The sequence below is a fragment of the Mesoplodon bidens genome, assembly GCF_964165515.1.
Source record: "Mesoplodon bidens genome assembly, chromosome: X".
NCBI classification, from domain to species: domain Eukaryota; kingdom Metazoa; phylum Chordata; class Mammalia; order Artiodactyla; family Ziphiidae; genus Mesoplodon; species Mesoplodon bidens.
The window spans coordinates 114,055,626-114,126,464 of record NC_138163.1 but is presented as its reverse complement, the minus strand read 5'-3'; the positions used below and the strand labels follow the sequence as shown (position 1 = coordinate 114,126,464).

The window sequence follows — 70,839 nt, the reverse complement described above, 5'->3', positions numbered from 1 at the left end:
AACCCCTGGCAACCACTGGTCTTTTTACTTTTTCTGTAGTTTTGCCTTTTTCCAGGATGTCCTGTAGTTGGAATCACGCAGCATGTCGCCTTTTAAGATTAGTTTCTTTCACTTAGTCGTACACATCTAAGGTTCCTCCATGTCTTTTCACGGGTTGATAACTCAGTTATTTCTAGCACTGAACGGTATTCCATTATTTATCCATTTACCTGCTGAAGGACACCTTTGTTGCTTTTAAGTTTTGGCAATTATGAGTAAGGCTGCTATAAACATCGGCGTGCAGGTGTTTGTGTGGATGTAAGTTTCCAACTCATTTTGGTAAATACCAAGGAGCATGATTACTAGATTGTATGGTAAGAGTATGTTTAGTTGCTGTTTTAAAAAAGCAACTTATCGAGGTAGGATGGACACACGAAAACCGTACATATTTAATGAATACAAATTGATGAGTTCGGAGATAGGTATCCACTTGTGAAACTATCAGTCACCACAGTTTATGCCATAAACATATCTATGACCTCCAAATGTTTCCTCCCACCCTTTTTATTGTGTGTGTGTGGTAAGAACACTGACCGTGAGATTTAACCTGTTAGAAAGTGTACCGTATAGTTTTCTTAACTGTAAGCTCTATGCTGTATAGTAGATCCCTAGGACTTACCTTGCATAACTGAAACTTTGTAACTTTTGATGAAAACCTTCTCATTTTCCCCATCTCCATAGCCCCTGGCAACCACCACTCTACTCTCTGCTTCTCTGACTTTGACTGTTTTAGATTCCTCATATAAATGACATCATGTAGTATTTGTCCTTCTGTGTCTGGCTTATTTCACTGGAACATAAAGTTCTCTAGATTTATTCACGCTGTCATAGCTGGAGAAGTTAGCTTCTTTTTAAAGCTGAATGATATTCCGTTGTATGTATACTTTACACTTCCTTTATCCGTTCATCCATCGGTGGACATTTAGGTTGCTTCCATAGCTTGGCTGTTACGAATCATGCTGCAGTGAACATGGGAATGCAGGTATCTCTTCAAGGTCCTGATTTCAATTCCTTTGGATAGTAGTGGGATTGCCGACAATATCATATGCTATTTTTGATTTTTTTGAGGAGCCTCCATACTGTTTCCCATAGTGGCTGGACCAATTTACATTCCCACCAACAGTATCGAATACGTTTAGTTTACTAAGGAGCTTGCAAACTGGCTTCCAAAGTGCCTATACCATTTGCATCACCACCGACAATGCAAGCGTTCTTATTGAATCACACCCTCACCAGCGTTTCCTGCTGTCAGTCCTTTGGATTTTGGCATGTAGTGGTATCTGGTTGTAATTTTAAGTTGCAGTTCCCTAATGGTATATGATGGTGCGCACCTTTTCGTATGCTTGTTTGCCATCTGTACATCTTCCTCAGTGAGGTATCTGTTCATATCTTTTGTCCATTTTTTTAATCGGGTTGTTAGTTTCCTTCTTATTGAATTTTAAGAGTTCTTTGTATATTTTGGATAAAAGCCTTCATCAGATCTGTCTTTTGCAAATATCTCCTCTGAGACTGTAGCTCATCTTCTTGTTCTCTTGATGGTGTATTTTTGCAGATTAGAAGTTTAAGGGAATGAAATCTCGCTTGTCAATTATTTCTTTCATGGATCCACATCCCATTTTATATGAGTTCTGGAAGGAGGTGAGATCCTCGGTCTGAAGGTCCAGCCCCCAGTGAGCAAAAGGAAGAGTCCATGACCCTGTGCGGTATCCAAGTGAGGACTCCAAATGACCACTTGGGATCTGACAAGCTCAGGACAGAGAGGTACCCACGGAGCTTTAACTGCTGGGTTCCCCCTGATAAGAGTGGTGGGCTGAGGTGCCCCTGTCACTTCCTTCTTGTGGGTCCCGGAGAGCTTCGGGGTGTCAACTTTAGAGTCACAGAGAGGGGAGTTTCCAGGCCTTGCCAAGAGCTGTCACGATAATCCTGAAGCTAAACACAGAGGACTCCCTACACTGAAAAACACAAGTGGCCCCACTATCAACCCTGCTGTCACCCTAGTCAGTAAAACACAGGGCAGGCAGGCTGCAGCCTAAGGCTCACCGTTCCTCCACTGGGTTCTCGGGGACAGGTTGACCAGGAGAACAAGAGCCCTGCAGAGTCCTAGGGCAGTGCCCTCAAGGGAACCTGCAGAGATGGACTTGGTTAAAGCTTATGTGGAATCTCCCTGCTGAAGGTCCTCACACCATCTCATTCTCCCTCCTCTTCCCTCCTCCAAGTGCGGGCATCACCCACACTCCTGCCTGCTGTTCCTGATCACACTCATCATTCCCTAGGGTCACAAGAGTAAACTCAGTGCTCGTGAGAAATGCCAGCATGCCCGGGGTGAGACCCAGGATCTCCAGGGTGCTCAAACCACTCAGCAGGAAAGAGTCCCCCTTCTCTTCCTCTCCTGTTTTGGGGATGTTTCCTTGGACTCCCCTGTGGCTGGCATTCCTAGGAGCCTCAGAGATCCACATCCACCATCATTACTTCTCAGCTGTTCCATGCACAATGTCTGAAAAAGATGTCAAGAGCCAAGATGAGAAAGTGCACGTCGCTCTAAAGCCTCAACCTCCACTGAGAGCTTCCGGAAAGACCTTCTAACCAGGAAGGCAGGGATGTTGATGCAATTCCTACTGCAGAAATATAAAAGAGCCCATTACGAAGGCAGACATGCTGAAGGTTGTCAACAAAATGTACAGGGAACAATTCCCCGAGATCCTAAGGAGAGCCACTGAGCACACGGAACTGGTCTGTGGCCTTGACTTGAAGGAAGTCAAGCCGAGTGGTCACTCCTATGCCCTTGTCAGCAAGCTAGACCTCACCAACGATGGGAGTCTGAGCAGTGGCTGGGGGTTTCCGAAGGATGGGCTCCTGATGCCTCTCCTGGGTGTGTGATCTTCTTGAATGGCGACCGTGCCTCTGAGGAGGAGATCTGGGGATTCCTGAATATGAGGGACGTCTATGGTGGAAGGAGGCATTCAATCTTTGGGGAGCCCAGGAAGCTTATCACAGAATATTTGGTGCAGGAAAAGTGCCTGGTGTATCATCAGATGCGTGACAGCGATCAAGAGCCCAAGCTGAAACCAGCAAGATGAAAGCCCTGGAGTGTCTGGCCAGGGTCACTGATAGGGTCCCCACTGCCTTCCCATCCTGGTATGAAGAGGCTTTGAGAGATGAGGGAGAGAGAGCCCGAGCCAGGGCTGCAGCCAGGGCTGGCACTACTGCCACGGCCAGTGCACATCCCAGGGCCACATCCAGTCGCTCCTGTCACCCCTAGTGAGGTAGAGGCCGATTCTTCACTGTGTGGTTGGAAAAGCCTGTTAACCAGTGTTCCTGATATGCATAAATTCCTGTTGACTTATTTTTTTGGTAATTTTCAAGTGATTTTCTTTTCAAAAGAAAGTTTATTTAGATTCAGAACGTAAGCTTATGAGTGACGTGGGTCACACACTTATTGCTCTTTATCAGATTTAGAAGTAAGAATTTTGTTGTTTGAAATACAAATTGAAAAATTTTAAATCATCTATGTGATCCAGAACAAGACTGCATGGAATTGGAATAGGGATATCCTTGGTAATGTGAAAGAAGTCCACGGTAGAATAGGATAAGAAGATAGAGAAAAAAAATTAAAGCTGTTCACTTATGGGTTTGGTGTACTCCATCCAGTCTTTCTTTTCCAAAATTTAAAAGATATACACCTTTTAAATTTAGGAAAAGATATATACCTTTTGCATTTAGGATGTGCTTAAATTATTCAAGAAAATATGAGTTTATGGGACTGTAAATTGATGCAGCCACTGTGGAAAACAGTATAGAGGTTCATCAAAAAATTGAAAATAGAACTACCATGTGATCCAGCAATTCCACTCCCGGAAATTTATCCGCAGGAAAAGAAAACAACAACTTTTTGGAAAAGATATCTGCACTCCCCCCATATTCATTTATTTACCATAACCAAGACATGAAAACAACATAAGTGTTCATTAATGGATGAATGGATAGAGAAAATGTGATACACACTCACACACACAGTCACACTCTCACCCTCCCTCGTATATTATTCAGCCATTAAAAAAATAAATAAATAAAAGGAAATCCTGCCATTTGCAATAACACAGAGGGACAGACAAAGACAAATACTATATGATCTCACTTATATGTGGAAATTTAAAAAAAGAAAAACCACCCAGAGATACAGAGAACAGATTGGCGGTCGCCACAGGTGTGGGGTGGAGGATGGATGAAATGGGTGTAAATGGCCAAACGGTACAAACCATTTACAAAATAAAGAAGTCCTGGGGATGTAATGTACAGCATGGTGACTATAGTTAATAATACTGTATTGTATATTTGAAAGTTGTTAAGAGAGTAGATCTTTTTTAATTGAGGTATAGTTGATGTACAATATTTTATAAGTTTCATGTGTACGCAACAGAGTGATTCACGTGAATTTTTAAAGGTTATATTCCATTTACAGTTATTATCAAATATTGGCTATATACCCTTTGTTGTGCAATATATCCTTGTAGCTTATTGATTTTATACATAGTATTTTGTACCTCTTAATCCCCTATCCTTCCCCTGCCCCTCCCCCTTCCCTCTTCCCACTGGTAACCACTAGTTTGTTTTCTATATCTGTGAGTCTGTCATATTTCCCTTGTTTGCTTTATTTTTGCAATTCTCCATATAAGTGGTATCATACAGTGTTTTTCTTCCTCTATCTCACTTGTTTCACTTAGCATAATACCCTCCAGCTCCATCCATGTTGTTGCAAAATGGCAGAAGTTCATACTTCTTTTATGGCTGACTAGTATCCCATTGTGTGTGTGTGTGTGTGTGTGTGTGTGAAGAAGATGTGGTATATACATCTTGGCAATTGTCAGTAATGTTGCTATGAACATTGGGGTGCGTGCATCTTTTCGAATGAGTGTTTTTTTCCTTTTTTAACAGTAATTTAGAGTTTATTCTAGCTATAATGCAGGTTATTCTGACTTTAAGGTAGCATACATGGCATACCTCTGAGTCCGTTCCTGGGAAATTCTTTTGTACTTCTCTCTCTCTGTTTTATAGATCCATGCAGTGTATGACACTAGGGGGGGTCATCTGGGTTTGGATCATATAGCAGTGAACAAATGGATGAGAGAACTTTCGAAACAATGAAAGGAGGAGGCCACTGTGATCTTAGAATATTGAGACAAATGGTGCCATTAGTGTTAACGTTTGAATGATAAATTCTTGTTGCAAATGCAACCTTAGGTAGTTTGAAGGGGTAGTCTGTAGGAAAATGAATTGTCAAAAGGAATCCACCACCTTGATATGGGTTTTCACTAGCTTCCATAATTGTGGCTTGCCAATGAAACATATTATCCCCAGCTGGACCTGCAGAACGGTGTGCTGGAGGGTCAGGGGCCAAATCACTAAGTTCCTTATTAATCCCTTTCAGCACCATAGTCTGTGCTTTTCCTCTGGCCCCTCACGGTCTTGGTGTGTGCTCAATGATCCGGCCAAAACTCTTGATTATCCGGGCGGCTGGGAAGGACTGTCTCTTCATCCTATCCTGGCTCTGCCAGACACAGGCACCTTCTTACTAAACAGAGAGGTGGGACTGGGAGGGTGGGGGTCAGAGGCATGTAGACGAAGCTGTGGGGGAAGGGTAGATGAGCGGTGGAAACCCTTAGACTCAGAGAACCATGGAGAGCCTGAAGGAGACCATCCAACTTAGTGAGGGGGTGGGGTTGTTGTTTTTTGTTTGCTCGTTTGTTTCTTTTGGATACATACCCAGGAGTGGAATTGCTGGGTCATATGGTAGCTCTATTTTTAGTTGCTTGAGGAACCTCCATACTGTTTTCCACAGTGGCTACACCTATTTACATTCCCACCAACAGTGTACAGATCTCCACGTGCTCGCCAGCGTTTGTTATTTCTGTTCTTTTTCATGATGGCCATTCTGATAGGTGTGAGGTAATACCTCATTGTAGTTTTAGTTTGCATTTATCTGATGATTAATGATGTTGACCATCTTTTCATTTGCCTGTTGGCCATCTGTATGTCTTCTTTGGAAAAATGTCTATGTAGGTCTTCTGCCCATTTTTCTGATTGGGTTATTTGGAGGTTTTTTAACTGTTATATGAGCTGTTTATATATTTTGGATGTTAACCCCTAACTGGTCATATCATTTGCAAATATTTTCTCCCATTCAGCAGGTTGTCTTTTCATTTTGTCAATGGTTTCCTTTGCTGTGCAAAAGCTTTTAACTTTAATTATATTCCATTTGTTTATTTTTGCTTTTATTTCCTTTGCTTTAGGAGACAGATCCAAAAAAATATTGCTATGATTTATGTCAAAGAGTGTTCCACCCATGTTATCTTCTAGGAGTATTATGGTTTCCACTCGTATATTTAGGTCTTTAATCGGTTTTGAGTATATATATATATATATATTTTTTTTTTTTTTTTTTTTTTTTTGCTGTATGCGGGCCTCTCACTGTTGTGGCCTCTCCCGTTGCGGAGCACAGGCTCCGGACGCGCAGGCCCAACGGCCATGGCTCACGGGCCCAACCGCTCCGCGGCATGTGGGATCCTCACAGACCGGGGCACGAACCCGTGTCCCCTGCATCGGCAGGCGGACTCTCAACCACTGCGCCACCAGGGAAGCCCTTGAGTATATTTTTGTATGTAGTGTTAGAGAATGTTCTAATCTCATTCTTTGACGTGTAGCTGGACAGCTACACGTCAAAGAATGAGACTAGAGCATAAACAGAATTTGGCGATACAACAAAAGTAAATATGCATTTACATTTGAGCCAGTAACTCCAATTTTTCAGAAATTAACCCCAAAGACACATCCACAACAATGTGAAAATACCGCGATGTCCGTGAATATATTAATTGAAAAAAAACATGGTATATTCACAGAGTGGAGTACTATACTGTGTAGCTTTCAAAAAGAATGAGCATGATCTTTGTAAACTAATATGGGGTGCTTCCAGGATAGATATGGATAGAGATATATAAAAGAATGTGTGAGTTTTGGGCTAATGTCAATGATAACCCAGCCCAGTGCCTTCCCATCCTGGTATGAAGAGGCTTGGAGAGATGAGGAAGAGAGAGACTGAGCCAGAGCTGTAGCCAGGGCTCATACTGCTACGCCGGCCGGTGGGTGTTCCAGGGCATGTCCCAAAGCTCGTCCCGTCCCTAGTGAAGTCTGAGCAGGTACTTCACATTGTATTTAAAGAAAGCAGTCAGTCTTCCAACCAGTGGAGGGCCAAGGTGTGGCTCATGGGAACACAACATATAATATATGTGTGTTCCTGGACAATATGCACAAATCGGAGATTTTTCTTTTTTCTATTTTTAAATGTTGTTCCTTTCAATTAAAGATGTGTTTAGCTTCAGAGTCTAAGTTTATTAATGACATGACTCACACATTTAGTGCAGCTTATCAGGTTGAAGAATAAGAATTTTGGTATTATGTAACACGAACTGGAAATCCTTGAATCATTTCTTGTCATTCGGAACATTGGAATATGGATTTTTTGTGAAAAAGGAAATTATTCCACAGTAAAGTCTGTGTGATCATGAGATACAGAAAAAAAAAAAATCTGAAGAGGTATTCACTTCTTGGTTTGTTTTATTCCTTTTAGTCTTTCTTTGTAAAATTGAAGTATATATACCTGGATTCGCTTAGCTTATTTAAGAATGTGGGAATACTGTGAAATCACAGTATTTTGCCTTCTTGCACACGTGCTCTTTTTTTCTTAATTTATTAACTTATGCATTTTTGGCTGTGTTGGGTCTTCGTTGCTGCAAGGGCTTTCTTTAGTTGCGGCGAGTGGGTCCACTCTTCATTGCGGTGCACGGGCTTCTTACTGCGGTGGCTTCTCTTGTTGCAGAGCACGGGCTCTAGGCACGTGGGCTTCAGTAGTTGTGGCACGTGGGCTTCAGTAGTTGTGGCTCACGGGATCTAGAGCGCAGGCTCAGTAGCTGTGGTGCACGGGCTTAGTTGCTCCGCGGTATGTGGGCTCTTCCCGGACCAGGGCTCGAACCCGTGTCCCCTGCATTGGCAGGCGGATTCTTAACCACTGTGCCACCAGGGAAGCCCTGATCTTTAATTGTTCAAATATCAACTTAGCGTCTGCTCTTCAGAAGGCTTTTGGATGGTACTGGGGATGCTAAGAAACATAGACCCAACCCCTGCCTGTAGAATTCTAGAGTCTAAGAGCAGCATTCCTATAAAGCAGCTGGTGAACAAAGATCTAAAGATAAGGGGTAAGAAGTGGGGGTTGAGGGGTTCCTCATGAGGAGTCTAGTGTAAATGTCCTGATGCAAGGCACTTTGAGACTTTAGGACAATAAAAGTCCTGCAGTGGGAGATAATTTTAAGTTAGGCCGTATGGTGAGCCAGCCAGCGAGGCTGTGGAAACACTGGACAGGGGCCAGACCCTCAGATGGTGGGTCTCAGAGTTAAGAGACTTAAGCCTGGAATGGAAAACTGCCCTTAACAGTTACTTTGAAATCACGAGTAAACCAGAGAGAAATCTCCACCCGGGGCAGGGATGGAACGTGCCCTGTGCTCCTGTCCCAGTGCAGGTGAACACAGTACACAACCTAGGTGTTTTATGCGCATCACCTCCAAGGAGTGTCTTTGAGATAAAGGTGACAGGAGTCTGAAACTGGAAACTCAGAAGCCAGTGGGCTGATACTCTTTGCTGGGGGACAAGGAGTCAGAGCCCATTCTATTAAAAGGGCCTTCGCATTCAGGTTTTTTGTTGGTTGTAATTCCGCAAAGTCTACGAGAGGTGTAGATTTTCGGTAACGGTGAAGTTAGTGACAATAGGGGTTGTTTAGCTTAGATGAAAGGGCAGCTTGGAAGGCAGAAAGAGTTAGTCTTGGAAGCAAATTCTAGCATATTTGAATTTCATTCAGTTGGAATGAAAATATAATTTTCATATTTGATTTATTGAGGAAATTGAAGATTCTTTGTATACAGCATTTTGGACTGATTTGGTGTTCCATGTCCTAGAATGCCACATATTCTCTGATATCTCCTGGATTTAAAAATTCCTTCAGGGTGGGTGGCATCGTCTGTGGACCAAATAATCATAATCATGGTAGAAACAGACATTGTGTATGGTCTCAATGTGGTCCAGGCGCTGTGCCAGGTGCTTTATACATTACCTGCATGCCACTAGCCCTGCAAAATAGGGCTTAACAAAGCCACTTCACTTGAGGCTCCCAGAGCTTGGTGATGGACCTGAGTTCACACGGCTACTAAGTCACATGGCAGGGACCGGACCTCTGGTCTGAATTTGTCCCGAGCTCGCGCCATTCCACTCCTCCCAGCCTGAGGCTGATCATGAGTCAGTTAATTCGCTGTCTTCTACCACTTCAAAATGTATCTTGAGTGATGAAAAGAAGGACTCTGTGACCAAAACACTGGATTGGAATACATACCCACAGCAGGACGAATACCGAAATAAATGGGAGATATGAATAAAGGAGAGAACGAGATAATGCTCAGTAACAATATGGTCATCTGCATGTGCAAAATCAGATGCCCTCTCAGATGATCGGGGGCTTACAAGATTATCTGGCTCTATCCTTCTATGCAGAAAGTAAATATTTTAGAACTACCCTAAGTCTGGCTGGTGAAGAGAAGGAATATATCAGCTTTTTTTCTCTGACAGCATAACATCTGTCCTGAGTTCCTTAATTTGTGCTGCATTTTCCTAGTCTTACATCACTTTCGGGACAGAGACCCCTGTTCTCCCAAGATTTGCAATAGGGTAACTGGTCAAGTGTTTGTAGGAGTATGCGTTTCCCAGGAAGCCTTTCATCAAGAGACAGAAGCAGATATAAGAAGCCCCATGAATGAGGACTGAGGAGACAGTCACCCCTGAATATAGGAGTTATCCAAAGACGAAGGAGAGTGAGCTCAGTTCCGTAGAAGGAGGAGTGCCAGGCTCTGTTAGATGTAGTGAGCATGTTGAGTGAGGAATCATGGAAGGACCCAGCCAGAACAGTGAGGTCCTATAGAGTTGCATCCCTGCTGCCTGTTCTTGGAGGCCCCAATGGACTATGGTCGTATGAGGATCACCCCTGACTTTCAACTTGGAATTCTTAGGAGAGTAGGACCTTGATGTAAGACAAGCAGCTTCAGGAAAGCAGAGAGTGGAGTTACAGGACTGATCAGCATAAAGGAGGCCGCGGAAACATCTCTGATGCTGTCAGCCCCAGGAAGCTCTGGCCATAGATGTCAGGTTGATTTCAGCCTGGAAAGTCTCAGTGAGGTGAGGGTCTCTGTCCAATGGGGTTGGCCTCAGTTTTGTAGAGAGAGCGATAGAGACCTGAGCCCTAACAAGAATTCATGTGACGATGCTGAGTGTTATGAGGGGACCCCCAAAAGCAGAGGGGGCCAAATAGAATTCTGTACACTTCTTAGCCCTGGGAGACCCAGAAGAGCTACCGCTGAGTCATCCCCTCATTCCACCCGTGTGATGTCAGGGAGGGAAGGGCCTCATCTAGCAGGGCCGGACTCCAGCTCTGCAGAGGGGGACGTGTTGGCCATAACCAGAGTCAAGGTGAGGACCCTTAGTGCTAATGAGGGGGTCTCTCCCCCAAGCAGGGAGGCTCACAGGGTGGCGCCCGTCTTGTCAGGCAGAGATGGTCCGAGCAGCGCCCTGACTTCTCCCCGCTAGGGCCTCGGGGAGGTGAGGGCTTGGTTCGGAGGCTGGAGGACCCGGGACCATAGAGGGAGGGGTCCCGGGCTCTGATAGACGGCACCGGCAGGACGCAGGGACGCTGACCCCTGAACAGTGGGCGTCCCTGCAGAGTCCCGCCCCTGCCGTCAGCCCTCGGAGACCCCACGCAGGGCCGGATGTGGCTCGCCCCGACTTCCGCTTTGGAAGCGAGGAGCCCGACCGTCCGCCGTGGCGTTGGTTTGTTCGGCCGAGTGTGGGTTTTGAGGACTTGTCCGGAGCCACGGTGAGGACCTGAATGTAGCCTGAAGGGACCTTCCCTCCCCCCTCCCCCCTCCCCCCATAACAAAGGTGACCCCCCGCCTCCCGGCCCTGCCTGCCATCAGCAGCGTGAGACCCTGATGTGACCTATGTGCCAGAGGAGTCCTGTTGGAGTTGCCGTGTGGAGGGCCTCAGGGAGTGGAGGGCCTTTGTCTAGAGGGGGCGGCTTCTTAGGCAAAGGGTGTAGTCTTGTCCCCAGCAGGTGAAAAGTGGGACCTTCCGAGCTAACGAGGGTCCCTCCTTCCGAAAGGCGTGACTGCACGGAGCCCCCTCCCGCCTTCACTCGTGCGATGCTCTAGAGTAATTCAGGCTGAGAGAAGCCCTCATTTCTGCCTGGGGTGGGAAGTGGGGTTGGGGGGCTAGGGGACGTTCGGGTAGAGAAAGGCCTTTATGCAAAGGGGGCAGGACTTCCCTGTTGGTCCAGTGGTTAAGACTCCTCGCTTCCACTGCAGTGGGCGCACCTTCGATCCCTGGTGGGGGAACTAAGATCCCACAAGGCCACACGGTGCGGCCAAAAAGAAAGGGCAGGGGCATGGACCTAGAGGGTGTTATGTACGCTAAGTGAAATAAGTCAGACCGAGAAAAACAAATACCGTATGATTTCACTTACATGTGGAAGCTGAAAAACAAAACAAATGAACAAACAACAGAAGAGAAACAGTTATAGATAACAGAGAACAAATGTGGTTGGGGGGAGGAGAGAAATTAGGTGAGGACAATTAAGGGGTACAAACGACCAGTTACAAAGTCAATGCGTAATGGGTGTGAAATGGAAAAAAACAGGTAGTTGGGTGGATGGATGGATGGATGGATGGATGGATGGATGGATAGATAGATAGATAGATAAGGCCACCCCATTAAGCTTAGGGAGGAGACTTGGCCCTGAAAGAAGCAGAGGTAGGACCATCCGTGCCAGTAAGCAGACCTCTCGTGAAAACAGGGAACTGCACAAATCAGCAGCCCTGCTCTCAGATCTGGGAGTCCCCAGATAAGGTAGCCGGGACGTGGAGCCCCCGACTTGTCTTCTAGCTACTCAAGGAGGTGAGAGCTTCGGTCTGAGGCATGCAGATTCGTGTCAGTGGAGGGAGGAATCCCAAACCCTACCCGGACTGGACGCCAGAGTCCTGAATGAGGACTGAGGGAGCCACCAACTCCAGAACAGTGGGGTCGGAGAGTCCCACCCTTGCTGTTAGCAGGCATAGCCGAGCCCCAGATCAGCTTTGGCGGAATGAGGCTCAGTCTGAGTGTAAGCTCGGGTCCCAGGAAGATGAGGACCTTTTCTGACAGTCACGGGCGCACGTCAGCAGAGGGCAAAGTCTCGGGCAGGGTGCAGAGTCAAGGTGAAGCTCCTGAGTGAGGAAATGGAGACTGCTCCTTACACAGTGGAGAGAGCTGCCTCTAATGCCGCCCCTACCGTTAGCCCCGGGAGGCCCAGGGCAGAGCTGGCAGGCTCAGGTGCCCCCTAACTTCTGCCTGTGGGGTCTGAGGGCGATGAGGGCCTTGGTTTAAGGGCTGGCTGCCCGGTTCAGCAGAAGAAGAGGAGTCCCAGGCCATGATCGATGTCAAGGCACAAATTCTATGTGAGGAAGGAGACAACCGACTCCCCCAGAACAGAGGAGACCACACACAGTGCCACCTCTGCCTTCGCCCTGGGAAGCCAGGTTTCGAGCTCTCAGGCTGAATTGCCCTCTCAGTTCCTCCAAGGGTGGTCTCAGGGACGTCAGGGTTTGGGTCTAATGAGAGAGGCCTCATTCAACCTAGGGAAGGAGCCTGGTTCCTAACAAGAGTCAGGGTGGTAACACCGAGTGAAGATGAGGGAACCCCACCCAGAAAGAAGTGAACCACATAGAATCTCATCCCTACTCTCAGACCTGGGAGGGAGACTCAGGCCTGGTGACCTGATGAATATCACTCCCTTTTTCCCGGACCATGGCAGGGAGGTGAGGAAGCTCGTGGATGGGAGTATGGGCTGAGGTCAGCAGCCGGAGGATTTCCCGGTAATGCCAGGAACCAAGGAGAGGAGCCTGAGAATTGAGGGGACCACCTACGCCACAATAGTGAGGGCCACAGAATCTCTGCCTGCCTGTCAGCATTGCAAGTCCACACACCGTTGTAGGTAGAGAGACAAGAAAATTTTCTTTCTAGTGGGTCTCGGGGAGTTGGGGGGCCTTAGTACGAGGGGATAGACTTCAAGTCAAGACACAGAGGATGTCCAAGTCCTGCTGTGCGTCAGGGTGAGGACACTGAGGGATGATGTAGATGAACACCCACCCAAAGCAGTGGGGGCCCACAAACTCCGCCCCCCTCGGCCCTGGGAAACCCCAGGTAAGAGGTAGCCTGATGTGTCACCCCTCACTTCCAGCCCCAGGGAGCCAGGCAGATGTGGGCCTTGATCTGAGGCCCGAAGACTCAGGTGGGCTGAGGGAGGAGAGTAGATGCCGTCAGAGTGAGGGCGAAAGAGGCCAACGACGCCAGAACAGTGGGGTCCCGCGGGGTCCAGCCCCTGCTACCAACCCAGGGAGGGCATGGACGGGGGTGAACGGAAGGGGCCCACCCTTTCTTTCATCTCGGGGATCTCAGGAAGGTGAGAATCTTAAGGTAATGCAGGCGAACTCAGGTCAGCGGAGGGAGGATTTCCGGGGTTTGCCAGGACTCACGGAGAAGATGCTGAGGACTGTGGGGAACTCCACCCCCATGCCAGCGGGGACCCCGCTGAGTCCCTCTGCATTGTCGTTCCGAGGCGCCCCCGGGCACAGATGTCAGGCAGAAGTGCCCATCCGTTCCCCAGTCGGAACTCACAGGGAAGTAAGCATCTTGGTGTGATGGGTCAGCAGAGGGAGGAACCGTAGACCCTCCCCTGAGTGAGAAATGGGCACCGTGAGGGAGGAGCCCGCGTTATAGGGCCTCAGCGTGCCTGCTGCAGCTTCAGCCTCTGGACGCTAGGGACGCTGTGGCCAGGTAAGGCCATCCTCACGTCCACCGTTCGGTCTCAGGGAGCTGTGGGCCTTACTGTGAGGAAATGTCCTCAGGTCCCCCAGATCCTCCCAGGAGACCCAGTGGGGACCGTGCATGACGACTGAAGGTAGCACAGCCCCCTTCCACCGAATCAAAGGAATAATAAAGAGTCCTGCCCAGGCCTCTGCTCAGCCCTTGAAGGCCCAGAGCACGGTTGTCAGGCGGAGGCTCCTCATTTCTGTGTATCATCTCTAAGGGAGATGAGATCCTTCGTCTGAAGGTGCCACACCAGGGGCAGAAGCACAGCGGGGGTGTGGGGGGTCCCAGACCCTTGGTATCGACAAGATGAGGACGCTGAATGGTTGAGGACCAACGAGTTCAGGACAGAGCAGGCCCCACAGCACTGTCAGCGCTGTGCACCCCGACAGTGTCCATGACTCAGTTCCTTCTCGTGGGCCCCGGGGAGCTTTGAGGTATCTCCTTTAGAGCAGCACAGGGAAGAGGTCCCGGCCCTACCAAGAGTCGATGTGACAATCCTGTTTGTGAACGAAAGGGACCCTTGGAACCCAGAGAGGGCCTACCCTACCAGGATCTGTGGTCACCGCCGTCAGCCACAGGCAGGGCTGGCAGGCTGTAGCCTGAGGCTCACTCACTGTCGCTTCTTACGCTGGGTTCTCAGGGGACAGGCTGAGCAAGAACGAGGGCCCAGTGGTTCCTAGAGCAGAGCCCTCAAGGAAACGTGCGGAGCGGCCTTCTTCAAGTCAGGGTGGTACCTCCCTGCTGAAGGTGCTCACACCCTCTCACCTTCCCTCCTCCAGGTTCCAGCATCACCTGCTCTCCTGGCCACTCCCCCGCTTGCTGTCCCTGCCCATAGTCATGCCTCGGGGGCAGAAGAGTAAGCTGCGTGCCCGTGAGAAGCGCCGCCAGGCCCGGAGGGAGGCCCAGAATCTCGGGGGTGCTCAGGCCACTGCAGCAGAGATAGACGAGTCGCCCTCGTCCCCCGCTTCTGTTTCTCAGGGTACTCCCCCGAGCTCCCCTGCTGCTGGCACTCGCCAGGAGCCTCAGGGAGCCCCAGCCACTAGCTCTCGTGCTGCAGGGGTTTCAGGCCCAGGATCTGATGTACGTGCCAAGGGCCGGGTTGAGGCAAGGAAAAATTCCTCCCGGGCCTCAGCCTCCCGTGAGAGCTCTCAGAGAGATCCTCTAACCAAGCAGGTGGGAATGTTGATAGATTTCCTGCTGGAGAAGTATACAGTGAAAGAGCCCATTATAAAGGCAGACATGCTGAAGCTTGTGAACAAAAGGTACAAGGGGAAGTTCCCCGAGATCCTCAGGAGAGCTGCTGAGCGCGTTCAGCGGCTCTTTGGTCTTGACTTGAAGGAAGTCAAGCCGAGTGGTGACTCCTATACCCTTGTCAGCCAGCTAGATGTCAGCGATGATGGCAGTCGGAGCAGTGGCAGGCGGTTTCCGAAGAGTGCGCTCCTGTTGCCTCTCCTGGGTGTGATCCTCTTGAGTGGCAACCGCGCCTCTGAGGAGGACATCTGGGAATTCCTGAGTAAATTCGGTGTTTATGATGGAAGGCGGCACTTAATCTTTGGGGACCCCAGGAAGCTTATCACAGAAGATCTGGTGCAGGAAAAGTACCTGGTGTATCGTCAGGTGCGCCACAGCGATCCCCCGCGCTATGAGTTCCTGTGGGGCCGGAGAGCCCGCGCTGCAACCAGCAAGATGAAAGTCCTGGAGTTTGTGGCCAAGGTCACTGGTGTGGCCCCCAGTGCCTTTCCAGTCTGTTATGAAGAGGCTTTGAGAGCTGAGGAAGGGAGAGCCGAGGCCAGAGCTGTAGCCAGGGCTGACACTACTGCCACTGCCGTGTGCGTCCCAGGGCCACGTCCAGCCTCTCCTCACACCCCTAGTGAGGTCTGAAGCCCAGCCATTCTTCACTGTGTGGTTGGAAAAGCCTGTTAACCGGTGTTCCTGATATGCTTAAATAACTTGTTGACTTTTTCCTGCATTTTTAATTGGTGTTGCTTTCAACAGAAAGTTTATTTCGATTCAAAATACAAGTATGTGAATGACGTGGATCACACACTTATTGCTGTTTGTCAGATTTAGGAGTTAGAATTTTGTTTTTTGAAATGCGAATTGGAAATCCTTAAATCACTTTTGTGGTCCAGAACAAGAATAACATCACTTTAGGATACGAATATCCTTGGAAACATGAAAGAACACCACCCTAAAATAGGATCAGAAGATAGCTAGGTAGCTAGATGGAGAGATAAGATAGATAAGACAGAGAGCTAAAGTAAAAGTTGATCAATTCTTGGTTTGCCTTACTCCATTTAGTCTTTCTTTTGTAAATTTAATAAAAGATATAGACTGGATTTGCTTATGGTTTTCAAGAATGTTTGAGAATATAAATTCTAGCAAATGATTTGTTCATGCCTCTTATTTCACACAAACATTAACTGAGCATCTGCTCTTAAGAAGTCTCTGTGCTTGTACTGGGGATGTTTAGTCAGAAAAGTCCTAGCCTCTGCCCATGCAATTACAGTTTCGCAGAGAAGCTGTTATTATGTGGAAAAGGGTGAGATACTCTCTACTTCGAAGAGCAAGTAAAAAAGCAGGGTAAAGAGGGGGTGGAGAGAACATATTCCTTCGTTTTCATTGTTAAAAGCAGAATTTTGGCTGATTGGGAGGATTTTTTCCAGCTAGAATGCTGCATATTCTCTGACATCCCTTAGATGTAAAAAAAAAAAAAAAAAAAATCCCAGCTGGATTGATGGTAACATCTGAGGTCAAGATAATCATAGTAATAACTGCCATTCCCTAATGTCTCAATACAAGACAGGCACAGTGACAGATGCTTTCCATACATCACATATATTCCACCAGTCCTACAAGACTGGTCTTATCAAACTCACTTCACAGGGAAGAGCCTGAGGCTCATAGAGTTAGAGTTTGGTAATGTGCCAAAATTCATAAGGCTGGTAAATGACAGGGGTGGGACTAGACTCCTGGTCTAAATTACTGTAGAGCTCGTACTGTTGTACTCCTCCTACCCTGAGACACACCCTGTGTCTTTTATTTCAGTTGTTTTCCCAGTCCTTCAAACTTTGTCTTAGGTGATAAAAAGAATGGCCTTGTGCTCAAACTACTGGACTGGAATACGTAGCCAGAGCAGTAAGAATACCAAGATATTTGAGAGGTATAAATAAATGAATGAAAGAGACAGTATTCGGTGACAGTATAAGCACCTACATTTGCGATGTTAGATAACCTCAAAAGACTAGGGGCTCTCAAAATCATCCTCACAGTCTCTTCCCTGTAGAAAGTAAATCTATCAGAACAGAAGTGACGTGGGAATCTTCATCTGGCTGATGAGATAGAATCGATCAGTGTACTTTTTTTCCCTGACAGGCTACCACCACCTGTTCTGGGACTCCTGCCTTGTCCTATAGCTTCCCCATCTCACATTACTCCTGGGCCAGGGACCCATTCTCTGTAAGGTTTGCAGAGCGAAAACTGCTCAAGAGTTTGCAGAGATGTGCAATTTCCTCAGCAGGCTTTAATCCAAGAGATAGAAACCAAGACGAGGGCCCCGTGTAGGAGGACTGAGGAGACCAACACCCCAGAATATTGGGGGGTGGTCACTGGGACACCATTCCTGTCTGCTCTCAGACACAGAGGGTCTCAGGCAGACCTGTTAGGCTAACCGTACCCTCACTTATTCTTCAGGCTTCTTGGGGCCATAAGAAATTTGCCTAAGGGCAGAGTTCTCAGGTTGGTAGAGGAGAGCGTGTGAGTCTCTCACAGAAATGACAGTGATAAAGCTGAAGAAAGACCCAGCCAGAGCAGTAGGGTCCCATAAAGTCCCATCCCCTGTAGCAGCCCCTTGAGGTCCAGAACAGTCCTGGCTGCTTGTGACTAACACTTTGAACTCAGGTCGCGGGAAGGTGGGGACTTTGGGGATCAGCAGAGCCCTCAGCCTTAGATCAGCAGAGAATGGAGTCCCAGGAAGTGTGCAGAGTCGTAGTGAAGACCCTGTCTGTGGACATGGGGACCACTCAGTCCACCACTGACAGGGCTACACTTAGCCCCTCCTCTGCTGTTAGGTCTGGGAGGCATAGGCAAGAGCTGGCAGGGTCAAGTGCCCCCTGACTTCTGCCTGCAGGGTGTCAGGGAGGTGAGGACCTTGGTTTCTAGGCTGGCTGTTGAGCAGAGAGTGGAATCCCAGGCGTGACAGTGTCAAAGTAAAAGTCCTGTATGAGGAGTGCGGCAACCAACTACCCCGTCACACATATATCCTTAGAAAGTCCCGCGTCTGTAATTGGCCTTGGGAGGCAATAGACAGGGCTTTCAGGCTAAGTTTATCCCTTATTGCCTGAAGGAGGATGGTTTCAGGGACTTAAAGTCCTTGGACTGATGGGGGAGGCCTCATTCAGCAGAGGAAGGGTACCCAGTTCCTAACAAGAGTCAACATGATGACACTGGCTGACAATGAAAGGATCTCTCCCAGAAAGAAGGGGACCACAGAGAGCACTGTCCCTGTTGTCAGACCTGAGGCTATGTCACTTAGGCATGGTGACATGATGCGTCATACTCACTTCCTCCCAGAGCTCTCATGGAGGTAAGGAACCTCATTAAAATCCATGTGCTCAGTGGCTCTCCTTAGGGTCTCAGGGAATTGTTCCCTGTACATTTTGTTGACAACCTTCAGCATGCCTACCTTCATAATGGGCTCTTTTAGATTTCTGCAGTAGGAATTGCCTGCCGATGCAGGGGACGCGGGTTCATGCCCCAGTCCGGGAAGATCCCACATGCCGCGGAGCAGCTGGGCCCATGAGCCATGGCCGCTGAGCCTGCGCGTCCAGAGCCTGTGCTCCGCAACGGGAGAGGCCACAACAGTGAGAGGCCCGCGTACAGCAAAAAAAAAAAAAAAAAAAAAAAAAAGCCTGAGCATAGTATACGGTAGGTACCTTATATTTAATCAATAAAGACCGAAAGAAAGACTATAAATAAGGAAAAGATCGTCAATTTGTGGTTTGCCTAAATCCTTCTCATGTTTCTTCTTGTAAAAGTAGAAGTTATACACCTGGATTTGCTTAGATTATTCAGGAATATAAGATAAGTTAAATTTTAATGGATTAGGCCACATGCTTACTCTTTTTTTAATTTCCCAATCATTAATTGAGAATGAGCTCTTTGGAAGGCTTCATACTAGTACTGTGGATGCTTCCCCCTGCCACCCACCCCAAAAAGCCCCCAAACAACAACCACCACAAAAACAAGATCTAGCCCCTGCCCATTGAATTTTAGAGTCTAGGAGCTGCTATTATAAAAAATAAAAGATGGTGAGATACACTCTACAACCTACAGAACAAGTAAAATGTAGGGGTAAAGAGGGCGGGCAGTTGGAGCTGAAAGCAATCAAGTGTAAATGGCCTGAGGCAAGGCAGTTTGGAGCCTTAGGAAAATGCCAAGCCTTCAGTGAGAAGTAATTTTAAGTGAGGTTGCCTGGTGGGCTAGATGAGACTGTGGGAGCGGTGAGCCCGGCCAGACCCTCAGATGGAGGGCCTCACAGAATCCAGAATCCACTGGGCTGGCAATCTTTACCCTGGGTTGGGGGAGCCAGAGACCTCGCCATTGAAAGGGTACTCAATTGTTCTATGTTGTGTGTAATTTGGCAAATTGTAGGCAAGTTCTAGATTTTTGTTGGTAGTTAAATAAATGGAAATCATGGTTATTTAGAAGAAAGGGTAGCGGGTAGGGAAGATACTGGTCAATGACAAAAATTCTAAGGGCTTTGAGTTGTTTCCAACTGGGAAAGATTCTCCCACAAGCGCATTACGTATTATATCCTCTGGTGTGGATGTTACATGATTGTCCTTGCTAGGCAGCATTTTAGTTAATTGTGATTTCTTTGTCTTGCTGTTTGGTTAATGTGCTCAAGTTCGTGGGGCTAGTGAAACAGCAGGTAAAACAACTGATCAGCTTAAACTGGTTTTGCCTCCTTAAATAGGGTGTTGAGTAATCAAACCTTGAGTTATTTTACAGAGACAGAACTGCACATCTCCAAGAAGCAACCCATGACCCCAGGATGACCTTCCGTCTGCAGAACTCAGAGAATAGAAATGTTGCCTGGAGAGCCCGTGAAAGTCCTTCAGTTAAGGAAAAGCTGGCCTCCAGCAGCATGTGTAGCTTATATGGACTAATTCAAGACTAGCCAATTAGCTTCCAAGTTTGAAATTACCCTAACCCCTTAAATTTCACCCAGACCGCTGGATTGAGGTGAGATTTGAGAGCCTTGTCTCCTGTGTTAGTCGGCCTTGCAGTAAAGCTCTTTTCTCAAAAACTGTTGCCATAGTGTTGGCTTCTGCGCACACAGGGCAGTGAGCCCTTGTTCAGTAAGTTTTGGCAACCCAGGTGAGATTTAGGTCTTGTGACCGCCTGCCTGAGGCACTGTAGCCCCTGGCAGAGTGTGGGCCCTCGGCACCAACCTTGAGTAGCCACCTAGACTGAATTTGTCTAGAAGGTCGGCTTTTGGGTTCCTGCTTCCCCGCCATGGCGCTCCAGGCTCCTCGGGCTACTTTCACTTTTGAGAAAAGAAACAGCTCCTGGATCAGACGTCTTTTGGGTGAGTAACCTTGTTAAAATGTGCCTGTACCTAAATTGTCTAATAATCTCGTCGGAATTGTGGGTTAGAGTCCTGCCTGGTGGGGGGGGGGAGTTTTTTTTTGGTCAGGATAGAGTCCAGGTTAGAGTCCTAAGGCTAGGATCATGGGCTAGAGTGCCACCCTCAGAGAGACAGTACAAAAGGTTACAGATGCTGAGGTACTCAAAGGATTGGGTTGAAGTCCCAGGCCTTTGGATTTGTTTGCCTATGTTTGTTTAGGTCTGACTGTTACATTTGTTAGGATTGGCTAATGGGAGTTGGCTACTGGATGACTGTGGCAAAACGTTATTAAACCTGATTGATATTAATGAGGGTCCTCTGACTCAGGAGATAAAAGACCTTGCTCCTGGACTGGAAACCTTGCTTTACAGGGTGATGGGGTTTTTCACCCATGCCTGAGATGATTGCCCAGAGGTGGTGTTACACGTGTATATTCCTTTTTTGTTATTATTTGTTTGTTTTATTGGAGAATAGTTGATTTACAATGTTGTGTTAGTTTCAGGCGTACAGCAAAGTGAGTCAGTTATACATATACATATATTCTTTCTTTTTCAGATTCTTTTCTCATATAGGTTATCACAGAATATTGAGTAGAATTCCCTGTGCTATACAGTAGGTCCTGGTTGGTTATCTGTCTTATATATAGTAGTGTGTATGTTAATTCCAAGTTCCTGATTTATCCATTGCCCCCACCACGTTTCCCCTTTGGTAACCATAAGTTTGTTTTCGATATCTGTAAGTCTGTTTCTGTTTTGTAAGTAAGTTCGTTTGTGTCATTTTAAAAAACTAGATTCCACATATGAGTGATATATGATATTTGTCTTTCTGTGTGACTTATTTCACTTAGTGTGATAATCTCTAGGTCCGTCCATGTTGCTGCAGATGGCATTCTTTCTTTCTTTTTTTATGACTGAGTAATATTCCGTTGTATATATGTACCACGTAGTTTTTATCCATTCCTTTGTCGATGGACATTTAGGTTGCTTCCCTGTCTTGGCTATTGTAGATAGTGCTGCAGTGAACATTGGGGTACGTGTACCTTTTCAAATTATGGTTTTCTTTGGATATGTGCACAGGAGTGGGACTGCTGGATCACATGGTATTTTTTTTTAATTTTATTGCAGTTTAGTTGATTTACAATGTGTTAGTTTCAGGTGTACAGCAAAGTGATTCAGTCACACATATACATATATTCGTTCATTTTCAGATTCCTTTCTCATACAGGTTATCACAGAATAGGTCCTCGTTGGTTATCTGTCTTACATATAGTAGTGTGTATGTTAATCCCAAGCTCCTGATTTATCCACCCCTCGTGCCCCACGTTGCCCCTTGGGTAACCATAAGTTTGTTTTCGATATCTGTAAGTCTGTTTCTGTTTTGTAAATAAGTTCATTTGTGTCATTTCCTTTTTCAACACATTTTTTTTAACATCTTTATTGGAGTATAATTGCTTTACAATGGTGTGTTAGTTTCTGCTTTATAACAAAGCGAATCAGCTATACATACACATATATCCCCATATCTCTTCCCTCTTGCATGTCCCCTGCATTGGCAGGCAGATTCTTAACCACTGCACCACCAGGGCAGTCCCGGAATAAAGTTTTTGTCTCAAAAGCCAGTGCCATAGTATTGGCTTCTATGCATGTCAGGCAGTGAGCCCTTGCTGGGTAACACTAGTAAATGACAGGCCTGGGACTAGACTCCTGGTCTGAATTCCTCTAGATCTCACACTGTTATACTCCTCTTGGCCTAAAGCAGAGCTTGTATTCCTTGACACTCAAATGTATCTGGGGATAAAGATAAGGACTGTGTGGCTAAAGAACGGGATTGGAATCTATCCAAAGCATTGAAGAATACCTCAGTAAATGCCAGTTAGGAATAAGGAGGAGGAACAGGAATAAGGAGAAGAAACAGATGCTGCTCAGTGACAGTAGGATCATCTCTATATGCAGTGTCAGATAACCTCAGTCAGGGGAAGCACAAAACCATCCTGGGCAGCTCCTTTCCTTTAGAAGTATGCACATATCTCAGATGCTGTGAGTTGGGTTCTAGGTCACCGCAATAATGCGAATATTGCAATAAAGTAAATCCCATGAGATTTTGGGTTTCCCAGTGCTTATAAAAGTTGTTAATCCTATTGTACACTTACTAGACAGTGTCTAAAAAAAGGCACACATCTTAATTTAAAAATACAAAACAGTTACAATAATAACAAAGATAACTGAGCAGAGAACCCTAAGAAAATAATGGAAGAGTTTAAAATATTTCAAGAATTAACAAAATGTGGCCCAGGGACCCCACGTGAACACATGGTGTTGGGAAAACGGCGCCCATTCACATGTTCAATGCACGGTCACCACAAACTTACAATTCGTAATAAAACAGAATATCTGTGAAGCATGATTAAGTGAAATACGATAAAAAGAGGTATGCCTATAAATCAGTTAAAACAAGTCACAGGTGAGGCTAATTCTGGCTATTGAGAAGGACAGGTTAGCATTCTTTTTCTCTGGGAGCCCACCCCTGTCCTGGGCCCCCTGCCTTATGTTGCATTTTCCCCATCTCACGTCAAGTCTGGGACATGAAACTACAAGGTTTGCATTAGGTACACTGCTCAAGAGTTTGCAGGGATGTGGCATTCCCCAGGAACCTTTTAATCCAAGAGATAGACAAAAGGAACACGCCCCCCACCCCCCGAAATGAGTGAGGACTGGAGAGACAACCACGGCAAAATATAGGTCATTCAGAGACCTGCCCAAACGTTCTCTCAGACCTAGAATGCCCAGGCAGGGCATCCTCTCTTATAAGTCTCATAGTTCTCAGCGAGGTCAAAGTCTTGGTCTAAGAAGAACAGCCTCAGTTCGGTAGAGGGAGAAGCTCAGGTTGGAGGGTCAGGGAGGATCAGGTCCCAGGACTGGCCAGGAGTACGGTGGGGTCCCTGAGTGAGGAAAGAGGTATCACTAGACCCACAAATGAGGGGGCTTTACAGACCCCTGCCCCCATTCTTAACCACGAGAGGCCCCGGGCAGCAGAGCTCTAGGGATGAGAAGCCTCCTCGTTTCTATCTGTCTGGTCTCGGCGAGGGAAGGGCTTTGTCTATCAGGATCAGCTCCCACTTCTGCAAGGGAAGGGGTCTTGGCCATAACCAGACAAACCAGGGTCAGGGTGAGGACCTCAGTGCTAATGAGAAGGTCTCTCTCCCAAGGAGGGAGGCTCACAGGGTGGCGCCCCTCTTGTCAGGCAGAGATGGTCAGAACAACGCCCTGCCTTCCCCACTAGGGACTCGGGGATGTGAGGGCTTTGTTTGGAGGCCGGAGGACTCGGGACCACAGAGGGAGGGGTCACGGGCTCTAATAGACGGCACGGAGAGAACCGCGAGGGAGGATCAAGGGGCGGCTGACCTCTGAACCCCGGGGTCCCGTAGAGCCCCGCCCCTCGCGTCAGCCATTGGAACCCCACGCAAGGCAGCCGTTAACCGAAGTGGCTCGCACACTTCTGCTCCGGGGGCGAGGAGCCGGAAGGTTGTCCACGGCGTTTGTTCGGCCAAGGGCGGATTCCCAGGACTGACCTGCAGTCAAGGTGAGGACCTGAATGCGGACCCAAGGGACCCTTCCCCCCTCCCGTAACACAGGTGACCCCCACAAATCCCGCCTCTGTGATCAAACGTGGAAGGTTCCCGAAAAGCTGTTAGGCTGAGTTCTGCCTGGAAATTCTCAAGGGGGAAAGCCTTAATCTAAGAGAGAATTTCCCGATTCTGTACGTGAAGGAAACCTAGGCCCTAAGTGAAGTCAAGGCGGGGTGGGGGCGGGGCCTGAGTGCTAATGAGGGAGTGGAGATGGCAACAGAGCCGCACCCATGCACTCAGTTCCCGGAGGCTCCAGGCCCGGGGGGCGGTCATAGGTAGCAGGCCCGGACTTCCCCCCACACACACCCCCAGGAGCTCAAGGAGGTGAAGCTTGTGGGCACAGTTCGGTAAAGGGAGGAGTCCCAGGCTCTGACAGATTCCAAGATGGGGGCTCTGTATGTAGGACCTAGGGACCGCCGGCTCCAGAACACTGGAGTGCCACAGACCCCCGCCCCTGCTGTCAGCTGTCGGAGACCCTGAGTAGTCGTGGCCGGATGTGAGTCATCCTGACTTCGGCTTCAGAGGTTCCAGCAAGTGAGAACTTTGATCTGAGGGCCATGCCTCCGGCCGGGCAAGAGAAAATTCCCAGTGCTGGCCTGGAGTCAAGGTGAAGACTTTGAGTGGGGAGTGAGGGGTACCACTCGGCCCGTAACAAACTGCGCTAAGTCTCGCTGCTGCTGTAGGCCCTGGGAAGCCCCAACAGAGCCCTCCAACCGAGTTCTGCCTGAGATGTCTCGGGGATGGGAGGGCCTCGGTCTAGGGAGTAGCTCCGTCTTGCAGAGGGAGGATACCTAGGTCCTAACAGAGGTGAAGGTGAGGACCCTAAATACTAATGAGGGGGCCTCTCCCCATTTAGGGGTGGCATCACAAAGCAGCGCCCCTACACTTGTGGGAGGCTCCAGCCAGGGGTAGTCATATATGTAGGACCCTGACTTTCCCCTCTAGGGACTCGGGGAGTTGAGGGCTTTGCTCTGAGGCTGGACTGCCCAGGTTACTGGTGGGAGGAGTCCTAAATCCTATGCAGAGTTCAGGTCAGAGACCTGAGTGAGGACTGAGGTGAACACCGACTCTAAAATGTAGGGTCTCATAAATTCTGCCCGTGTTCTGAGTAGAAACCCAGAGTATCTGTCAAGCTGAAGCCCTCTTCTCACTTGTCTGGAGAGTTCAGAGATGTGAGGGTGTTGGACTAATTGAACAGCCTCGAGTCTGCAGAGGGAAGAGACCCAGGGCTTTCTAGGAGTCAGGGTGAGGACCCTGAAAGAACAGTGATGATACCACTCACCCACAAACAGAGGAGACTAACAGAGAGGGCCCCCCCTCCTTGCTTGCAGCGCTGGGGAGCCCAGGTATGGAAGTCAGGTGTATGTGAGCCCTCCTTTTTTTCTGATGGTATCAGATTGGTGAGAGCCTTTGAGAAGAGGTACATCAGATCAGACGCAGGTATCCCAGGCCCTACCTGGAGCCAAGGCAAGGACCCTGAATGAGGACTGAGGACCCCAAGGAGCCCAGGACAGAGTCCCATAGAGCTGTCAGCTGTGGGTGCCCCCCTGCAGGGGCGCTGGGCTGAGGTGCCCCTTCACTTCTTCTTAAGGTATCCCAGGAGGATGAGGACCTGGGTCTGAGGTATAAATTTAGAGCAGCGCAGAGGAGGGGGCCCAGGCCCTGTGCAAAGTTGATACGATGGTCCTGAATATGAACTGAGGGGACCCCAATGCTCCAGAGTAGAGGGGGCTCCACAAGGACTAGATAATTGCCCACTGCTGCTCTCGGCCCCAGTAAGCACCAGGCAGGGCTGGCAGGCTGCAGCCTGAGGCTCACTTTAATTATTTCCACAGGGTTCTTAGAGGACAGGGTGATGAGCACAGGAGTCCTGTGTGTTCGCAGAGCAGTGCCCACACGGAAACCTGCAGAGTGGCCCTCTTAAAGGCAGGGGGGTACCTCCCTGCTGTAGGCGCTCACACCCTCTCATCCTCTCTCCTCTCTGCCAGATCACCCGCTGTCCTACCTGCATTCCTGCCTGTTGTCCCTGACCACAGTCACCATGCCTCGGGGTCAGAACAGGGAGCTCCGCACCCGTAGGAGACGCCGCCAGGCCCAAAGTGGGACCCAGGGTCTGACGGGTGCTCAGGCCACTGCAGCCGAGGAGGAAGCCGCCTCGTCGTCTCCTCCTCCTCCTCTTGGAGTTACTACTCCGAGAAAGCCGGCTGCTAAGTCACGTAGCACTCTCAAGAGTCGTCAGAGGGCCCTAGCCACCACCACTAAGCCTGCAGGTGTTTCTCCCACAAGATCATCCGAAGGAGCCAAAGGCCAAATGGAGCAAAAGCACAGTTCCTCTCAGGCCCCGTCTCCGCCGTGCGGTCTCGAAAAGGCTCTCGAAGGCAGACAGTGAATTTGTTGGTGCAGTTCCTGATGCACATGTGTAAAAAGAAAAGGCCTGTTACAAAAGCACATATGCTGAAGTTTATCAATAAGAAGTGCCAAAAGCAATTCCCTGAGATCCTCAGAAGAGCTTGTTTCAGCATGGAGGCGGTATTTGGTGTTGACTTAAAGGAGGTCGACCGTACCAAGCATTCTTATACCTTTGTCAGCAAAATGGCTCTCCCTGACAATGGGACCATGGGTTGTGGCAGGGGATTACCCAAGACCGGTCTCCTGATGTGTCTCCTGGGTGTGATCCTCATGAAGGGCAACTGTGCCACAGAGGAGAATATCTGGGAATTCCTGAATAAGATGAGTGTCTATGCTGGGAAGAGGCACTTCTGATTTGGGGAGCCCAAGAAGCTCATCACCCAAGATTTGGTGAAGCTGAAGTATTTGGAATACCGGCAAGTGGCCAACAGTGATCCAGCACACTACGAGTTCCTGTGGGGCCCGAGAGCCCACGCCGAAACCAGGCAGATGAAAGTGCTGGAGTTCCTGGCCAAGATCAATCACACCATCCCCAGGGCCTTCCAATCTTGCTTTGAAGAGGCTTTGAGAGATGAGGAAGAGAGAGCGCGAGCCGGTGGATCTTCCAGGGTTCTGTCCAGCTCCTGCCACACAGAATCTGAGGCAGATTCTGCACTTTGCGGCTGAAGAGAGTGTTCAGTGTTCCAAGTAGTGTAGGGCTGGGTGTGACGGAGGGAACAGTGTATAATACCTTTGTGTCCCTGTTCTGTATGGGGAATTTGGAAATACGTCTGTGTTTTTGTTTTTTGCTGTCTTTCAAAGGTTAACTCCTAAATGAAATCTTAAAACCTTAGTGTTTTTAAGGTTTTAAGAATAAGGTTTAAGAATAAGGTTTCAAGAATAAGGTTTAAGAATAAGAGTTTTGCTGTTTTGTAAAACAGATTGGGAAAACTTCCATCTCTTTAGTAATTTGGTGGAAGATAACATGGCATTGCAATATGCAATTCCTTGAACATGTGAAGAAGTTAAATATAGTATAGTATAGTAGTATACTGTAGTATCGTATAGAAAAAGTAAGATGGTCAATATTTGGTTTCCTAATTCCTTTTACTCTGTTTTATAAAATTATATAAATAACAGTATGTGCTTGGCTCATTCAAAAATGTAGAATTAAATCATAATAAAGTAGACCTCATGCTCACAGGCTCATTTATTCCCCATACATGAATTGAGCATCTGCTCTTAGAAGGCTCCTTGCTAGGACTGTGAGAGCTGAGAAGAAAGAAGGCCTAGCTACTGACCATAAACTTATAGAGTCAAGAAGCAGCTATCATATAAAGGAAACGGTGATGTATACTCTAAGACCAAAAGGACAAATGAAAAGACAGGATAAGAAAGGAGGGGGGTGGTTTCACATGATAGCAGTCAAATGTAAATTCCCTGATGCAAGGCAGTGGTGGGCCTTGGGAAAATGTAAGTCCTGCAGTGGGACGTAATTATAAGTCAGGTGTGTGGTGGGCTAGATGAGACTGATAATTTTGAGCAGGGGCCAGATCCTCAGCTGGTGGGCTGTATAGTTGAAGGACAAAGCCTGGAATGGGAAACTGCCCTTAGCAGTTACAGGCACACTTCATTTTGTTGCGCTTTGCTTTATTGTATTTCACAGATACTGCTTTTTCTTTTCCTCTTTAACAAAGTGAAGGTTTGTGTCCACCTTGCTTCCAGCAAGTCTTTCAGCACCATTCTCCCAACAACGTATTCTCACTTCATGTCTCTGTGTCACATTTTGGTAATTCTCACAATATTTCACACCTTCCACCAGCCAAAAAGATGGACTCGCTGAAGGCTCAGGTGATGGTTAGCATTTTTTTTTAGCAGAAAGGTATTTTTTAATTAAGGTATGTACATTGTTCTTAGACATAATGCTATTGCACGCTTAATAGACAGCAGTATAGTGTAAACATAAAGTTTATAAGAGCACTGGGAAACCAAAATATTCTTGTGACTCACTTTATTGTGCTATTCGCTTTATTTTGGGGGTCTGGAACCAAACCTGCAGTATCTTCAAGGTCTCCCTATACTCTGGGGTTGTAGGTAGATCAGAGAGAAATCACCTGAGGCAGGAATAGAATGTGTCCTGTGCTCTTGTCCCAGTGCAGGTGAACACTATGCAAATTAGATGTTTTATTCACGTCATGTCTCCAGGGAGTTTCTGAGAAATAAGGGTGGTACTCCCCTGAGGTGGGATGCCCAGAAGCCACTGGACTGGCACTCTTTGCCCTAGTTGGGGGAGCCAGAGCCCACTCCACTAACAAAAATCATTCAAATTAAGTTATCTTGATTGTAGTTTGGCAAACTCTAGGCAAGGAATAGATATTCGTGTGTGGTTAAATGAATGAAAGTGGGAGTGGTTCCCAAAGAAGGGCAACTGAGAGGGAGGTGAGTTTTTGGTCCGTGAAACATTTTAGAGCTTCGTGTTGCATCTACTGAGGAAGTCTACCTCATGTTGACCTTGAATGACATACTCTTAACAGGGAAGTAACTAGTTTTCCTTGCTGAGCAGGATTTTGCCGGATAGGGGTTTCTTTGCCCTAGAGCCCTGCTTATTCTCTGGCATCTCCTGGATTGAAAGTTACATCTCAGTGTAGTGGGTTGAAACTCCAGGGGACAAATTAATCAGAGTAAGAACTGGCATCCTTGAAAGTCTCAGTACCGGCCAGGCAATGGGCCAGGCACTTCACAGGCATTCTACAAATTCTATCAGTCCCCAAGACAGAGCTTCTCAAACCCATTTCACAGATGAAAAGACCGAGGCTCACAGAGTTTGGTAATGTGTTCAATTTCACACAGCTGTTAAGTGACAGTGTCCTGGCCTAACTAAGTCTGACGCCCACACTTTTCCATTCCTCCCAGCCCGAGGCCAACTTTGTGTTCCATAATTCACCTTACTTCTCACTCAGTACAAAATATATCTCAGGTGATAAAAAGGAGGACTCTGTGCCCAAAACACTGGGTGGGAATACGTAAGCACAGCAATAAGCGTATCAAAATAGTTGAAAAGGGTGAAGAAAGCAGAGGAAGATATTTAGTGACAGTATGATCATCTATGTATCCAAAGTCAGATAGCCTCAAAAGATCGGGCTCAGAAAATCATGCTGGACAGCCCTTTGCATTTGGAAGTTAAATCTATTCAAAGAGAAGTTACATAAAGGGCTAAGTCTTGCTGGTAAAGAGAAGGGCAAAACCGATGTATTTTTTTTCCTTGACAGCCCATCCACCCTGCCTTGTGTTACAACTTCCCTACTTCACATCACCCCTGGGACGGAGACCCAGTCTCTGAAGGGTTTGCAATAGGGAAACTGGTCAAGAGTTTGCAGGGATGGGCCCTTTAATCAAGAAACAGGAGCCACGATGAAGGGCCCCTCACGGGTGGCCTGGGGAGAGCAACATGCCAGGCAAAGTTGTCAGCCTGAGCATGCTCTCACTTACTCTTCAGGGTTCTCAGGGCCTTGTGAGTCCTACCTAGGAGGATGAGCTCAGGTCAGTAGAGGGAGGAGCCCCAGTCTCTGCCACATGTGATGGTGAGGACACTGAATGAGGAATGAAGGAAGCACACCTGCCAGCCCCGAACAGTGTGTCCCATGGACTCCCGACCCTGCCGTCAGCCCTCGGAGTCCCCAGACAGCCTTGGCAAGATGTGGCTGAACCTGATTTCCACGTAAGAGGTTGAGAAAGTGAAGACTTTGGCCTGAGGTTGGGCAGCTCAGGTCAGTAGGGAGAGGATTTCCAAGGTGCGCCAGGAGGAAGGTGAGCACCCTGAAGAGTTCAGGGCCCACCAAACCCATATCAGCGGAGACCTCACAGAATCCTCCCTGTTGCCGTGACAGATCCTGGTGTAAATGTCAGGGAGAGATGGCCTCATATCCTTCTCAGGGATAACAGAAAAGTGCGGAACTTGGTCTGAGGGGGAGGTCCCAGGGCAGCAGAGGGGGGAACCTTAGGCCTTCGCGTGAGTGAGATTTAGGGCACTGAGTTAGAACCCTGAGTGGGATCACCATCATATGGTCTCAGCCTGCCTGACACAGTTGTCACTCATGGCATGGCAGGTGTGGCCAAGTAAGGCCACCCTCACCTCCTCCTAGTGGATCTCAGGGAAATAAGAGCCTTCCTCTGAAGAGATGTGCTCAGGTCGAGAAAGAGGGGAGCCTCAGGCCCTGCCAGGAGTCAGATCAAGGAAACTGAGTGAGGACTGAGAGGCCCACCCACTCTTGGATAGAGGGGAAAACTGGCCCTGCGCCTGCACTCAAGACTTAAATCCCCAGGGAAGGGTGTGAGGCTGAGCAACAACCACCACCCCCATCGGTGTTTTCTTTAGTTCACTTTATTGTTTTTAAAGCAGTTTTAGGTTCACAGCAAACTGGAGCAGAAGGTACAGACTTCCCATGTACCCTCCTCCCTGACACAGCGCACACCGCCCCCCGCTACCAACACCCCCCATCAGAGTGGGCCGCTCGCTGCGATCTGTGAAGCTGCATTGACACATCATTAGCACACAAAGTCCAGAGTTACCTTAGGCTTCATTCTTGGTGTTGTACACTTTGTGGGTTCCGACGAACGTGGGATGACTTGTACCTACCATCATAGTGTCATACAGAGTAATTTCACTCCCCTGAAAATTCTCTGTGCTGTATTCATCCCTCCCTGCCCCCAACCCCTGGCAACCACTGGTCTTTTTACTTTTTCTATAGTTTTGCCTTTTTCCAGGATGTCCTGTAGTTGGAATCACGCAGCATGTCGCCTTTTAAGATTAGTTTCTTTCACTTAGTCGTACACATCTAAGGTTCCTCCATGTCTTTTCACGGGTTGATAACTCAGTTATTTCTAGCACTGAACGGTATTCCATTATTTATCCATTTACCTGCTGAAGGACACCTTTGTTGCTTTTAAGTTTTGGCAATTATGAGTAAGGCTGCTATAAACATCGGCGTGCAGGTGTTTGTGTGGATGTAAGTTTCCAACTCATTTTGGTAAATACCAAGGAGCATGATTACTAGATTGTATGGTAAGAGTATGTTTAGTTGGTGTTTTAAAAAAGCAACTTATCGAGGTAGGATGGACACACGAAAACCGTACATATTTAATGAATACAAATTGATGAGTTCGGAGATAGGTATCCACTTGTGAAACTATCAGTCACCACAGTTTATGCCATAAACATATCTATGACCTCCAAATGTTTCCTCCCACCCTTTTTATTGTGTGTGTGTGGTAAGAACACTGACCGTGAGATTTAACCTGTTAGAAAGTGTACCGTATAGTTTTCTTAACTGTAAGCTCTATGCTGTATAGTAGATCCCTAGGACTTACCTTGCATAACTGAAACTTTGTAACTTTTGATGAAAACCTTCTCATTTTCCCCATCTCCATAGCCCCTGGCAACCACCACTCTACTCTCTGCTTCTCTGACTTTGACTGTTTTAGATTCCTCATATAAATGACATCATGTAGTATTTGTCCTTCTGTGTCTGGCTTATTTCACTGGAACATAAAGTTCTCTAGATTTATTCACGCTGTCATAGCTGGAGAAGTTAGCTTCTTTTTAAAGCTGAATGATATTCCGTTGTATGTATACTTTACACTTCCTTTATCCGTTCATCCATCGGTGGACATTTAGGTTGCTTCCATAGCTTGGCTGTTACGACTCATGCTGCAGTGAACATGGGAATGCAGGTATCTCTTCAAGGTCCTGATTTCAATTCCTTTGGATAGTAGTGGGATTGCCGACAATATCATATGCTATTTTTGATTTTTTTGAGGAGCCTCCATACTGTTTCCCATAGTGGCTGGACCAATTTACATTCCCACCAACAGTATCGAATACGTTTAGTTTACTAAGGAGCTTGCAAACTGGCTTCCAAAGTGCCTATACCATTTGCATCACCACCGACAATGCAAGCGTTCTTATTGAATCACACCCTCACCAGCGTTTCCTGCTGTCAGTCCTTTGGATTTTGGCATGTAGTGGTATCTGGTTGTAATTTTAAGTTGCAGTTCCCTAATGGTATATGATGGTGCGCACCTTTTCGTATGCTTGTTTGCCATCTGTACATCTTCCTCAGTGAGGTATCTGTTCATATCTTTTGTCCATTTTTTTAATCGGGTTGTTAGTTTCCTTCTTATTGAATTTTAAGAGTTCTTTGTATATTTTGGATAAAAGCCTTCATCAGATCTGTCTTTTGCAAATATCTCCTCTGAGACTGTAGCTCATCTTCTTGTTCTCTTGATGGTGTATTTTTGCAGATTAGAAGTTTAAGGGAATGAAATCTCGCTTGTCAATTATTTCTTTCATGGATCCACATCCCATTTTATATGAGTTCTGGAAGGAGGTGAGATCCTCGGTCTGAAGGTCCAGCCCCCAGTGAGCAAAAGGAAGAGTCCATGACCCTGTGCGGTATCCAAGTGAGGACTCCAAATGACCACTTGGGATCTGACAAGCTCAGGACAGAGAGGTACCCACGGAGCTTTAACTGCTGGGTTCCCCCTGATAAGAGTGGTGGGCTGAGGTGCCCCTGTCACTTCCTTCTTGTGGGTCCCGGAGAGCTTCGGGGTGTCAACTTTAGAGTCACAGAGAGGGGAGTTTCCAGGCCTTGCCAAGAGCTGTCACGATAATCCTGAAGCTAAACACAGAGGACTCCCTACACTGAAAAACACAAGTGGCCCCACTATCAACCCTGCTGTCACCCTAGTCAGTAAAACACAGGGCAGGCAGGCTGCAGCCTAAGGCTCACCGTTCCTCCACTGGGTTCTCGGGGACAGGTTGACCAGGAGAACAAGAGCCCTGCAGAGTCCTAGGGCAGTGCCCTCAAGGGAACCTGCAGAGATGGACTTGGTTAAAGCTTATGTGGAATCTCCCTGCTGAAGGTCCTCACACCATCTCATTCTCCCTCCTCTTCCCTCCTCCAAGTGCGGGCATCACCCACACTCCTGCCTGCTGTTCCTGATCACACTCATCATTCCCTAGGGTCACAAGAGTAAACTCAGTGCTCGTGAGAAATGCCAGCATGCCCGGGGTGAGACCCAGGATCTCCAGGGTGCTCAAACCACTCAGCAGGAAAGAGTCCCCCTTCTCTTCCTCTCCTGTTTTGGGGATGTTTCCTTGGACTCCCCTGTGGCTGGCATTCCTAGGAGCCTCAGAGATCCACATCCACCATCATTACTTCTCAGCTGTTCCATGCACAATGTCTGAAAAAGATGTCAAGAGCCAAGATGAGAAAGTGCACGTCGCTCTAAAGCCTCAACCTCCACTGAGAGCTTCCGGAAAGACCTTCTAACCAGGAAGGCAGGGATGTTGATGCAATTCCTACTGCAGAAATATAAAAGAGCCCATTACGAAGGCAGACATGCTGAAGGTTGTCAACAAAATGTACAGGGAACAATTCCCCGAGATCCTAAGGAGAGCCACTGAGCACACGGAACTGGTCTGTGGCCTTGACTTGAAGGAAGTCAAGCCGAGTGGTCACTCCTATGCCCTTGTCAGCAAGCTAGACCTCACCAACGATGGGAGTCTGAGCAGTGGCTGGGGGTTTCCGAAGGATGGGCTCCTGATGCCTCTCCTGGGTGTGTGATCTTCTTGAATGGCGACCGTGCCTCTGAGGAGGAGATCTGGGGATTCCTGAATATGAGGGACGTCTATGGTGGAAGGAGGCATTCAATCTTTGGGGAGCCCAGGAAGCTTATCACAGAATATTTGGTGCAGGAAAAGTGCCTGGTGTATCATCAGATGCGTGACAGCGATCAAGAGCCCAAGCTGAAACCAGCAAGATGAAAGCCCTGGAGTGTCTGGCCAGGGTCACTGATAGGGTCCCCACTGCCTTCCCATCCTGGTATGAAGAGGCTTTGAGAGATGAGGGAGAGAGAGCCCGAGCCAGGGCTGCAGCCAGGGCTGGCACTACTGCCACGGCCAGTGCACATCCCAGGGCCACATCCAGTCGCTCCTGTCACCCCTAGTGAGGTAGAGGCCGATTCTTCACTGTGTGGTTGGAAAAGCCTGTTAACCAGTGTTCCTGATATGCATAAATTCCTGTTGACTTATTTTTTTGGTAATTTTCAAGTGATTTTCTTTTCAAAAGAAAGTTTATTTAGATTCAGAACGTAAGCTTATGAGTGACGTGGGTCACACACTTATTGCTCTTTATCAGATTTAGAAGTAAGAATTTTGTTTTTTGAAATACAAATTGAAAAATTTTAAATCATCTATGTGATCCAGAACAAGACTGCATGGAATTGGAATAGGGATATCCTTGGTAATGTGAAAGAAGTCCACGGTAGAATAGGATAAGAAGATAGAGAAAAAAAATTAAAGCTGTTCACTTATGGGTTTGGTGTACTCCATCCAGTCTTTCTTTTCCAAAATTTAAAAGATATACACCTTTTAAATTTAGGAAAAGATATATACCTTTTTGCATTTAGGATGTGCTTAAATTATTCAAGAAAATATGAGTTTATGGGACTGTAAATTGATGCAGCCACTGTGGAAAACAGTATAGAGGTTCATCAAAAAATTGAAAATAGAACTACCATGTGATCCAGCAATTCCACTCCCGGAAATTTATCCGCAGGAAAAGAAAACAACAACTTTTTGGAAAAGATATCTGCACTCCCCCCATATTCATTTATTTACCATAACCAAGACATGAAAACAACATAAGTGTTCATTAATGGATGAATGGATAGAGAAAATGTGATACACACTCACACACACAGTCACACTCTCACCCTCCCTCGTATATTATTCAGCCATTAAAAAAAATAAATAAATAAAAGGAAATCCTGCCATTTGCAATAACACAGAGGGACAGACAAAGACAAATACTATATGATCTCACTTATATGTGGAAATTTAAAAAAAGAAAAACCACCCAGAGATACAGAGAACAGATTGGCGGTCGCCACAGGTGTGGGGTGGAGGATGGATGAAATGGGTGTAAATGGCCAAACGGTACAAACCATTTACAAAATAAAGAAGTCCTGGGGATGTAATGTACAGCATGGTGACTATAGTTAATAATACTGTATTGTATATTTGAAAGTTGTTAAGAGAGTAGATCTTTTTTAATTGAGGTATAGTTGATGTACAATATTTTATAAGTTTCATGTACGCAACAGAGTGATTCACGTGAATTTTTAAAGGTTATATTCCATTTACAGTTATTATCAAATATTGGCTATATACCCTTTGTTGTGCAATATATCCTTGTAGCTTATTGATTTTATACATAGTATTTTGTACCTCTTAATCCCCTATCCTTCCCCTGCCCCTCCCCCTTCCCTCTTCCCACTGGTAACCACTAGTTTGTTTTCTATATCTGTGAGTCTGTCATATTTCCCTTGTTTGCTTTATTTTTGCAATTCTCCATATAAGTGGTATCATACAGTGTTTTTCTTCCTCTATCTCACTTGTTTCACTTAGCATAATACCCTCCAGCTCCATCCATGTTGTTGCAAAATGGCAAAAGTTCATACTTCTTTTATGGCTGACTAGTATCCCATTGTGTGTGTGTGTGTGTGTGTGTGTGTGAAGAAGATGTGGTATATACATCTTGGCAATTGTCAGTAATGTTGCTATGAACATTGGGGTGCGTGCATCTTTTCGAATGAGTGTTTTTTTCCTTTTTTAACAGTAATTTAGAGTTTATTCTAGCTATAATGCAGGTTATTCTGACTTTAAGGTAGCATACATGGCATACCTCTGAGTCCGTTCCTGGGAAATTCTTTTGTACTTCTCTCTCTCTGTTTTATAGATCCATGCAGTGTATGACACTAGGGGGGGTCATCTGGGTTTGGATCATATAGCAGTGAACAAATGGATGAGAGAACTTTCGAAACAATGAAAGGAGGAGGCCACTGTGATCTTAGAATATTGAGACAAATGGTGCCATTAGTGTTAACGTTTGAATGATAAATTCTTGTTGCAAATGCAACCTTAGGTAGTTTGAAGGGGTAGTCTGTAGGAAAATGAATTGTCAAAAGGAATCCACCACCTTGATATGGGTTTTCACTAGCTTCCATAATTGTGGCTTGCCAATGAAACATATTATCCCCAGCTGGACCTGCAGAACGGTGTGCTGGAGGGTCAGGGGCCAAATCACTAAGTTCCTTATTAATCCCTTTCAGCACCATAGTCTGTGCTTTTCCTCTGGCCCCTCACGGTCTTGGTGTGTGCTCAATGATCCGGCCAAAACTCTTGATTATCCGGGCGGCTGGGAAGGACTGTCTCTTCATCCTATCCTGGCTCTGCCAGACACAGGCACCTTCTTACTAAACAGAGAGGTGGGACTGGGAGGGTGGGGGTCAGAGGCATGTAGACGAAGCTGTGGGGGAAGGGTAGATGAGCGGTGGAAACCCTTAGACTCAGAGAACCATGGAGAGCCTGAAGGAGACCATCCAACTTAGTGAGGGGGTGGGGTTGTTGTTTTTTGTTTGCTCGTTTGTTTCTTTTGGATACATACCCAGGAGTGGAATTGCTGGGTCATATGGTAGCTCTATTTTTAGTTGCTTGAGGAACCTCCATACTGTTTTCCACAGTGGCTACACCTATTTACATTCCCACCAACAGTGTACAGATCTCCACGTGCTCGCCAGCGTTTGTTATTTCTGTTCTTTTTCATGATGGCCATTCTGATAGGTGTGAGGTAATACCTCATTGTAGTTTTAGTTTGCATTTATCTGATGATTAATGATGTTGACCATCTTTTCATTTGCCTGTTGGCCATCTGTATGTCTTCTTTGGAAAAATGTCTATGTAGGTCTTCTGCCCATTTTTCTGATTGGGTTATTTGGAGGTTTTTTAACTGTTATATGAGCTGTTTATATATTTTGGATGTTAACCCCTAACTGGTCATATCATTTGCAAATATTTTCTCCCATTCAGCAGGTTGTCTTTTCATTTTGTCAATGGTTTCCTTTGCTGTGCAAAAGCTTTTAACTTTAATTATATTCCATTTGTTTATTTTTGCTTTTATTTCCTTTGCTTTAGGAGACAGATCCAAAAAAATATTGCTATGATTTATGTCAAAGAGTGTTCCACCCATGTTATCTTCTAGGAGTATTATGGTTTCCACTCGTATATTTAGGTCTTTAATCGGTTTTGAGTATATTTTTGTATGTAGTGTTAGAGAATGTTCTAATCTCATTCTTTGACGTGTAGCTGGACAGCTACACGTCAAAGAATGAGACTAGAGCATAAACAGAATTTGGCGATACAACAAAAGTAAATATGCATTTACATTTGAGCCAGTAACTCCAATTTTTCAGAAATTAACCCCAAAGACACATCCACAACAATGTGAAAATACCGCGATGTCCGTGAATATATTAATTGAAAAAAAACATGGTATATTCACAGAGTGGAGTACTATACTGTGTAGCTTTCAAAAAGAATGAGCATGATCTTTGTAAACTAATATGGGGTGCTTCCAGGATAGATATGGATAGAGATATATAAAAGAATGTGTGAGTTTTGGGCTAATGTCAATGATAACCCAGCCCAGTGCCTTCCCATCCTGGTATGAAGAGGCTTGGAGAGATGAGGAAGAGAGAGACTGAGCCAGAGCTGTAGCCAGGGCTCATACTGCTACGCCGGCCGGTGGGTGTTCCAGGGCATGTCCCAAAGCTCGTCCCGTCCCTAGTGAAGTCTGAGCAGGTACTTCACATTGTATTTAAAGAAAGCAGTCAGTCTTCCAACCAGTGGAGGGCCAAGGTGTGGCTCATGGGAACACAACATATAATATATGTGTGTTCCTGGACAATATGCACAAATCGGAGATTTTTCTTTTTTCTATTTTTAAATGTTGTTCCTTTCAATTAAAGATGTGTTTAGCTTCAGAGTCTAAGTTTATTAATGACATGACTCACACATTTAGTGCAGCTTATCAGGTTGAAGAATAAGAATTTTGGTATTATGTAACACGAACTGGAAATCCTTGAATCATTTCTTGTCATTCGGAACATTGGAATATGGATTTTTTGTGAAAAAGGAAATTATTCCACAGTAAAGTCTGTGTGATCATGAGATACAGAAAAAAAAAATCTGAAGAGGTATTCACTTCTTGGTTTGTTTTATTCCTTTTAGTCTTTCTTTGTAAAATTGAAGTATATATACCTGGATTCGCTTAGCTTATTTAAGAATGTGGGAATACTGTGAAATCACAGTATTTTGCCTTCTTGCACACGTGCTCTTTTTTCTTAATTTATTAACTTATGAATTTTTGGCTGTGTTGGGTCTTCGTTGCTGCAAGGGCTTTCTTTAGTTGCGGCGAGTGGGTCTACTCTTCATTGCGGTGCACGGGCTTCTTACTGCGGTGGCTTCTCTTGTTGCAGAGCACGGGCTCTAGGCACGTGGGCTTCAGTAGTTGTGGCACGTGGGCTTCAGTAGTTGTGGCTCACGGGATCTAGAGCGCAGGCTCAGTAGCTGTGGTGCACGGGCTTAGTTGCTCCGCGGTATGTGGGCTCTTCCCGGACCAGGGCTCGAACCCGTGTCCCCTGCATTGGCAGGCGGATTCTTAACCACTGTGCCACCAGGGAAGCCCTGATCTTTAATTGTTCAAATATCAACTTAGCGTCTGCTCTTCAGAAGGCTTTTGGATGGTACTGGGGATGCTAAGAAACATAGACCCAACCCCTGCCTGTAGAATTCTAGAGTCTAAGAGCAGCATTCCTATAAAGCAGCTGGTGAACAAAGATCTAAAGATAAGGGGTAAGAAGTGGGGGTTGAGGGGTTCCTCATGAGGAGTCTAGTGTAAATGTCCTGATGCAAGGCACTTTGAGACTTTAGGACAATAAAAGTCCTGCAGTGGGAGATAATTTTAAGTTAGGCCGTATGGTGAGCCAGCCAGCGAGGCTGTGGAAACACTGGACAGGGGCCAGACCCTCAGATGGTGGGTCTCAGAGTTAAGAGACTTAAGCCTGGAATGGAAAACTGCCCTTAACAGTTACTTTGAAATCACGAGTAAACCAGAGAGAAATCTCCACCCGGGGCAGGGATGGAACGTGCCCTGTGCTCCTGTCCCAGTGCAGGTGAACACAGTACACAACCTAGGTGTTTTATGCGCATCACCTCCAAGGAGTGTCTTTGAGATAAAGGTGACAGGAGTCTGAAACTGGAAACTCAGAAGCCAGTGGGCTGATACTCTTTGCTGGGGGACAAGGAGTCAGAGCCCATTCTATTAAAAGGGCCTTCGCATTCAGGTTTTTTGTTGGTTGTAATTCCGCAAAGTCTACGAGAGGTGTAGATTTTCGGTAACGGTGAAGTTAGTGACAATAGGGGTTGTTTAGCTTAGATGAAAGGGCAGCTTGGAAGGCAGAAAGAGTTAGTCTTGGAAGCAAATTCTAGCATATTTGAATTTCATTCAGTTGGAATGAAAATATAATTTTCATATTTGATTTATTGAGGAAATTGAAGATTCTTTGTATACAGCATTTTGGACTGATTTGGTGTTCCATGTCCTAGAATGCCACATATTCTCTGATATCTCCTGGATTTAAAAATTCCTTCAGGGTGGGTGGCATCGTCTGTGGACCAAATAATCATAATCATGGTAGAAACAGACATTGTGTATGGTCTCAATGTGGTCCAGGCGCTGTGCCAGGTGCTTTATACATTACCTGCATGCCACTAGCCCTGCAAAATAGGGCTTAACAAAGCCACTTCACTTGAGGCTCCCAGAGCTTGGTGATGGACCTGAGTTCACACGGCTACTAAGTCACATGGCAGGGACCGGACCTCTGGTCTGAATTTGTCCCGAGCTCGCGCCATTCCACTCCTCCCAGCCTGAGGCTGATCATGAGTCAGTTAATTCGCTGTCTTCTACCACTTCAAAATGTATCTTGAGTGATGAAAAGAAGGACTCTGTGACCAAAACACTGGATTGGAATACATACCCACAGCAGGACGAATACCGAAATAAATGGGAGATATGAATAAAGGAGAGAACGAGATAATGCTCAGTAACAATATGGTCATCTGCATGTGCAAAATCAGATGCCCTCTCAGATGATCGGGGGCTTACAAGATTATCTGGCTCTATCCTTCTATGCAGAAAGTAAATATTTTAGAACTACCCTAAGTCTGGCTGGTGAAGAGAAGGAATATATCAGCTTTTTTTCTCTGACAGCATAACATCTGTCCTGAGTTCCTTAATTTGTGCTGCATTTTCCTAGTCTTATATCACTTTCGGGACAGAGACCCCTGTTCTCCCAAGATTTGCAATAGGGTAACTGGTCAAGTGTTTGTAGGAGTATGCGTTTCCCAGGAAGCCTTTCATCAAGAGACAGAAGCAGATATAAGAAGCCCCATGAATGAGGACTGAGGAGACAGTCACCCCTGAATATAGGAGTTATCCAAAGACGAAGGAGAGTGAGCTCAGTTCCGTAGAAGGAGGAGTGCCAGGCTCTGTTAGATGTAGTGAGCATGTTGAGTGAGGAATCATGGAAGGACCCAGCCAGAACAGTGAGGTCCTATAGAGTTGCATCCCTGCTGCCTGTTCTTGGAGGCCCCAATGGACTATGGTCGTATGAGGATCACCCCTGACTTTCAACTTGGAATTCTTAGGAGAGTAGGACCTTGATGTAAGACAAGCAGCTTCAGGAGAGCAGAGAGTGGAGTTACAGGACTGATCAGCATAAAGGAGGCCGCGGAAACATCTCTGATGCTGTCAGCCCCAGGAAGCTCTGGCCATAGATGTCAGGTTGATTTCAGCCTGGAAAGTCTCAGTGAGGTGAGGGTCTCTGTCCAATGGGGTTGGCCTCAGTTTTGTAGAGAGAGCGATAGAGACCTGAGCCCTAACAAGAATTCATGTGACGATGCTGAGTGTTATGAGGGGACCCCCAAAAGCAGAGGGGGCCAAATAGAATTCTGTACACTTCTTAGCCCTGGGAGACCCAGAAGAGCTACCGCTGAGTCATCCCCTCATTCCACCCGTGTGATGTCAGGGAGGGAAGGGCCTCATCTAGCTGGGCCGGACTCCAGCTCTGCAGAGGGGGACGTGTTGGCCATAACCAGAGTCAAGGTGAGGACCCTTAGTGCTAATGAGGGGGTCTCTCCCCCAAGCAGGGAGGCTCACAGGGTGGCGCCCGTCTTGTCAGGCAGAGATGGTCCGAGCAGCGCCCTGACTTCCCCCCGCTAGGGCCTCGGGGAGGTGAGGGCTTGGTTCGGAGGCTGGAGGACCCGGGACCATAGAGGGAGGGGTCCCGGGCTCTGATAGACGGCACCGGCAGGACGCAGGGACGCTGACCCCTGAACAGTGGGCGTCCCTGCAGAGTCCCGCCCCTGCCGTCAGCCCTCGGAGACCCCACGCAGGGCCGGATGCGGCTCCCCCCGACTTCCGCTTTGGAAGCGAGGAGCCCGACCGTCCGCCGTGGCGTTGGTTTGTTCGGCCGAGTGTGGGTTTTGAGGACTTGTCCGGAGCCACGGTGAGGACCTGAATGTAGCCTGAAGGGACCTTCCCTCCCCCCTCCCCCCTCCCCCCATAACAAAGGTGACCCCCCGCCTCCCGGCCCTGCCTGCCATCAGCAGCGTGAGACCCTGATGTGACCTATGTGCCAGAGGAGTCCTGTTGGAGTTGCCGTGTGGAGGGCCTCAGGGAGTGGAGGGCCTTTGTCTAGAGGGGGCGGCTTCTTAGGCAAAGGGTGTAGTCTTGTCCCCAGCAGGTGAAAAGTGGGACCTTCCGAGCTAACGAGGGTCCCTCCTTCCGAAAGGCGTGACTGCACGGAGCCCCCTCCCGCCTTCACTCGTGCGATGCTCTAGAGTAATTCAGGCTGAGAGAAGCCCTCATTTCTGCCTGGGGTGGGAAGTGGGGTTGGGGGGCTAGGGGACGTTCGGGTAGAGAAAGGCCTTTATGCAAAGGGGGCAGGACTTCCCTGTTGGTCCAGTGGTTAAGACTCCTCGCTTCCACTGCAGGGGGCGCACCTTCGATCCCTGGTGGGGGAACTAAGATCCCACAAGGCCACACGGTGCGGCCAAAAAGAAAGGGCAGGGGCATGGACCTAGAGGGTGTTATGTACGCTAAGTGAAATAAGTCAGACCGAGAAAAACAAATACCGTATGATTTCACTTACATGTGGAAGCTGAAAAACAAAACAAATGAACAAACAACAGAAGAGAAACAGTTATAGATAACAGAGAACAAATGTGGTTGGGGGGAGGAGAGAAATTAGGTGAGGACAGTTAAGGGGTACAAACGACCAGTTACAAAGTCAATGCGTAATGGGTGTGAAATGGAAAAAAACAGGTAGTTGGGTGGATGGATGGATGGATGGATGGATGGATGGATGGATGGATAGATAGATAGATAAGGCCACCCCATTAAGCTTAGGGAGGAGACTTGGCCCTGAAAGACGCAGAGGTAGGACCATCCGTGCCAGTAAGCAGACCTCTCGTGAAAACAGGGAACTGCACAAATCAGCAGCCCTGCTCTCAGATCTGGGAGTCCCCAGATAAGGTAGCCGGGACGTGGAGCCCCCGACTTGTCTTGTAGCTACTCAAGGAGGTGAGAGCTTCGGTCTGAGGCATGCAGATTCGTGTCAGTGGAGGGAGGAATCCCAAACCCTACCCGGACTGGACGCCAGAGTCCTGAATGAGGACTGAGGGAGCCACCAACTCCAGAACAGTGGGGTCGGAGAGTCCCACCCTTGCTGTTAGCAGGCATAGCCGAGCCCCAGATCAGCTTTGGCGGAATGAGGCTCAGTCTGAGTGTAAGCTCGGGTCCCAGGAAGATGAGGACCTTTTCTGACAGTCACGGGCGCACGTCAGCAGAGGGCAAAGTCTCGGGCAGGGTGCAGAGTCAAGGTGAAGCTCCTGAGTGAGGAAATGGAGACTGCTCCTTACACAGTGGAGAGAGCTGCCTCTAATGCCGCCCCTACCGTTAGCCCCGGGAGGCCCAGGGCAGAGCTGGCAGGCTCAGGTGCCCCCTAACTTCTGCCTGTGGGGTCTGAGGGCGATGAGGGCCTTGGTTTAAGGGCTGGCTGCCCGGTTCAGCAGAAGAAGAGGAGTCCCAGGCCATGATCGATGTCAAGGCACAAATTCTATGTGAGGAAGGAGACAACCGACTCCCCCAGAACAGAGGAGACCACACACAGTGCCACCTCTGCCTTCGCCCTGGGAAGCCAGGTTTCGAGCTCTCAGGCTGAATTGCCCTCTCAGTTCCTCCAAGGGTGGTCTCAGGGACGTCAGGGTTTGGGTCTAATGAGAGAGGCCTCATTCAACCTAGGGAAGGAGCCTGGTTCCTAACAAGAGTCAGGGTGGTAACACCGAGTGAAGATGAGGGAACCCCACCCAGAAAGAAGTGAACCACATAGAATCTCATCCCTACTCTCAGACCTGGGAGGGAGACTCAGGCCTGGTGACCTGATGAATATCACTCCCTTTTTCCCGGACCATGGCAGGGAGGTGAGGAAGCTCGTGGATGGGAGTATGGGCTGAGGTCAGCAGCCGGAGGATTTCCCGGTAATGCCAGGAACCAAGGAGAGGAGCCTGAGAATTGAGGGGACCACCTACGCCACAATAGTGAGGGCCACAGAATCTCTGCCTGCCTGTCAGCATTGCAAGTCCACACACCGTTGTAGGTAGAGAGACAAGAAAATTTTCTTTCTAGTGGGTCTCGGGGAGTTGGGGGGCCTTAGTACGAGGGGATAGACTTCAAGTCAAGACACAGAGGATGTCCAAGTCCTGCTGTGCGTCAGGGTGAGGACACTGAGGGATGATGTAGATGAACACCCACCCAAAGCAGTGGGGGCCCACAAACTCCGCCCCCCTCGGCCCTGGGAAACCCCAGGTAAGAGGTAGCCTGATGTGTCACCCCTCACTTCCAGCCCCAGGGAGCCAGGCAGATGTGGGCCTTGATCTGAGGCCCGAAGACTCAGGTGGGCTGAGGGAGGAGAGTAGATGCCGTCAGAGTGAGGGCGAAAGAGGCCAACGACGCCAGAACAGTGGGGTCCCGCGGGGTCCAGCCCCTGCTACCAACCCAGGGAGGGCATGGACGGGGGTGAACGGAAGGGGCCCACCCTTTCTTTCATCTCGGGGATCTCAGGAAGGTGAGAATCTTAAGGTAATGCAGGCGAACTCAGGTCAGCGGAGGGAGGATTTCCGGGGTTTGCCAGGACTCACGGAGAAGATGCTGAGGACTGTGGGGAACTCCACCCCCATGCCAGCGGGGACCCCGCTGAGTCCCTCTGCATTGTCGTTCCGAGGCGCCCCCGGGCACAGATGTCAGGCAGAAGTGCCCATCCGTTCCCCAGTCGGAACTCACAGGGAAGTAAGCATCTTGGTGTGATGGGTCAGCAGAGGGAGGAACCGTAGACCCTCCCCTGAGTGAGAAATGGGCACCGTGAGGGAGGAGCCCGCGTTATAGGGCCTCAGCGTGCCTGCTGCAGCTTCAGCCTCTGGACGCTAGGGACGCTGTGGCCAGGTAAGGCCATCCTCACGTCCACCGTTCGGTCTCAGGGAGCTGTGGGCCTTACTGTGAGGAAATGTCCTCAGGTCCCCCAGATCCTCCCAGGAGACCCAGTGGGGACCGTGCATGACGACTGAAGGTAGCACAGCCCCCTTCCACCGAATCAAAGGAATAATAAAGAGTCCTGCCCAGGCCTCTGCTCAGCCCTTGAAGGCCCAGAGCACGGTTGTCAGGCGGAGGCTCCTCATTTCTGTGTATCATCTCTAAGGGAGATGAGATCCTTCGTCTGAAGGTGCCACACCAGGGGCAGAAGCACAGCGGGGGTGTGGGGGGTCCCAGACCCTTGGTATCGACAAGATGAGGACGCTGAATGGTTGAGGACCAACGAGTTCAGGACAGAGCAGGCCCCACAGCACTGTCAGCGCTGTGCACCCCGACAGTGTCCATGACTCAGTTCCTTCTCGTGGGCCCCAGGGAGCTTTGAGGTGTCTCCTTTAGAGCAGCACAGGGAAGAGGTCCCGGCCCTACCAAGAGTCGATGTGACAATCCTGTTTGTGAACGAAAGGGACCCTTGGAACCCAGAGGGGGCCTACCCTACCAGGATCTGTGGTCACCGCCGTCAGCCACAGGCAGGGCTGGCAGGCTGTAGCCTGAGGCTCACTCACTGTCGCTTCTTACGCTGGGTTCTCAGGGGACAGGCTGAGCAAGAACGAGGGCCCAGTGGTTCCTAGAGCAGAGCCCTCAAGGAAACGTGCGGAGCGGCCTTCTTCAAGTCAGGGTGGTACCTCCCTGCTGAAGGTGCTCACACCCTCTCACCTTCCCTCCTCCAGGTTCCAGCATCACCTGCTCTCCTGGCCACTCCCCCGCTTGCTGTCCCTGCCCATAGTCATGCCTCGGGGGCAGAAGAGTAAGCTGCGTGCCCGTGAGAAGCGCCGCCAGGCCCGGAGGGAGGCCCAGAATCTCGGGGGTGCTCAGGCCACTGCAGCAGAGATAGACGAGTCGCCCTCGTCCCCCGCTTCTGTTTCTCAGGGTACTCCCCCGAGCTCCCCTGCTGCTGGCACTCGCCAGGAGCCTCAGGGAGCCCCAGCCACTAGCTCTCGTGCTGCAGGGGTTTCAGGCCCAGGATCTGATGTACGTGCCAAGGGCCGGGTTGAGGCACGGAAAAATTCCTCCCGGGCCTCAGCCTCCCGTGAGAGCTCTCAGAGAGATCCTCTAACCAAGCAGGTGGGAATGTTGATAGATTTCCTGCTGGAGAAGTATACAGTGAAAGAGCCCATTATAAAGGCAGACATGCTGAAGCTTGTGAACAAAAGGTACAAGGGGAAGTTCCCCGAGATCCTCAGGAGAGCTGCTGAGCGCGTTCAGCGGCTCTTTGGTCTTGACTTGAAGGAAGTCAAGCCGAGTGGTGACTCCTATACCCTTGTCAGCCAGCTAGATGTCAGCGATGATGGCAGTCGGAGCAGTGGCAGGCGGTTTCCGAAGAGTGCGCTCCTGTTGCCTCTCCTGGGTGTGATCCTCTTGAGTGGCAACCGCGCCTCTGAGGAGGACATCTGGGAATTCCTGAGTAAATTCGGTGTTTATGATGGAAGGCGGCACTTAATCTTTGGGGACCCCAGGAAGCTTATCACAGAAGATCTGGTGCAGGAAAAGTACCTGGTGTATCGTCAGGTGCGCCACAGCGATCCCCCGCGCTATGAGTTCCTGTGGGGCCGGAGAGCCCGCGCTGCAACCAGCAAGATGAAAGTCCTGGAGTTTGTGGCCAAGGTCACTGGTGTGGCCCCCAGTGCCTTTCCAGTCTGTTATGAAGAGGCTTTGAGAGCTGAGGAAGGGAGAGCCGAGGCCAGAGCTGTAGCCAGGGCTGACACTACTGCCACTGCCGTGTGCGTCCCAGGGCCACGTCCAGCCTCTCCTCACACCCCTAGTGAGGTCTGAAGCCCAGCCATTCTTCACTGTGTGGTTGGAAAAGCCTGTTAACCGGTGTTCCTGATATGCTTAAATAACTTGTTGACTTTTTCCTGCATTTTTAATTGGTGTTGCTTTCAACAGAAAGTTTATTTCGATTCAAAATATAAGTATGTGAATGACGTGGATCACACACTTATTGCTGTTTGTCAGATTTAGGAGTTAGAATTTTGTTTTTTGAAATGCGAATTGGAAATCCTTAAATCACTTTTGTGGTCCAGAACAAGAATAACATCACTTTAGGATACGAATATCCTTGGAAACATGAAAGAACACCACCCTAAAATAGGATCAGAAGATAGCTAGGTAGCTAGATGGAGAGATAAGATAGATAAGACAGAGAGCTAAAGTAAAAGTTGATCAATTCTTGGTTTGCCTTACTCCATTTAGTCTTTCTTTTGTAAATTTAATAAAAGATATAGACTGGATTTGCTTATGGTTTTCAAGAATGTTTGAGAATATAAATTCTAGCAAATGATTTGTTCATGCCTCTTATTTCACACAAACATTAACTGAGCATCTGCTCTTAAGAAGTCTCTGTGCTTGTACTGGGGATGTTTAGTCAGAAAAGTCCTAGCCTCTGCCCATGCAATTACAGTTTCGCAGAGAAGCTGTTATTATGTGGAAAAGGGTGAGATACTCTCTACTTCGAAGAGCAAGTAAAAAAGCAGGGTAAAGGGGGGGTGGAGAGAACATATTCCTTCGTTTTCATTGTTAAAAGCAGAATTTTGGCTGATTGGGAGGATTTTTTCCAGCTAGAATGCTGCATATTCTCTGACATCCCTTAGATGTAAAAAAAAAAAAAAAAAAATCCCAGCTGGATTGATGGTAACATCTGAGGTCAAGATAATCATAGTAATAACTGCCATTCCCTAATGTCTCAATACAAGACAGGCACAGTGACAGATGCTTTCCATACATCACATATATTCCACCAGTCCTACAAGACTGGTCTTATCAAACTCACTTCACAGGGAAGAGCCTGAGGCTCATAGAGTTAGAGTTTGGTAATGTGCCAAAATTCATAAGGCTGGTAAATGACAGGGGTGGGACTAGACTCCTGGTCTAAATTACTGTAGAGCTCGTACTGTTGTACTCCTCCTACCCTGAGACACACCCTGTGTCTTTTATTTCAGTTGTTTTCCCAGTCCTTCAAACTTTGTCTTAGGTGATAAAAAGAATGGCCTTGTGCTCAAACTACTGGACTGGAATACGTAGCCAGAGCAGTAAGAATACCAAGATATTTGAGAGGTATAAATAAATGAATGAAAGAGACAGTATTCGGTGACAGTATAAGCACCTACATTTGCGATGTTAGATAACCTCAAAAGACTAGGGGCTCTCAAAATCATCCTCACAGTCTCTTCCCTGTAGAAAGTAAATCTATCAGAACAGAAGTGACGTGGGAATCTTCATCTGGCTGATGAGATAGAATCGATCAGTGTACTTTTTTTCCCTGACAGGCTACCACCACCTGTTCTGGGACTCCTGCCTTGTCCTATAGCTTCCCCATCTCACATTACTCCTGGGCCAGGGACCCATTCTCTGTAAGGTTTGCAGAGCGAAAACTGCTCAAGAGTTTGCAGAGATGTGCAATTTCCTCAGCAGGCTTTAATCCAAGAGATAGAAACCAAGACGAGGGCCCCGTGTAGGAGGACTGAGGAGACCAACACCCCAGAATATTGGGGGGTGGTCACTGGGACACCATTCCTGTCTGCTCTCAGACACAGAGGGTCTCAGGCAGACCTGTTAGGCTAACCGTACCCTCACTTATTCTTCAGGCTTCTTGGGGCCATAAGAAATTTGCCTAAGGGCAGAGTTCTCAGGTTGGTAGAGGAGAGCGTGTGAGTCTCTCACAGAAATGACAGTGATAAAGCTGAAGAAAGACCCAGCCAGAGCAGTAGGGTCCCATAAAGTCCCATCCCCTGTAGCAGCCCCTTGAGGTCCAGAACAGTCCTGGCTGCTTGTGACTAACACTTTGAACTCAGGTCGCGGGAAGGTGGGGACTTTGGGGATCAGCAGAGCCCTCAGCCTTAGATCAGCAGAGAATGGAGTCCCAGGAAGTGTGCAGAGTCGTAGTGAAGACCCTGTCTGTGGACATGGGGACCACTCAGTCCACCACTGACAGGGCTACACTTAGCCCCTCCTCTGCTGTTAGGTCTGGGAGGCATAGGCAAGAGCTGGCAGGGTCAAGTGCCCCCTGACTTCTGCCTGCAGGGTGTCAGGGAGGTGAGGACCTTGGTTTCTAGGCTGGCTGTTGAGCAGAGAGTGGAATCCCAGGCGTGACAGTGTCAAAGTAAAAGTCCTGTATGAGGAGTGCGGCAACCAACTACCCCGTCACACATATATCCTTAGAAAGTCCCGCGTCTGTAATTGGCCTTGGGAGGCAATAGACAGGGCTTTCAGGCTAAGTTTATCCCTTATTGCCTGAAGGAGGATGGTTTCAGGGACTTAAAGTCCTTGGACTGATGGGGGAGGCCTCATTCAGCAGAGGAAGGGTACCCAGTTCCTAACAAGAGTCAACATGATGACACTGGCTGACAATGAAAGGATCTCTCCCAGAAAGAAGGGGACCACAGAGAGCACTGTCCCTGTTGTCAGACCTGAGGCTATGTCACTTAGGCATGGTGACATGATGCGTCATACTCACTTCCTCCCAGAGCTCTCATGGAGGTAAGGAACCTCATTAAAATCCATGTGCTCAGTGGCTCTCCTTAGGGTCTCAGGGAATTGTTCCCTGTACATTTTGTTGACAACCTTCAGCATGTCTACCTTCATAATGGGCTCTTTTAGATTTCTGCAGTAGGAATTGCCTGCCGATGCAGGGGACGCGGGTTCATGCCCCAGTCCGGGAAGATCCCACATGCCGCGGAGCAGCTGGGCCCATGAGCCATGGCCGCTGAGCCTGCGCGTCCAGAGCCTGTGCTCCGCAACGGGAGAGGCCACAACAGTGAGAGGCCCGCGTACAGCAAAAAAAAAAAAAAAAAAAAAAAAGCCTGAGCATAGTATACGGTAGGTACCTTATATTTAATCAATAAAGACCGAAAGAAAGACTATAAATAAGGAAAAGATCGTCAATTTGTGGTTTGCCTAAATCCTTCTCATGTTTCTTCTTGTAAAAGTAGAAGTTATACACCTGGATTTGCTTAGATTATTCAGGAATATAAGATAAGTTAAATTTTAATGGATTAGGCCACATGCTTACTCTTTTTTAATTTCCCAATCATTAATTGAGAATGAGCTCTTTGGAAGGCTTCATACTAGTACTGTGGATGCTTCCCCCTGCCACCCACCCCAAAAGCCCCCAAACAACAACCACCACAAAAACAAGATCTAGCCCCTGCCCATTGAATTTTAGAGTCTAGGAGCTGCTATTATAAAAAAAAAAAAGATGGTGAGATACACTCTACAACCTACAGAACAAGTAAAATGTAGGGGTAAAGAGGGCGGGCAGTTGGAGCTGAAAGCAATCAAGTGTAAATGGCCTGAGGCAAGGCAGTTTGGAGCCTTAGGAAAATGCCAAGCCTTCAGTGAGAAGTAATTTTAAGTGAGGTTGCCTGGTGGGCTAGATGAGACTGTGGGAGTGGTGAGCCCGGCCAGACCCTCAGATGGAGGGCCTCACAGAATCCAGAATCCACTGGGCTGGCAATCTTTACCCTGGGTTGGGGGAGCCAGAGACCTCGCCATTGAAAGGGTACTCAATTGTTCTATGTTGTGTGTAATTTGGCAAATTGTAGGCAAGTTCTAGATTTTTGTTGGTAGTTAAATAAATGGAAATCATGGTTATTTAGAAGAAAGGGTAGCGGGTAGGGAAGATACTGGTCAATGACAAAAATTCTAAGGGCTTTGAGTTGTTTCCAACTGGGAAAGATTCTCCCACAAGCGCATTACGTATTATATCCTCTGGTGTGGATGTTACATGATTGTCCTTGCTAGGCAGCATTTTAGTTAATTGTGATTTCTTTGTCTTGCTGTTTGGTTAATGTGCTCAAGTTCGTGGGGCTAGTGAAACAGCAGGTAAAACAACTGATCAGCTTAAACTGGTTTTGCCTCCTTAAATAGGGTGTTGAGTAATCAAACCTTGAGTTATTTTACAGAGACAGAACTGCACATCTCCAAGAAGCAACCCATGACCCCAGGATGACCTTCCGTCTGCAGAACTCAGAGAATAGAAATGTTGCCTGGAGAGCCCGTGAAAGTCCTTCAGTTAAGGAAAAGCTGGCCTCCAGCAGCATGTGTAGCTTATATGGACTAATTCAAGACTAGCCAATTAGCTTCCAAGTTTGAAATTACCCTAACCCCTTAAATTTCACCCAGACCGCTGGATTGAGGTGAGATTTGAGAGCCTTGTCTCCTGTGTTAGTCGGCCTTGCAGTAAAGCTCTTTTCTCAAAAACTGTTGCCATAGTGTTGGCTTCTGCGCACACAGGGCAGTGAGCCCTTGTTCAGTAAGTTTTGGCAACCCAGGTGAGATTTAGGTCTTGTGACCGCCTGCCTGAGGCACTGTAGCCCCTGGCAGAGTGTGGGCCCTCGGCACCAACCTTGAGTAGCCACCTAGACTGAATTTGTCTAGAAGGTCGGCTTTTGGGTTCCTGCTTCCCCGCCATGGCGCTCCAGGCTCCTCGGGCTACTTTCACTTTTGAGAAAAGAAACAGCTCCTGGATCAGACGTCTTTTGGGTGAGTAACCTTGTTAAAATGTGCCTGTACCTAAATTGTCTAATAATCTCGTCGGAATTGTGGGTTAGAGTCCTGCCTGGTGGGGGGGGGAGTTTTTTTTTGGTCAGGATAGAGTCCAGGTTAGAGTCCTAAGGCTAGGATCATGGGCTAGAGTGCCACCCTCAGAGAGACAGTACAAAAGGTTACAGATGCTGAGGTACTCAAAGGATTGGGTTGAAGTCCCAGGCCTTTGGATTTGTTTGCCTATGTTTGTTTAGGTCTGACTGTTACATTTGTTAGGATTGGCTAATGGGAGTTGGCTACTGGATGACTGTGGCAAAACGTTATTAAACCTGATTGATATTAATGAGGGTCCTCTGACTCAGGAGATAAAAGACCTTGCTCCTGGACTGGAAACCTTGCTTTACAGGGTGATGGGGTTTTTCACCCATGCCTGAGATGATTGCCCAGAGGTGGTGTTACACGTGTATATTCCTTTTTTATTATTATTTGTTTGTTTTATTGGAGAATAGTTGATTTACAATGTTGTGTTAGTTTCAGGCGTACAGCAAAGTGAGTCAGTTATACATATACATATATTCTTTCTTTTTCAGATTCTTTTCTCATATAGGTTATCACAGAATATTGAGTAGAATTCCCTGTGCTATACAGTAGGTCCTGGTTGGTTATCTGTCTTATATATAGTAGTGTGTATGTTAATTCCAAGTTCCTGATTTATCCATTGCCCCCACCACGTTTCCCCTTTGGTAACCATAAGTTTGTTTTCGATATCTGTAAGTCTGTTTCTGTTTTGTAAGTAAGTTCGTTTGTGTCATTTTAAAAAACTAGATTCCACATATGAGTGATATATGATATTTGTCTTTCTGTGTGACTTATTTCACTTAGTGTGATAATCTCTAGGTCCGTCCATGTTGCTGCAGATGGCATTCTTTCTTTCTTTTTTTATGACTGAGTAATATTCCGTTGTATATATGTACCACGTAGTTTTTATCCATTCCTTTGTCGATGGACATTTAGGTTGCTTCCCTGTCTTGGCTATTGTAGATAGTGCTGCAGTGAACATTGGGGTACGTGTACCTTTTCAAATTATGGTTTTCTTTGGATATGTGCACAGGAGTGGGACTGCTGGATCACATGGTATTTTTTTTTTAATTTTATTGGAGTTTAGTTGATTTACAATGTGTTAGTTTCAGGTGTACAGCAAAGTGATTCAGTCACACATATACATATATTCGTTCATTTTCAGATTCTTTTCTCATACAGGTTATCACAGAATAGGTCCTCGTTGGTTATCTGTCTTACATATAGTAGTGTGTATGTTAATCCCAAGCTCCTGATTTATCCACCCCTCGTGCCCCACGTTGCCCCTTGGGTAACCATAAGTTTGTTTTCGATATCTGTAAGTCTGTTTCTGTTTTGTAAATAAGTTCATTTGTGTCATTTTCTTTTTCAACACATTTTTTTAACATCTTTATTGGAGTATAATTGCTTTACAATGGTGTGTTAGTTTCTGCTTTATAACAAAGCGAATCAGCTATACATACACATATATCCCCATATCTCTTCCCTCTTGCATGTCCCCTGCATTGGCAGGCAGATTCTTAACCACTGCACCACCAGGGCAGTCCCGGAATAAAGTTTTTGTCTCAAAAGCCAGTGCCATAGTATTGGCTTCTATGCATGTCAGGCAGTGAGCCCTTGCTGGGTAACACTAGTAAATGACAGGCCTGGGACTAGACTCCTGGTCTGAATTCCTCTAGATCTCACACTGTTATACTCCTCTTGGCCTAAAGCAGAGCTTGTATTCCTTGACACTCAAATGTATCTGGGGATAAAGATAAGGACTGTGTGGCTAAAGAACGGGATTGGAATCTATCCAAAGCATTGAAGAATACCTCAGTAAATGCCAGTTAGGAATAAGGAGGAGGAACAGGAATAAGGAGAAGAAACAGATGCTGCTCAGTGACAGTAGGATCATCTCTATATGCAGTGTCAGACAACCTCAGTCAGGGGAAGCACAAAACCATCCTGGGCAGCTCCTTTCCTTTAGAAGTATGCACATATCTCAGATGCTGTGAGTTGGGTTCTAGGTCACCGCAATAATGCGAATATTGCAATAAAGTAAATCCCATGAGATTTTGGGTTTCCCAGTGCTTATAAAAGTTGTTAATCCTATTGTACACTTACTAGACAGTGTCTAAAAAAAGGCACACATCTTAATTTAAAAATACAAAACAGTTACCATAATAACAAAGATAACTGAGCAGAGAACCCTAAGAAAATAATGGAAGAGTTTAAAATATTTCAAGAATTAACAAAATGTGGCCCAGGGACCCCACGTGAACACATGGTGTTGGAAAAACGGCGCCCATTCACATGTTCAATGCACGGTCACCACAAACTTACAATTCGTAATAAAACAGAATATCTGTGAAGCATGATTAAGTGAAATACGATAAAAAGAGGTATGCCTATAAATCAGTTAAAACAAGTCACAGGTGAGGCTAATTCTGGCTATTGAGAAGGACAGGTTAGCATTCTTTTTCTCTGGGAGCCCACCCCTGTCCTGGGCCCCCTGCCTTATGTTGCATTTTCCCCATCTCACGTCAAGTCTGGGACATGAAACTACAAGGTTTGCATTAGGTACACTGCTCAAGAGTTTGCAGGGATGTGGCATTCCCCAGGAACCTTTTAATCCAAGAGATAGACAAAAGGAACACGCCCCCACCCCCCGAAATGAGTGAGGACTGGAGAGACAACCACGGCAAAATATAGGTCATTCAGAGACCTGCCCAAACGTTCTCTCAGACCTAGAATGCCCAGGCAGGGCATCCTCTCTTATAAGTCTCATAGTTCTCAGCGAGGTCAAAGTCTTGGTCTAAGAAGAACAGCCTCAGTTCGGTAGAGGGAGAAGCTCAGGTTGGAGGGTCAGGGAGGATCAGGTCCCAGGACTGGCCAGGAGTACGGTGGGGTCCCTGAGTGAGGAAAGAGGTATCACTAGACCCACAAATGAGGGGGCTTTACAGACCCCTGCCCCCATTCTTAACCACGAGAGGCCCCAGGCAGCAGAGCTCTAGGGATGAGAAGCCTCCTCGTTTCTATCTGTCTGGTCTCGGCGAGGGAAGGGCTTTGTCTATCAGGATCAGCTCCCACTTCTGCAAGGGAAGGGGTCTTGGCCATAACCAGACAAACCAGGGTCAGGGTGAGGACCTCAGTGCTAATGAGAAGGTCTCTCTCCCAAGGAGGGAGGCTCACAGGGTGGCGCCCCTCTTGTCAGGCAGAGATGGTCAGAACAACGCCCTGCCTTCCCCACTAGGGACTCGGGGATGTGAGGGCTTTGTTTGGAGGCCGGAGGACTCGGGACCACAGAGGGAGGGGTCACGGGCTCTAATAGACGGCACGGAGAGAACCGCGAGGGAGGATCAAGGGGCGGCTGACCTCTGAACCCCGGGGTCCCGTAGAGCCCCGCCCCTCGCGTCAGCCATTGGAACCCCACGCAAGGCAGCCGTTAACCGAAGTGGCTCGCACACTTCTGCTCCGGGGGCGAGGAGCCGGAAGGTTGTCCACGGCGTTTGTTCGGCCAAGGGCGGATTCCCAGGACTGATCTGCAGTCAAGGTGAGGACCTGAATGCGGACCCAAGGGACCCTTCCCCCCTCCCGTAACACAGGTGACCCCCACAAATCCCGCCTCTGTGATCAAACGTGGAAGGTTCCCGAAAAGCTGTTAGGCTGAGTTCTGCCTGGAAATTCTCAAGGGGGAAAGCCTTAATCTAAGAGAGAATTTCCCGATTCTGTACATGAAGGAAACCTAGGCCCTAAGTGAAGTCAAGGCGGGGTGGGGGCGGGGCCTGAGTGCTAATGAGGGAGTGGAGATGGCAACAGAGCCGCACCCATGCACTCAGTTCCCGGAGGCTCCAGGCCCGGGGGGCGGTCATAGGTAGCAGGCCCGGACTTCCCCCCCCCCCCACCCCCAGGAGCTCAAGGAGGTGAAGCTTGTGGGCACAGTTCGGTAAAGGGAGGAGTCCCAGGCTCTGACAGATTCCAAGATGGGGGCTCTGTATGTAGGACCTAGGGACCGCCGGCTCCAGAACACTGGAGTGCCACAGACCCCCGCCCCTGCTGTCAGCTGTCGGAGACCCTGAGTAGTCGTGGCCGGATGTGAGTCATCCTGACTTCGGCTTCAGAGGTTCCAGCAAGTGAGAACTTTGATCTGAGGGCCATGCCTCCGGCCGGGCAAGAGAAAATTCCCAGTGCTGGCCTGGAGTCAAGGTGAAGACTTTGAGTGGGGAGTGAGGGGTACCACTCGGCCCGTAACAAACTGCGCTAAGTCTCGCTGCTGCTGTAGGCCCTGGGAAGCCCCAACAGAGCCCTCCAACCGAGTTCTGCCTGAGATGTCTCGGGGATGGGAGGGCCTCGGTCTAGGGAGTAGCTCCGTCTTGCAGAGGGAGGATACCTAGGTCCTAACAGAGGTGAAGGTGAGGACCCTAAATACTAATGAGGGGGCCTCTCCCCATTTAGGGGTGGCATCACAAAGCAGCGCCCCTACACTTGTGGGAGGCTCCAGCCAGGGGTAGTCATATATGTAGGACCCTGACTTTCCCCTCTAGGGACTCGGGGAGTTGAGGGCTTTGCTCTGAGGCTGGACTGCCCAGGTTACTGGTGGGAGGAGTCCTAAATCCTATGCAGAGTTCAGGTCAGAGACCTGAGTGAGGACTGAGGTGAACACCGACTCTAAAATGTAGGGTCTCATAAATTCTGCCCGTGTTCTGAGTAGAAACCCAGAGTATCTGTCAAGCTGAAGCCCTCTTCTCACTTGTCTGGAGAGTTCAGAGATGTGAGGGTGTTGGACTAATTGAACAGCCTCGAGTCTGCAGAGGGAAGAGACCCAGGGCTTTCTAGGAGTCAGGGTGAGGACCCTGAAAGAACAGTGATGATACCACTCACCCACAAACAGAGGAGACTAACAGAGAGGGCCCCCCCTCCTTGCTTGCAGCGCTGGGGAGCCCAGGTATGGAAGTCAGGTGTATGTGAGCCCTCCTTTTTTTCTGATGGTATGAGATTGGTGAGAGCCTTTGAGAAGAGGTACATCAGATCAGACGCAGGTATCCCAGGCCCTACCTGGAGCCAAGGCAAGGACCCTGAATGAGGACTGAGGACCCCAAGGAGCCCAGGACAGAGTCCCATAGAGCTGTCAGCTGTGGGTGCCCCCCTGCAGGGGCGCTGGGCTGAGGTGCCCCTTCACTTCTTCTTAAGGTATCCCAGGAGGATGAGGACCTGGGTCTGAGGTATAAATTTAGAGCAGCGCAGAGGAGGGGGCCCAGGCCCTGTGCAAAGTTGATACGATGGTCCTGAATATGAACTGAGGGGACCCCAATGCTCCAGAGTAGAGGGGGCTCCACAAGGACTAGATAATTGCCCACTGCTGCTCTCGGCCCCAGTAAGCACCAGGCAGGGCTGGCAGGCTGCAGCCTGAGGCTCACTTTAATTATTTCCACAGGGTTCTTAGAGGACAGGGTGATGAGCACAGGAGTCCTGTGTGTTCGCAGAGCAGTGCCCACACGGAAACCTGCAGAGTGGCCCTCTTAAAGGCAGGGGGGTACCTCCCTGCTGTAGGCGCTCACACCCTCTCATCCTCTCTCCTCTCTGCCAGATCACCCGCTGTCCTACCTGCATTCCTGCCTGTTGTCCCTGACCACAGTCACCATGCCTCGGGGTCAGAACAGGGAGCTCCGCACCCGTAGGAGACGCCGCCAGGCCCAAAGTGGGACCCAGGGTCTGACAGGTGCTCAGGCCACTGCAGCCGAGGAGGAAGCCGCCTCGTCGCCTCCTCCTCCTCCTCTTGGAGTTACTACTCCGAGAAAGCCGGCTGCTAAGTCACGTAGCACTCTCAAGAGTCGTCAGAGGGCCCTAGCCACCACCACTAAGCCTGCAGGTGTTTCTCCCACAAGATCATCCGAAGGAGCCAAAGGCCAAATGGAGCAAAAGCACAGTTCCTCTCAGGCCCCGTCTCCGCCGTGCGGTCTCGAAAAGGCTCTCGAAGGCAGACAGTGAATTTGTTGGTGCAGTTCCTGATGCACATGTGTAAAAAGAAAAGGCCTGTTACAAAAGCACATATGCTGAAGTTTATCAATAAGAAGTGCCAAAAGCAATTCCCTGAGATCCTCAGAAGAGCTTGTTTCAGCATGGAGGCGGTATTTGGTGTTGACTTAAAGGAGGTCGACCGTACCAAGCATTCTTATACCTTTGTCAGCAAAATGGCTCTCCCTGACAATGGGACCATGGGTTGTGGCAGGGGATTACCCAAGACCGGTCTCCTGATGTGTCTCCTGGGTGTGATCCTCATGAAGGGCAACTGTGCCACAGAGGAGAATATCTGGGAATTCCTGAATAAGATGAGTGTCTATGCTGGGAAGAGGCACTTCTGATTTGGGGAGCCCAAGAAGCTCATCACCCAAGATTTGGTGAAGCTGAAGTATTTGGAATACCGGCAAGTGGCCAACAGTGATCCAGCACACTACGAGTTCCTGTGGGGCCCGAGAGCCCATGCCGAAACCAGGCAGATGAAAGTGCTGGAGTTCCTGGCCAAGATCAATCACACCATCCCCAGGGCCTTCCAATCTTGCTTTGAAGAGGCTTTGAGAGATGAGGAAGAGAGAGCGCGAGCCGGTGGATCTTCCAGGGTTCTGTCCAGCTCCTGCCACACAGAATCTGAGGCAGATTCTGCACTTTGCGGCTGAAGAGAGTGTTCAGTGTTCCAAGTAGTGTAGGGCTGGGTGTGACGGAGGGAACAGTGTATAATACCTTTGTGTCCCTGTTCTGTATGGGGAATTTGGAAATACGTCTGTGTTTTTGTTTTTTGCTGTCTTTCAAAGGTTAACTCCTAAATGAAATCTTAAAACCTTAGTGTTTTTAAGGTTTTAAGAATAAGGTTTAAGAATAAGGTTTCAAGAATAAGGTTTAAGAATAAGAGTTTTGCTGTTTTGTAAAACAGATTGGGAAAACTTCCATCTCTTTAGTAATTTGGTGGAAGATAACATGGCATTGCAATATGCAATTCCTTGAACATGTGAAGAAGTTAAATATAGTATAGTATAGTAGTATACTGTAGTATCGTATAGAAAAAGTAAGATGGTCAATATTTGGTTTCCTAATTCCTTTTACTCTGTTTTATAAAATTATATAAATAACAGTATGTGCTTGGCTCATTCAAAAATGTAGAATTAAATCATAATAAAGTAGACCTCATGCTCACAGGCTCATTTATTCCCCATACATGAATTGAGCATCTGCTCTTAGAAGGCTCCTTGCTAGGACTGTGAGAGCTGAGAAGAAAGAAGGCCTAGCTACTGACCATAAACTTATAGAGTCAAGAAGCAGCTATCATATAAAGGAAACGGTGATGTATACTCTAAGACCAAAAGGACAAATGAAAAGACAGGATAAGAAAGGAGGGGGGTGGTTTCACATGATAGCAGTCAAATGTAAATTCCCTGATGCAAGGCAGTGGTGGGCCTTGGGAAAATGTAAGTCCTGCAGTGGGACGTAATTATAAGTCAGGTGTGTGGTGGGCTAGATGAGACTGATAATTTTGAGCAGGGGCCAGATCCTCAGCTGGTGGGCTGTATAGTTGAAGGACAAAGCCTGGAATGGGAAACTGCCCTTAGCAGTTACAGGCACACTTCATTTTGTTGCGCTTTGCTTTATTGTATTTCACAGATACTGCTTTTTCTTTTCCTCTTTAACAAAGTGAAGGTTTGTGTCCACCTTGCTTCCAGCAAGTCTTTCAGCACCATTCTCCCAACAACGTATTCTCACTTCATGTCTCTGTGTCACATTTTGGTAATTCTCACAATATTTCACACCTTCCACCAGCCAAAAGATGGACTCGCTGAAGGCTCAGGTGATGGTTAGCATTTTTTTTTAGCAGAAAGGTATTTTTTAATTAAGGTATGTACATTGTTCTTAGACATAATGCTATTGCACGCTTCATAGACAGCAGTATAGTGTAAACATAAAGTTTATAAGAGCACTGGGAAACCAAAATATTCTTGTGACTCACTTTATTGTGCTATTCGCTTTATTTTGGGGGTCTGGAACCAAACCTGCAGTATCTTCAAGGTCTCCCTATACTCTGGGGTTGTAGGTAGATCAGAGAGAAATCACCTGAGGCAGGAATAGAATGTGTCCTGTGCTCTTGTCCCAGTGCAGGTGAACACTATGCAAATTAGATGTTTTATTCACGTCATGTCTCCAGGGAGTTTCTGAGAAATAAGGGTGGTACTCCCCTGAGGTGGGATGCCCAGAAGCCACTGGACTGGCACTCTTTGCCCTAGTTGGGGGAGCCAGAGCCCACTCCACTAACAAAAATCATTCAAATTAAGTTATCTTGATTGTAATTTGGCAAACTCTAGGCAAGGAATAGATATTCGTGTGTGGTTAAATGAATGAAAGTGGGAGTGGTTCCCAAAGAAGGGCAACTGAGAGGGAGGTGAGTTTTTGGTCCGTGAAACATTTTAGAGCTTCGTGTTGCATCTACTGAGGAAGTCTACCTCATGTTGACCTTGAATGACATACTCTTAACAGGGAAGTAACTAGTTTTCCTTGCTGAGCAGGATTTTGCCGGATAGGGGTTTCTTTGCCCTAGAGCCCTGCTTATTCTCTGGCATCTCCTGGATTGAAAGTTACATCTCAGTGTAGTGGGTTGAAACTCCAGGGGACAAATTAATCAGAGTAAGAACTGGCATCCTTGAAAGTCTCAGTACCGGCCAGGCAATGGGCCAGGCACTTCACAGGCATTCTACAAATTCTATCAGTCCCCAAGACAGAGCTTCTCAAACCCATTTCACAGATGAAAAGACCGAGGCTCACAGAGTTTGGTAATGTGTTCAATTTCACACAGCTGTTAAGTGACAGTGTCCTGGCCTAACTAAGTCTGACGCCCACACTTTTCCATTCCTCCCAGCCCGAGGCCAACTTTGTGTTCCATAATTCACCTTACTTCTCACTCAGTACAAAATATATCTCAGGTGATAAAAAGGAGGACTCTGTGCCCAAAACACTGGGTGGGAATACGTAAGCACAGCAATAAGCGTATCAAAATAGTTGAAAAGGGTGAAGAAAGCAGAGGAAGATATTTAGTGACAGTATGATCATCTATGTATCCAAAGTCAGATAGCCTCAAAAGATCGGGCTCAGAAAATCATGCTGGACAGCCCTTTGCATTTGGAAGTTAAATCTATTCAAAGAGAAGTTACATAAAGGGCTAAGTCTTGCTGGTAAAGAGAAGGGCAAAACCGATGTATTTTTTTTCCTTGACAGCCCATCCACCCTGCCTTGTGTTACAACTTCCCTACTTCACATCACCCCTGGGACGGAGACCCAGTCTCTGAAGGGTTTGCAATAGGGAAACTGGTCAAGAGTTTGCAGGGATGGGCCCTTTAATCAAGAAACAGGAGCCACGATGAAGGGCCCCTCACGGGTGGCCTGGGGAGAGCAACATGCCAGGCAAAGTTGTCAGCCTGAGCATGCTCTCACTTACTCTTCAGGGTTCTCAGGGCCTTGTGAGTCCTACCTAGGAGGATGAGCTCAGGTCAGTAGAGGGAGGAGCCCCAGTCTCTGCCACATGTGATGGTGAGGACACTGAATGAGGAATGAAGGAAGCACACCTGCCAGCCCCGAACAGTGTGTCCCATGGACTCCCGACCCTGCCGTCAGCCCTCGGAGTCCCCAGACAGCCTTGGCAAGATGTGGCTGAACCTGATTTCCACGTAAGAGGTTGAGAAAGTGAAGACTTTGGCCTGAGGTTGGGCAGCTCAGGTCAGTAGGGAGAGGATTTCCAAGGTGCGCCAGGAGGAAGGTGAGCACCCTGAAGAGTTCAGGGCCCACCAAACCCATATCAGCGGAGACCTCACAGAATCCTCCCTGTTGCCGTGACAGATCCTGGTGTAAATGTCAGGGAGAGATGGCCTCATATCCTTCTCAGGGATAACAGAAAAGTGCGGAACTTGGTCTGAGGGGGAGGTCCCAGGGCAGCAGAGGGGGGAACCTTAGGCCTTCGCGTGAGTGAGATTTAGGGCACTGAGTTAGAACCCTGAGTGGGATCACCATCATATGGTCTCAGCCTGCCTGACACAGTTGTCACTCATGGCATGGCAGGTGTGGCCAAGTAAGGCCACCCTCACCTCCTCCTAGTGGATCTCAGGGAAATAAGAGCCTTCCTCTGAAGAGATGTGCTCAGGTCGAGAAAGAGGGGAGCCTCAGGCCCTGCCAGGAGTCAGATCAAGGAAACTGAGTGAGGACTGAGAGGCCCACCCACTCTTGGATAGAGGGGAAAACTGGCCCTGCGCCTGCACTCAAGACTTAAATCCCCAGGGAAGGGTGTGAGGCTGAGCAACAACCACCACCCCCATCGGTGTTTTCTTTAGTTCACTTTATTGTTTTTAAAGCAGTTTTAGGTTCACAGCAAACTGGAGCAGAAGGTACAGACTTCCCATGTACCCTCCTCCCTGACACAGCGCACACCGCCCCCCGCTACCAACACCCCCCATCAGAGTGGGCCGCTCGCTGCGATCTGTGAAGCTGCATTGACACATCATTAGCACACAAAGTCCAGAGTTACCTTAGGCTTCATTCTTGGTGTTGTACGCTTTGTGGGTTCCGACGAACGTGGGATGACTTGTACCTACCATCATAGTGTCATACAGAGTAATTTCACTCCCCTGAAAATTCTCTGTGCTGTATTCATCCCTCCCTGCCCCCAACCCCTGGCAACCACTGGTCTTTTTACTTTTTCTATAGTTTTGCCTTTTTCCAGGATGTCCTGTAGTTGGAATCACGCAGCATGTCGCCTTTTAAGATTAGTTTCTTTCACTTAGTCGTACACATCTAAGGTTCCTCCATGTCTTTTCACGGGTTGATAACTCAGTTATTTCTAGCACTGAACGGTATTCCATTATTTATCCATTTACCTGCTGAAGGACACCTTTGTTGCTTTTAAGTTTTGGCAATTATGAGTAAGGCTGCTATAAACATCGGCGTGCAGGTGTTTGTGTGGATGTAAGTTTCCAACTCATTTTGGTAAATACCAAGGAGCATGATTACTAGATTGTATGGTAAGAGTATGTTTAGTTGGTGTTTTAAAAAAGCAACTTATCGAGGTAGGATGGACACACGAAAACCGTACATATTTAATGAATACAAATTGATGAGTTCGGAGATAGGTATCCACTTGTGAAACTATCAGTCACCACAGTTTATGCCATAAACATATCTATGACCTCCAAATGTTTCCTCCCACCCTTTTTATTGTGTGTGTGTGGTAAGAACACTGACCGTGAGATTTAACCTGTTAGAAAGTGTACCGTATAGTTTTCTTAACTGTAAGCTCTATGCTGTATAGTAGATCCCTAGGACTTACCTTGCATAACTGAAACTTTGTAACTTTTGATGAAAACCTTCTCATTTTCCCCATCTCCATAGCCCCTGGCAACCACCACTCTACTCTCTGCTTCTCTGACTTTGACTGTTTTAGATTCCTCATATAAATGACATCATGTAGTATTTGTCCTTCTGTGTCTGGCTTATTTCACTGGAACATAAAGTTCTCTAGATTTATTCACGCTGTCATAGCTGGAGAAGTTAGCTTCTTTTTAAAGCTGAATGATATTCCGTTGTATGTATACTTTACACTTCCTTTATCCGTTCATCCATCGGTGGACATTTAGGTTGCTTCCATAGCTTGGCTGTTACGACTCATGCTGCAGTGAACATGGGAATGCAGGTATCTCTTCAAGGTCCTGATTTCAATTCCTTTGGATAGTAGTGGGATTGCCGACAATATCATATGCTATTTTTGATTTTTTTGAGGAGCCTCCATACTGTTTCCCATAGTGGCTGGACCAATTTACATTCCCACCAACAGTATCGAATACGTTTAGTTTACTAAGGAGCTTGCAAACTGGCTTCCAAAGTGCCTATACCATTTGCATCACCACCGACAATGCAAGCGTTCTTATTGAATCACACCCTCACCAGCGTTTCCTGCTGTCAGTCCTTTGGATTTTGGCATGTAGTGGTATCTGGTTGTAATTTTAAGTTGCAGTTCCCTAATGGTATATGATGGTGCGCACCTTTTCGTATGCTTGTTTGCCATCTGTACATCTTCCTCAGTGAGGTATCTGTTCATATCTTTTGTCCATTTTTTTAATCGGGTTGTTAGTTTCCTTCTTATTGAATTTTAAGAGTTCTTTGTATATTTTGGATAAAAGCCTTCATCAGATCTGTCTTTTGCAAATATCTCCTCTGAGACTGTAGCTCATCTTCTTGTTCTCTTGATGGTGTATTTTTGCAGATTAGAAGTTTAAGGGAATGAAATCTCGCTTGTCAATTATTTCTTTCATGGATCCACATCCCATTTTATATGAGTTCTGGAAGGAGGTGAGATCCTCGGTCTGAAGGTCCAGCCCCCAGTGAGCAAAAGGAAGAGTCCATGACCCTGTGCGGTATCCAAGTGAGGACTCCAAATGACCACTTGGGATCTGACAAGCTCAGGACAGAGAGGTACCCACGGAGCTTTAACTGCTGGGTTCCCCCTGATAAGAGTGGTGGGCTGAGGTGCCCCTGTCACTTCCTTCTTGTGGGTCCCGGAGAGCTTCGGGGTGTCAACTTTAGAGTCACAGAGAGGGGAGTTTCCAGGCCTTGCCAAGAGCTGTCACGATAATCCTGAAGCTAAACACAGAGGACTCCCTACACTGAAAAACACAAGTGGCCCCACTATCAACCCTGCTGTCACCCTAGTCAGTAAAACACAGGGCAGGCAGGCTGCAGCCTAAGGCTCACCGTTCCTCCACTGGGTTCTCGGGGACAGGTTGACCAGGAGAACAAGAGCCCTGCAGAGTCCTAGGGCAGTGCCCTCAAGGGAACCTGCAGAGATGGACTTGGTTAAAGCTTATGTGGAATCTCCCTGCTGAAGGTCCTCACACCATCTCATTCTCCCTCCTCTTCCCTCCTCCAAGTGCGGGCATCACCCACACTCCTGCCTGCTGTTCCTGATCACACTCATCATTCCCTAGGGTCACAAGAGTAAACTCAGTGCTCGTGAGAAATGCCAGCATGCCCGGGGTGAGACCCAGGATCTCCAGGGTGCTCAAACCACTCAGCAGGAAAGAGTCCCCCTTCTCTTCCTCTCCTGTTTTGGGGATGTTTCCTTGGACTCCCCTGTGGCTGGCATTCCTAGGAGCCTCAGAGATCCACATCCACCATCATTACTTCTCAGCTGTTCCATGCACAATGTCTGAAAAAGATGTCAAGAGCCAAGATGAGAAAGTGCACGTCGCTCTAAAGCCTCAACCTCCACTGAGAGCTTCCGGAAAGACCTTCTAACCAGGAAGGCAGGGATGTTGATGCAATTCCTACTGCAGAAATATAAAAGAGCCCATTACGAAGGCAGACATGCTGAAGGTTGTCAACAAAATGTACAGGGAACAATTCCCCGAGATCCTAAGGAGAGCCACTGAGCACACGGAACTGGTCTGTGGCCTTGACTTGAAGGAAGTCAAGCCGAGTGGTCACTCCTATGCCCTTGTCAGCAAGCTAGACCTCACCAACGATGGGAGTCTGAGCAGTGGCTGGGGGTTTCCGAAGGATGGGCTCCTGATGCCTCTCCTGGGTGTGTGATCTTCTTGAATGGCGACCGTGCCTCTGAGGAGGAGATCTGGGGATTCCTGAATATGAGGGACGTCTATGGTGGAAGGAGGCATTCAATCTTTGGGGAGCCCAGGAAGCTTATCACAGAATATTTGGTGCAGGAAAAGTGCCTGGTGTATCATCAGATGCGTGACAGCGATCAAGAGCCCAAGCTGAAACCAGCAAGATGAAAGCCCTGGAGTGTCTGGCCAGGGTCACTGATAGGGTCCCCACTGCCTTCCCATCCTGGTATGAAGAGGCTTTGAGAGATGAGGGAGAGAGAGCCCGAGCCAGGGCTGCAGCCAGGGCTGGCACTACTGCCACGGCCAGTGCACATCCCAGGGCCACATCCAGTCGCTCCTGTCACCCCTAGTGAGGTAGAGGCCGATTCTTCACTGTGTGGTTGGAAAAGCCTGTTAACCAGTGTTCCTGATATGCATAAATTCCTGTTGACTTATTTTTTTGGTAATTTTCAAGTGATTTTCTTTTCAAAAGAAAGTTTATTTAGATTCAGAACGTAAGCTTATGAGTGACGTGGGTCACACACTTATTGCTCTTTATCAGATTTAGAAGTAAGAATTTTGTTTTTTGAAATACAAATTGAAAAATTTTAAATCATCTATGTGATCCAGAACAAGACTGCATGGAATTGGAATAGGGATATCCTTGGTAATGTGAAAGAAGTCCACGGTAGAATAGGATAAGAAGATAGAGAAAAAAAATTAAAGCTGTTCACTTATGGGTTTGGTGTACTCCATCCAGTCTTTCTTTTCCAAAATTTAAAAGATATACACCTTTTAAATTTAGGAAAAGATATATACCTTTTTGCATTTAGGATGTGCTTAAATTATTCAAGAAAATATGAGTTTATGGGACTGTAAATTGATGCAGCCACTGTGGAAAACAGTATAGAGGTTCATCAAAAAATTGAAAATAGAACTACCATGTGATCCAGCAATTCCACTCCCGGAAATTTATCCGCAGGAAAAGAAAACAACAACTTTTTGGAAAAGATATCTGCACTCCCCCCATATTCATTTATTTACCATAACCAAGACATGAAAACAACATAAGTGTTCATTAATGGATGAATGGATAGAGAAAATGTGATACACACTCACACACACAGTCACACTCTCACCCTCCCTCGTATATTATTCAGCCATTAAAAAAAATAAATAAATAAAAGGAAATCCTGCCATTTGCAATAACACAGAGGGACAGACAAAGACAAATACTATATGATCTCACTTATATGTGGAAATTTAAAAAAAGAAAAACCACCCAGAGATACAGAGAACAGATTGGCGGTCGCCACAGGTGTGGGGTGGAGGATGGATGAAATGGGTGTAAATGGCCAAACGGTACAAACCATTTACAAAATAAAGAAGTCCTGGGGATGTAATGTACAGCATGGTGACTATAGTTAATAATACTGTATTGTATATTTGAAAGTTGTTAAGAGAGTAGATCTTTTTTAATTGAGGTATAGTTGATGTACAATATTTTATAAGTTTCATGTACGCAACAGAGTGATTCACGTGAATTTTTAAAGGTTATATTCCATTTACAGTTATTATCAAATATTGGCTATATACCCTTTGTTGTGCAATATATCCTTGTAGCTTATTGATTTTATACATAGTATTTTGTACCTCTTAATCCCCTATCCTTCCCCTGCCCCTCCCCCTTCCCTCTTCCCACTGGTAACCACTAGTTTGTTTTCTATATCTGTGAGTCTGTCATATTTCCCTTGTTTGCTTTATTTTTGCAATTCTCCATATAAGTGGTATCATACAGTGTTTTTCTTCCTCTATCTCACTTGTTTCACTTAGCATAATACCCTCCAGCTCCATCCATGTTGTTGCAAAATGGCAGAAGTTCATACTTCTTTTATGGCTGACTAGTATCCCATTGTGTGTGTGTGTGTGTGTGTGTGTGTGAAGAAGATGTGGTATATACATCTTGGCAATTGTCAGTAATGTTGCTATGAACATTGGGGTGCGTGCATCTTTTCGAATGAGTGTTTTTTTCCTTTTTTAACAGTAATTTAGAGTTTATTCTAGCTATAATGCAGGTTATTCTGACTTTAAGGTAGCATACATGGCATACCTCTGAGTCCGTTCCTGGGAAATTCTTTTGTACTTCTCTCTCTCTGTTTTATAGATCCATGCAGTGTATGACACTAGGGGGGGTCATCTGGGTTTGGATCATATAGCAGTGAACAAATGGATGAGAGAACTTTCGAAACAATGAAAGGAGGAGGCCACTGTGATCTTAGAATATTGAGACAAATGGTGCCATTAGTGTTAACGTTTGAATGATAAATTCTTGTTGCAAATGCAACCTTAGGTAGTTTGAAGGGGTAGTCTGTAGGAAAATGAATTGTCAAAAGGAATCCACCACCTTGATATGGGTTTTCACTAGCTTCCATAATTGTGGCTTGCCAATGAAACATATTATCCCCAGCTGGACCTGCAGAACGGTGTGCTGGAGGGTCAGGGGCCAAATCACTAAGTTCCTTATTAATCCCTTTCAGCACCATAGTCTGTGCTTTTCCTCTGGCCCCTCACGGTCTTGGTGTGTGCTCAATGATCCGGCCAAAACTCTTGATTATCCGGGCGGCTGGGAAGGACTGTCTCTTCATCCTATCCTGGCTCTGCCAGACACAGGCACCTTCTTACTAAACAGAGAGGTGGGACTGGGAGGGTGGGGGTCAGAGGCATGTAGACGAAGCTGTGGGGGAAGGGTAGATGAGCGGTGGAAACCCTTAGACTCAGAGAACCATGGAGAGCCTGAAGGAGACCATCCAACTTAGTGAGGGGGTGGGGTTGTTGTTTTTTGTTTGCTCGTTTGTTTCTTTTGGATACATACCCAGGAGTGGAATTGCTGGGTCATATGGTAGCTCTATTTTTAGTTGCTTGAGGAACCTCCATACTGTTTTCCACAGTGGCTACACCTATTTACATTCCCACCAACAGTGTACAGATCTCCACGTGCTCGCCAGCGTTTGTTATTTCTGTTCTTTTTCATGATGGCCATTCTGATAGGTGTGAGGTAATACCTCATTGTAGTTTTAGTTTGCATTTATCTGATGATTAATGATGTTGACCATCTTTTCATTTGCCTGTTGGCCATCTGTATGTCTTCTTTGGAAAAATGTCTATGTAGGTCTTCTGCCCATTTTTCTGATTGGGTTATTTGGAGGTTTTTTAACTGTTATATGAGCTGTTTATATATTTTGGATGTTAACCCCTAACTGGTCATATCATTTGCAAATATTTTCTCCCATTCAGCAGGTTGTCTTTTCATTTTGTCAATGGTTTCCTTTGCTGTGCAAAAGCTTTTAACTTTAATTATATTCCATTTGTTTATTTTTGCTTTTATTTCCTTTGCTTTAGGAGACAGATCCAAAAAAATATTGCTATGATTTATGTCAAAGAGTGTTCCACCCATGTTATCTTCTAGGAGTATTATGGTTTCCACTCGTATATTTAGGTCTTTAATCGGTTTTGAGTATATTTTTGTATGTAGTGTTAGAGAATGTTCTAATCTCATTCTTTGACGTGTAGCTGGACAGCTACACGTCAAAGAATGAGACTAGAGCATAAACAGAATTTGGCGATACAACAAAAGTAAATATGCATTTACATTTGAGCCAGTAACTCCAATTTTTCAGAAATTAACCCCAAAGACACATCCACAACAATGTGAAAATACCGCGATGTCCGTGAATATATTAATTGAAAAAAAACATGGTATATTCACAGAGTGGAGTACTATACTGTGTAGCTTTCAAAAAGAATGAGCATGATCTTTGTAAACTAATATGGGGTGCTTCCAGGATAGATATGGATAGAGATATATAAAAGAATGTGTGAGTTTTGGGCTAATGTCAATGATAACCCAGCCCAGTGCCTTCCCATCCTGGTATGAAGAGGCTTGGAGAGATGAGGAAGAGAGAGACTGAGCCAGAGCTGTAGCCAGGGCTCATACTGCTACGCCGGCCGGTGGGTGTTCCAGGGCATGTCCCAAAGCTCGTCCCGTCCCTAGTGAAGTCTGAGCAGGTACTTCACATTGTATTTAAAGAAAGCAGTCAGTCTTCCAACCAGTGGAGGGCCAAGGTGTGGCTCATGGGAACACAACATATAATATATGTGTGTTCCTGGACAATATGCACAAATCGGAGATTTTTCTTTTTTCTATTTTTAAATGTTGTTCCTTTCAATTAAAGATGTGTTTAGCTTCAGAGTCTAAGTTTATTAATGACATGACTCACACATTTAGTGCAGCTTATCAGGTTGAAGAATAAGAATTTTGGTATTATGTAACACGAACTGGAAATCCTTGAATCATTTCTTGTCATTCGGAACATTGGAATATGGATTTTTTGTGAAAAAGGAAATTATTCCACAGTAAAGTCTGTGTGATCATGAGATACAGAAAAAAAAAATCTGAAGAGGTATTCACTTCTTGGTTTGTTTTATTCCTTTTAGTCTTTCTTTGTAAAATTGAAGTATATATACCTGGATTCGCTTAGCTTATTTAAGAATGTGGGAATACTGTGAAATCACAGTATTTTGCCTTCTTGCACACGTGCTCTTTTTTTCTTAATTTATTAACTTATGAATTTTTGGCTGTGTTGGGTCTTCGTTGCTGCAAGGGCTTTCTTTAGTTGCGGCGAGTGGGTCTACTCTTCATTGCGGTGCACGGGCTTCTTACTGCGGTGGGTTCTCTTGTTGCAGAGCACGGGCTCTAGGCACGTGGGCTTCAGTAGTTGTGGCACGTGGGCTTCAGTAGTTGTGGCTCACGGGATCTAGAGCGCAGGCTCAGTAGCTGTGGTGCACGGGCTTAGTTGCTCCGCGGTATGTGGGATCTTCCCGGACCAGGGCTCGAACCCGTGTCCCCTGCATTGGCAGGCGGATTCTTAACCACTGTGCCACCAGGGAAGCCCTGATCTTTAATTGTTCAAATATCAACTTAGCGTCTGCTCTTCAGAAGGCTTTTGGATGGTACTGGGGATGCTAAGAAACATAGACCCAACCCCTGCCTGTAGAATTCTAGAGTCTAAGAGCAGCATTCCTATAAAGCAGCTGGTGAACAAAGATCTAAAGATAAGGGGTAAGAAGTGGGGGTTGAGGGGTTCCTCATGAGGAGTCTAGTGTAAATGTCCTGATGCAAGGCACTTTGAGACTTTAGGACAATAAAAGTCCTGCAGTGGGAGATAATTTTAAGTTAGGCCGTATGGTGAGCCAGCCAGCGAGGCTGTGGAAACACTGGACAGGGGCCAGACCCTCAGATGGTGGGTCTCAGAGTTAAGAGACTTAAGCCTGGAATGGAAAACTGCCCTTAACAGTTACTTTGAAATCACGAGTAAACCAGAGAGAAATCTCCAC

At 47.3% G+C, this 70,839-nt stretch overlaps 2 protein-coding genes and 4 pseudogenes across 6 annotated transcripts; 3 read left to right on the top strand and 3 right to left on the bottom strand.

The window, feature by feature from the left end:
• Window positions 1-5,003: 5,003 nt before the first annotated feature.
• LOC308609452 (ubiquitin-conjugating enzyme E2 D3-like) lies at window positions 5,004-5,511 on the bottom strand (annotated as a pseudogene). Its single transcript has one exon. The product of its transcript is annotated as a ubiquitin-conjugating enzyme E2 D3-like (transcript).
• A 9,293-nt stretch (window positions 5,512-14,804) lies between these two features.
• Window positions 14,805-34,682, top strand: LOC308609605 (melanoma-associated antigen B4-like; the record flags this gene model as incomplete). Its single annotated transcript, XM_081223321.1, has 2 exons — window positions 14,805-15,735; window positions 34,515-34,682. The coding sequence occupies exons 1-2, from the start codon at window positions 14,869-14,871 to the stop codon at window positions 34,680-34,682; spliced, it is 1,035 nt and encodes a 344-aa protein (XP_081079447.1). The 5' UTR covers window positions 14,805-14,868.
• LOC308609603 (melanoma-associated antigen B3-like) lies at window positions 26,329-27,362 on the top strand (annotated as a pseudogene). The gene has a single exon. The product of its transcript is annotated as a melanoma-associated antigen B3-like (transcript).
• A 1,705-nt stretch (window positions 34,683-36,387) lies between the features above and the next one.
• On the bottom strand, window positions 36,388-36,897 carry LOC308609451 (ubiquitin-conjugating enzyme E2 D3-like; annotated as a pseudogene). Its single transcript has one exon. The product of its transcript is annotated as a ubiquitin-conjugating enzyme E2 D3-like (transcript).
• Window positions 36,898-45,945: 9,048 nt separating this feature from the next.
• Window positions 45,946-67,497, top strand: LOC308609450 (melanoma-associated antigen E1-like; the record flags this gene model as incomplete). Its single annotated transcript, XM_081223114.1, is given in 8 exon segments — window positions 45,946-47,001; window positions 55,222-55,376; window positions 57,411-57,764; window positions 57,767-58,182; window positions 58,186-58,426; window positions 65,746-65,774; window positions 65,776-65,845; window positions 67,490-67,497. Coding segments are annotated over 8 exon segments (2,265 nt in total). The 5' UTR covers window positions 45,946-46,009.
• A 24-nt stretch (window positions 67,498-67,521) lies between these two features.
• Window positions 67,522-68,031, bottom strand: LOC308609449 (ubiquitin-conjugating enzyme E2 D3-like; annotated as a pseudogene). Its single transcript has one exon. The product of its transcript is annotated as a ubiquitin-conjugating enzyme E2 D3-like (transcript).
• Window positions 68,032-70,839: the final 2,808 nt, after the last annotated feature.